Source organism: Carassius gibelio, chromosome A17 (genome assembly GCF_023724105.1).
Source record: "Carassius gibelio isolate Cgi1373 ecotype wild population from Czech Republic chromosome A17, carGib1.2-hapl.c, whole genome shotgun sequence".
Lineage (NCBI taxonomy): Eukaryota > Metazoa > Chordata > Actinopteri > Cypriniformes > Cyprinidae > Carassius > Carassius gibelio.
Window position 1 is genome coordinate 10,167,559 of NC_068387.1, and position 72,089 is coordinate 10,239,647.

At 37.8% G+C, this 72,089-nt stretch overlaps 1 protein-coding gene, 1 long non-coding RNA gene and 1 pseudogene across 3 annotated transcripts; 1 reads left to right on the top strand and 2 right to left on the bottom strand.

Moving 5' to 3' along the window:
- The first annotated feature begins 7,140 nt into the window (after nt 1-7,140).
- On the top strand, nt 7,141-14,646 carry LOC127933490 (paired box protein Pax-9-like). Of its 2 annotated transcripts, XM_052530522.1 has the most exons (4): nt 7,141-7,298; nt 7,820-8,452; nt 10,423-10,562; nt 13,875-14,646. In XM_052530522.1, the coding sequence occupies exons 1-4, from the start codon at nt 7,295-7,297 to the stop codon at nt 14,091-14,093; spliced, it is 996 nt and encodes a 331-aa protein (XP_052386482.1). In that variant the 5' UTR covers nt 7,141-7,294; the 3' UTR covers nt 14,094-14,646. The 2 variants fall into 2 exon arrangements, with proteins under 2 accessions (XP_052386482.1, XP_052386483.1); XM_052530523.1 differs by lacking the exon at nt 10,423-10,562 and having other exon boundaries at nt 13,875-14,645.
- A 4,311-nt stretch (nt 14,647-18,957) lies between these two features.
- LOC128031606 (mitochondrial 2-oxodicarboxylate carrier-like) lies at nt 18,958-50,760 on the bottom strand (annotated as a pseudogene).
- Nucleotides 50,761-54,817: 4,057 nt separating this feature from the next.
- LOC127933550 (uncharacterized) lies at nt 54,818-57,522 on the bottom strand. Its single transcript, XR_008147533.1, has 4 exons — nt 56,711-57,522; nt 56,095-56,247; nt 55,255-55,368; nt 54,818-54,899 (listed from the first exon to the last, which is right to left on the bottom strand). It is a non-coding gene; the product is annotated as an uncharacterized LOC127933550 (long non-coding RNA).
- Between the last annotated feature and the right edge of the window lie 14,567 nt (nt 57,523-72,089).

Below are 72,089 nucleotides of genomic sequence, written 5' to 3' on the forward strand. Positions count from 1 at the left end.
TTTTTTGTCAAAATAACACCACCCATGGGCCATGCCTCTGCAAACAAATTCAAAATTATAATTGGTTTGTTCTTGATGAACTCCTTACAAACGTAAAGAGAAGTTGGAAATTAAAGTGAATAAATTATTTAAAAAAAACAACAACAAATAAATAAATAATGAAAAAAATGAAGTAGCCTACAACATTTAAATTTGACTTTGGGATAGGCCTACAGCATTTTTAGCAGCCGATTAAACAGTTGTCCGTGTAAAATATGGCTAAAAGAAATATAGAATGAAAACGTTCGTGGTAATTTTTGATGTAAAAAAATATTGAAAATAGGATGAAATAGGTTGGAATGGAATACTTACTGCTAATCAAATACAGGTGAAGAAACGCTGTCGATGTGATCGATGCTTAAAACCATCGTAAATATTGTTGATTGTGTCCCTCTATATGTTTTGGCCCCCAAAACACCCATCGTTAATCTGCAAATGTCCTCATTACGGTCGGATTTAAGTTACAGGAGCAGTCAAGCTTTCAGGGCTGTTCACTCGCGAAGCAGTTTAACAGTGTCGATTCCATTTGGTAGATAAAAGTTATGGTTATCAATTGATCCTTTTATACTGTAAATGATAACTTTTAATTGCGTAATGTAATCCAGACATTTGTATGCAAATTACAAAATTAATTTATGCAACAACGTAGGCTACTGTTATCTATAAAACGTAACTTAAACTTTTTGGAATCTTATAGCAATTACATTTTTACTAAAAAACAACGTAGACAATTGATTGGTTTATTGTATCTTATTTTGTTTTTGTTATTATTATTTTGTTACCATTAACTGCCACATTAACGCGACCAGTTGTATTTAAAACGCTTACAAAACCGCAATGTTATTGATGCTTGTGACATGCTGTCACTGACAGAGCAGAGCTTAGTTGCATAAACAGTCACTATATTAAAACTGTGTCTTAAGAACTATAGTAGTTTGACTGGCAGTTAACCAAGTGATCAGTTTGACTTGTTGGATTCAAACTAGACCATTCAACTGATTTCAAAAAGTTATGACAGGTCTTGAAGGAAAAAAAGAGACTAACTTTCAAGACTTTTCTATAAGAAGTTTTATGCAACCGGCCATTGAAATTGACCATATAGAAAAACTGGGCCCAAGACTCTCATTGTTCTTGTGACTCATCTGGAAAGTCCACAGTTGGCCTAACTGATCTTTTTCTCATTGTAGACCTGAAGCAGGAGCCGATTTACTGAATTATTATACCTATACATTTGCACACATTTACCTAGATCAAACTTAAGGGTCCTTTTTGTTTATTGTGATGCTTGCTGCTGCACAATGGTGCATATAGCTGTATGCAGTGTTGCTACATTTCTTTAATATACATGTTGGCTTTCTTTCATGCTGTAGGCCAACTGTTTAATATGTTTTTATTTATTTATTTATTTTGAGAAAACGGAAGAGATGAAGTATAAATTATTATATTAGCTAATTTAAAAAGGGGTTATATGGGTGGATCTTCGCATTAGTCTGAACAAAAACTGCAGTATGGATTATTGAAAATGAGCATTCATTCTCTGCCAGCAGGAGGCGCTTTTGGAACGTCAGACATATAGTGGTTTCCCTGGTAATAGCTTTAGCTCTGCTCATACAGGCGACTTTATACAATGAAAATGCCATCGAAACTTTTCTGAAGGCTGTAATTTCTCTTCATTCATATAAAAACACGAATTAGTCAGAATGAGAAAAGTGTGAAAAAATGTATTATGAGAAAAGTGCACTGATTTACCAGCTTGTGCCTGGGCTCAACTCAATTCAAACTTTAAAATACATTGAATTTTTTTTTTTATTTTAACTACAATTTTAAATAAAACTGAAAAAAAGAGGAATTATTCATTTACACACCTAAGGATTGTATCAACCAAAAAAGAATGCGTTCTCCGATCCTCCTCATAAATGAGTAAGCGTATTTAAAACAATAAACATATAATAGCTACCACTGTTGCTCAATGGTGATAAACACCTTAAACGTCAAACGTTCGCGTGTCCGCGCTTAATGTGCATCTAGTAGGCTATGAAAAGCATTTTAGGGGGGTCTTGGCTTTTAGGGGCCCAAGACGGTCACCGACCTTTGACTAACGGGTAAGTCCGCCCCGAAGCCTACTGTTTTGATTTAGGCAATGACAAGTGACTGACACCCAAATTAAAATGACACATTCACATCTTAGAATAATTACGATGATGAGTTATGAATGACACGACTTAGACAGACGCTGTAATAGCCTGATGATAAAAATGAACCCTTTGTAAAGATACGCAATCATTAGCTCTCTAACATCAGACCATTTAACTTTCCGGGAAATAGATTGATCGCCTGTTGCATAGCCAAATCATAAGCTGAAATATATGCTACCTTAAACTGAACCAATCAAAACCCAAAGAAACATCAAGCCAATCAATTTAGAGAATGTCCAAAAAATAATCTGTTTAAATTACAAGCACAGTGTTAAGTCAAATGCAGTTTTTGTATTGTATATTGTATAAAGTTATTGCATAAGCATATAATGCTGGCTGCATTTCCTCCTAATTAGTTCGTTTGCGCCGATTAAAAATAAATGTATCACCATAATTTTGAAATGGCAAAGAAAAATCTTCTTTATATAATATAATATACTACTGGCAATCTTATATAATCTTCCTTATATAAAATATTAAGACATTTTGGACATTTTTACTCGACATTACACTCGCCATTTAGAATCAACCGAACAAGCTCTTCTGTCTCTTGAAAGTTTAATAGATTATCTATCTACATGAAATCACAGACGTCAGAAGGCCAAGCAATTATAATGACTTACAAAGTTGCTTGTCAAATGACCATGCGAAACCATGACGATTTTCCCTGGATGAGATAGTAGGCTATATAATATTTCTGGGCTGTCCTTGAAAGCTATTTTCATCACACACCCGAGCTAATGTTCCAGGCAGAAACAACCGAGACGAGTGTATAAATAAAGATATGCTAGTGACCGCAGAGAATGTTTCTTCAGAGGTGGGTAAACACTTGGGGTCTCCACTGGTATCTAATGATACACGAAACAATTAAATTGGTTTAATGCCTAAAGAGTGGATGGCACTGACTCGAACCATGCACTTTCCGTTCCGTGTTTATGAATAAGAAGCCAATGCCAGAAGATACATGTCCAAGACCGTGTCAAAACACTGTCGTAGCCCCTCAAATATGCCCCAAACAATGGATCTTTTTGATTATTTTATTAGTTCATGTAAATACTCCAATGCATGCTCGTCGCAGAATCACAAATTTGCTTTTGCGTTCATCCGTCACGTTTTAGGAACATCCAGAGCATCTTCTCATCATGGCCCCCCACAGCTGGACACACACTCACTGATGGCATCGACTTTACACTAAAGAACACAGAGAAGATGAAATGATTGAAATCATTGCCACATTCAGTGTTCTCTTCATTTCTGGTCCTGAAATTCTTTGAGCGTGCTTCTTAAAACGAGATTAACTAGTCTAAATGTACAAAGTCATTACTATCAGAGGGTCAGATGCTTTCAAATGTAATGAGCACATGGCAGTAGAGATGTGTGTAATGAGTCAAAATAAACTTCTGGCTTCCACCCTCTCGGACCATGTGTGCGACCAGTCTTTAAAGCAAACTCAAATGTTTAGTTAAATTATAATAAATATAATAATTATTATTATTAATACTAATAAAGCGCTGTTATTTCTGTTGACCACACAAGATACATTTTATTACAATGTATAGGCTAATAATGTCTAATAAGAATAATACATTTATACGTGCAGATTTTTTTTTTCCCAAGAAGGAAAGGATGATAGGATGCTTTTGCGACGAAATATATATATTTTTTAAATGTGAGCAGCACTTGTGATTCTTAGCGCACTTTTTCGAATGAAAAAAAAAAAGTTCGAGCTGTGGTCTGAAGTGAACAAAAATGATTCTTCATATATTTTGGGTGTGTTATAGAGATATATAACCGATCATTTGTATGAAATCATATTCCAGTTCGTCAAAACATTCAACGCAGACATAACGAGAATCATATAGCCTAAGAAAAATAAATAAATTATATATATATATTATTGTAGAGTGCTGAAATATTTTGACTTAAACAGACGAGCTGTCATGTTTGTTATCCTATAGAGATGGTTCACCCAAAAAATGAGATTCTGTCATCATTTATTAATCTTCATGTCACTCCAAACCTGCATTACTTAATTTCTTGTGGAAAGCAAAAGAAGATATTTTGAGGAATATCTCAGGGTTTTGATTGTCCATAAAAATAAATGTCAGTTGTACAAAAACTGTTTCGTTACCAATATTCTTTAAAATATCTTCTTTTGTGTTCCGCAGAGGAAAAAAAAGTCAAGTTTGGAACGACATAAGGGTGACTAAATGATGACAGTTTTCTTTTTGGGGGGGTAAACGATCCATTTAAATCTTACAAAGAAAGACACAGAATGTCATAGAAATAGTTATTATTATTTTGAGCGGTCTGTGCAGCCGCTTGTGTCAAAGTAAACTGCATGGCTGTGTACTCTCATCCGAGACACTCATCTTCATCAGCTCCATCCCAGCATAGCAACCGGCGATAATTAAGCAATAGCTACGATGTAGGAGAAATTCACCATATTATAATGTCTAATAACTAAAAACAAAGAAATTATAAACAAAAACCGATGCCAGAAATTATGCATTTACACAATTGTACATAGACCTCAACATGAAATAGAAATGTGCGCTTTACTACAGTAGCCTATTATATAAAAACGATAAATAAACGAATAATGTGATTCAAAACTTTTAATAGCGTTTCTAATTTGGGTCTTATTAGGTATCCTATTCTAACTTTCCATTATATATATATATATCTATATATATATATATATGTATAATTCATTCGTGAACAAGAAGTTCATGGTGTCTTGGAAAGCCACTGAGTCTAATATCATGTGGGTCTGTTCCACGCAAAGGCTGAAAGTGTGGCAGAAGCAGGCTGTCTTTCACATCAGTCTTCACACCTCATTAACGCACCCCTTTCTCTGTCTCTCGGTGGTCAGTTAGTGTGCTATAGATTTATGCTCTCTTTCTGCAAGCATAGCAAAAGACGCACGAAAACATTAAATGCAGCGAGTAAACTATACCCACAAAAAAAGCTTTAAGACATCCCAACAGTTAGCCTAACCCTCTGGAGATATTTTTCCTTCGATATATGCGCCTCCAGAGACACTTCACCTAAATACAGCATGCGATCACGTTTAAATCAAATTTATTTCGCATAGTTCGCAGTAGTCTGCTCCGCGTTCATTTTGTCTCCTCACCCCCGGCTGAAGCCACAAACAAGCCAAACCTATAATGTTTACTTTGGAGGTAGTTCTTCAGAAAGCAAGAGTCTGATTTGAATAATGTAAATGTTTTGTATCTCCCTCAGATCGATTTAGAAACTAGTTATTTGGGGGATTTAAGGCATCTCAACAAATTGGAATCGTTTTAGTGAGTAGCGACACAACAGAGGAGATGGGCCTTAAAAACCAGCCCAGATGAAAACACACTGTTGCGGTGCTTAGTATGTGACAGAAGGTCGAGCATGAGTTAGTAGCATTCTAAATTAATTACTTTTTTGACAATGCTAAAATTAACATAAAGCATAATTGAACACCATTTCACTTTTTTTTATCCACGCAACGTTCCTTAAACGGATACAACAATGAATAAAAAAAAAACTCTATAGATTAGCCTAAGCTTCGAGATTTCTCAGTGAGATTTCAGATGGAAATACTCTGAACGCTAAGAGAAAACCAAACGCTGATAGGGGAAACCATGAAAGGGCTCCAGTCTCTTGAGTAAACAGGAAACAACAATAATACAAATAACGTGCCACTATCTTTTCCTTGGCTGTCATTGTGTTCAAACAGGCCCAAGCAAACAATAGGCTACCAATCCTTTCTACACCTGACACTTTTAAAGGGGTTTCAAATCCTGTAGGCCTCTACATTAAACGTAGACCTATATATACAAACAAATATATTTAATAACACATATATGCATGTCTACACCTATTAACATAAAAACATGATATAATAATAGGCTACGTTTTTTTAAAGATAAACGTTTCATATAGCCTACCCTATGTGTATACCGACCAATTAAACATAAAACGATAAACGAATTTATTGACTGAATATATACCTCTTTAACATTAGGTTAGTTAGTTATTAATGTTATTAGTGATAGCTCACGTTTACTTATAGCCTATCCTCAGCATCAAACACCCCGGACTAGTGTGTTTACTCTTTTCAATAAATAAGGCATCACTTTACTTCACTTGGCATCATAATACTTTGAAAATAAAAGCTTAAAAGAAATTCATTTATGGCCTTTTCGAATTCTGCATATTTTTAGCACATAAGTGACAGAAATGTCAGCCTATGTTCATAGGAGTTCATAAATAAAAAATAAAAAATAAATAAAAAAATATATATATATAATTATTATTATTTTTTTTGTATGTTCTTATTTTATATAAAGCTGAATAAAAACATTAACATAAAATGAATTTTGGGCTGTTCCATGGTCACTTATTTAAGTTAATTTTTTAAGACAGAAAACAGCACGACTAAACGTTGGTTCTGGAACTATATGACAAAATTCTAATGCATTTGTAAAGATGCCATTTTTTATTCATTACTACATGAACCACTTAATAATTCGGACGCGTATTAAGTGCAATTAAAAAAAAAAGAACTGACCCGCAAATTTCTCCCCGTTTTAGTCAATGAAATAATTAGAATTTATGCTTATGAAACAAAATTAGAGTGCAATGTTTCAAACACTTACCATTCTTAGATCTGTCTAAAAAGAAAACCAACACTCGGGTAACCCTGTCCACTAGTTCAAAAGCGAGAGGGGGAATCTTATGCCAGTGCGAACGCCTGCTTGTCAAACTCGTCAGCCAATAGAAAAAGAACATGGAAGAAACGCGCGGTTTGATTGGCTGGCAGCACCTAATTTTGGAGACTTGTGTAAAGGGCCAGCCCATCATTTTCTGGGATTGAAATGTAAGCCTGTGCTCCGTGCCATCAGGAAACAGAAGGCGAATTTTCCTCTCTTGCAACTAATCACTATCGCATCCGCCTCGGACGCTTACTTTTCATTCACATCAACTTCGTTGCAAAACTGGACTCGGAACAGGTCAGAAAAGGACATCATAGTGAAGTTTCCTTTTTCATCGGGAGGCTTAACGCAATGGGTAAGATCCACATTTCATGTTTTTACATGAGAGCAGGCATGCATAAACACTTTTGGGGGGAAATGGGTTAGACAGTTTAATAGCTATGTATCGTGCACGTCTCGACTCAGACTTTTAAATCGACTGATGCTCTGACGGTCAATTCGGGTAACAGAATAGTTATTTGCAGCGGATGAGCTTAATCGCGTCCAGAACTGGGGTGCTTAATGTGCAGTTTCGTTTATCATTACCTACATGTTAAAGAATGTGATGAACGTGATGAACTTGTGATTTTTTTTTTACATAATTTGTAAAGTAACTCTTTTTTTTCCACACTATGCATTAAAAAGTAAAAGATAAAACTAAACATCAACGGCAATCTTTGATTCAATGCAAATATAAACAGCACATAACGAGTAAACTTACTGAAGCATTTATGCACAAGTTCTTTTGTTTCAGACGCGGTTCAGGGGCTGGTAATAAACAAATAAAAAATCTGATGTTTTATGCAATCCTTTTTCTTCATATATCTGCATCACTAGAGCCAGCCTTTGGGGAGGTGAACCAGCTAGGTGGTGTTTTTGTGAACGGAAGACCCTTACCCAATGCCATCCGGCTCAGGATAGTAGAGCTGGCCCAGCTGGGCATCAGGCCTTGTGACATCAGCAGGCAGCTCCGCGTCTCTCACGGCTGTGTGAGCAAGATTCTGGCTCGGTACAACGAAACCGGCTCAATACTTCCCGGCGCTATTGGCGGCAGTAAACCCAGGGTCACGACCCCAACCGTGGTCAAGCACATTAGGACTTACAAGCAACGGGACCCCGGCATTTTCGCTTGGGAGATCCGAGACAGACTGCTTGCGGACGGTGTGTGTGATAAATTCAATCTGCCCTCTGTCAGCTCGATTAGTAGGATTCTCCGCAACAAGATCGGAAACCTGTCTCAACAGAACCAGTACGAGTCGAGCAAACAGGGCCCTCATCCTCAGCCCCATCCCAGCCTGTCTTACAACCACCTGTACTCGTATCCAACACCGATCTCAGCCACTGGGACTAAAGTACCAACTCCGTCTGGCATGCACTCTCTTCCTGGACACATGGCAATGCATAGGATATGGCCTTCCTCTCATTCTGTTACAGACATTCTGGGCATTCGATCAATAACGGAGCAGCAAAGTAAGCATCCTCTCAGTTTTTGGTAAAAGAAAGTCCTTGTCCGTCTGAGTGCGTGTGGGGCATGCGAAAAGACATTGTTTTCGAGCCTGTCAAAAGTGTGTCTGTGCAACAGAGAAAAATTGAAAGATTATGTTTGGTAGTGATTGGAGACCCAAAACGTTAGGAACATTATGCAGTTCAAAAGTCTGTGATTTTTTTTATTTTTATTTGACAAATATTTTATTTTAGCCTATCATGTACCCCCCCCCCCTCCTTTTTTTTTTTTTTTTTTTACACCGAGGTGAGATGATACAGCGTGCTGGAATTTGTGCAGAAGCCCCACGTTTGCATTGAAACAGATGGTTTAAGGCTTTTAGTAATAATTAGGCAGCGGATGTGGAATATTTTGGAGAACGAATACTCGGCGCAGCAGAGCAAAAAAATAAATAAAAATAAAAATAAAAAAATAAATAAAAATTAGGTGTTCACTATGTGTTACAAGACTAGGCCAACATTTATCTCTCAACTCAACTCCTCACAAAACAATTTAAGCTTACTTGCAAATGTCTACACAGCAATGTTGTGCTTTTCAGTAGCCTATCTTGAATTCACGCCGAAAGCATTTAATGTCACGATTTATTTTAAGCAATATAGGCATTAAAATTAATTTAAGAGACGTCGATTTTATGGAAATGGAAGCACACGTAGCCTAATACATCTCTTTCAAATCGGGTTGTCTGTTCTCTGTGGTGTGTTTTGTACAGTAAAATGTGAAGGCCGCAGCCTGTCCTATTTAACTGTAGTTCTTTGCCTATTTTCAATGGAAATTTTGACATTAATGTTTCAAAGGCAGAGCAGGATTTTGCGTATAGGCGGCCTTTATAAACCATGAATGCATTTCCAAATTATTAGCAGATGTTTAGGGAAGCTTTTGAAAACCCAAATAAAGCATTATGTTAGCTACATTCGATAAGGTGTAGATTGCAACCGTTTCACAAACCACAACATTATGAAGCACACACCAACAAAACATCCACAAGCACATACTTTTGGACAGTTTGTTATCATTTAGAGCTCTCTCTCTCTCTAATGCACACAGAGACGCTGATAGTTGTTGCTCAGACATCATCTGCATCCGGTTTTCATGCTAAGTAGTAGGCTACGCATTTTAATTGAATTTGGTCTTTGTAACTGTAGATTTGTTTACCCTAATCGACCTTTTTTTTTTTAAATAAAAGAACATCTAAATTGATCTCCTAGACCCATACAATCGATTTGCTCACTCCAACAAAATATAGCATCGTTATTGTGTATTCCTGTTTATACATAGTGAAACAATACAACGAAGCACACAGATCCCGTGAAGGCAGGGGAAAAAATCTACTTTGTGGCCCTCTCAGGTTACAACACTGGTGGGCTTGCTTTTCCAATTTCAAACTTTAGGAACCGTGGATAATATAATATCCATCAGGCACAAAGGGGAAACGGCTAAAGTAAATCTAATTTGTCCTCCCAGGAAGATTCTGGGTAAATGCTCCGAGGGACTCCATGACAGTGTAATCTTTATCTGATGTACTGACCACATCAATTCACATTTTTATATCTCTTTTGCATCTTCGTTTGAACAGAAATATCGCATATATGCAACGTGTAAGGACATCATATATTTGATTTATTTAATTTAAAAACATGTTTTAGCCTACGTCACTAGGATCTTAACCTGCTTATGAAATACGAAATACGGGTTTGGGCCAGTTTACGGTAAAGGCTGCACACGCTATATATATATATATATATATATATATATATATATATATATATATATATATATATATATATATATATATATATATATGTTTAGTGAGTATGGTGAGTCTGAGATGGTTGACTGTACAGCAGCTTGCACTGAATAAGTTGTGCTTGTGGCAGGTCTACTCCCCACGCTTGTCCTGTCTGACTTCAGTCTTCCATGTCTCTGTTTTGCCCCCCAGTTAGTGACAGTCCGTCCTTTCCCAGCGCCAAACTAGAAGAATGGAGAGCTATTAACAGGAGTAATTTTTCACCAGCGAATTCTCCACTAGTCAATGGTGTGGATAAGCCTCACTTAGAACCTGAAGCAAAATACACACAGGTAAAGCAGCCTCCCATGTTAACAGAAAACCCAATCAAATCCAATCTGGAAGGAGCAGGGGGAGAAAAGAAAACCTGATTCAGCAAATTAATAGTAAAAATTCCATAACTTCTTTTTTCTTCTCTTAATTCCGTGTGTGTGTAGGCTAATAGAGTAGGTTATGTATGCGAGTGTGTTTCTTTGGCGTGGGCGGGCATCTGAGGCCTTGTGCAGAATATGTCATTTTCTTTATAAGAAGTATTTACAAATTATATTTAGTATCTCACGTCAAAATTAACGACAATGTTTAGCCTAACTGTTTGTTTTTGCACAGCTGTTTATGTGCATGACTAGCTGTTTGTACAATGCAACGTTCATGCGTGCAATACCCCCGTGTAAAAATGTATTCATATCAGGCAATACTTATTTGAGAGCGTAATACTGAGTGAAATACTATGACAAATACATTTGTAAAAAACGTTTTGATCTAATATTTTTTGGATTTTTGCCTACATTTTGCATAGTTTTAAACATTAACCAGTATTCTTTCCTGATTAAGAAACTTTAATTACTTGAATTATGCGTTTACTTGTCATAAACGTGTCAAAATATGTTTTTCTATGATTTAACGATTTTGTTTTTTCAGAAGAAAAATATTTTTTCCAGTTAAATGATTTATGATTTCTGTGCAACATGTTCATATCCAAAATGAGCCGAAGAAAAAATAGAACAACAATAAGGTTAAATATTATTAGCCGATCAGTTTATGATTAATTATTCTATAATTCAGTTTCAGACTGTAAATATTTTGTGTACGGCTTTGTATCGAAGTCTTATCAGTTACTTATTACATTTTATTAAGTCTTTAAACATTTGCCTTACATACATGTAAATATATAATAAACAATAAATAAACATTTTAAGTGGTTATCTTTGTTTTTAATGCCAATTTATACCTGGAGTCTCCCTCCTAAGTCAATAAATATGCATTCTATTATACTTTAATAAACACGTGTATTACAATTATTTCTATTCTTATACTCACCAGAAACTCTCGGTTTGCTAAACCCCTGACCTGATTTACATTAGCAGTACTCGGATTGATATTACCATCATCATTTTTATTAATATGCTATTAAGGAAACCCCTTTGGCTCGTAGTTGGTTGTTCTGAACACTGTTGTTTTACACTTAAGCGCCGTACCGACATGTAAAAGACAAAAAAATTGTTTTTGTGTTTGTAAAGAAACTCCTGCACCGGTGTGTTGGCTGCTCGTGCGCTTGAATGAGAAGGGAGAGTGTGAGCGGATTAAGCGCGTGCCATCCGGTGCAGACGCTCGAATTATTTATTCGCGCACTGCTGGGCAGCAACAAACAGACTGACTAATCGTTTGTTGTGGGTCTTAGAGATTTATGTGTCGTGGAATACGATGGAGTAAATCTTTGTTAGTGATGCTGAAACATTGTTTTGGCGTAAGTTATGCGCGTACTGATTGAAACCTAAAAATTAGAGTGATGCCTAGTTTGCTCAAGGAATGAAGACTGTATCCTTCGGATAGATGATGAATAGCACTAACTACCGAATGTTTGAGTCTGTCATCTTGGATAAATGATCGGACATCACAAGTCAGGCTGTATTACGCAATAAATGAGGACAGTGAATAGATAAATCACTCTGGCTTAAAGAAGTAATTTGTATCTGTCACAAAGCCCAATAGCTTGAAACAAACAAACAACAAAAAAAAAAGAATAAAAAACAAGAAAAGTCATTGCAAATTAATCGTCATTCACACGATTTTAATTCAAACAGATTCGTCTCTCATAACTGAAATAAATCGATACATTTCATGTACATTTACCGTACAGTGAATTAAGGTGTAGGTTGCTAATAAAATCATAAAATTTACTGATTATTTTTAGTCGTATTTCGAAAACTTTGTTTAATCACAAATACCAAATGTGTTATTGAACTATCTTAACCTTAAAGCATAACGCGATATGAGTGTATGTCTATTACTTGAATCCTCTAGACACAGCGTGATGACATGCTTCATTAACAGACACAATAGCCCTGACAGAAATATCATTTGGAGGATAAAATAGGACCTACATTAAGTTTACTTAATTTAATGTTATAATATTGCTTATAATGATGTAGAAAAACAATAGGCTAACTGAAATCGGATGATCTGGTCATACTTAATACAGCGAACGATTGAAAGAAATAATTAGAAAATAATTTGTCACTTCTTATTTTAGTCAACTCCTAAGACTACACACATTTTTGTTTGAAAATATATCACCATATATATGCATAAAACCTATTTTACATCTATTGTAAACAACAACGCACAAATTCTTGTGCAAAATATGTAGTATAAGGATAAATACATTTTTGTCTAACATTTTGTAATCACTATATATATATGAATATGAATGAATATATATTTATATATTGGAATGGCGCAGTAGTTTAGGACTGATTAATTCCGACGATTGGATTTTGAGCTCGGTAAAATTTTATTAACGATGTGCAAAAAGTAGGCTACATTAGATTATTTTAGTAAAATCATACTGAAGGAAGCTTTTTAAATAATAGGAAGCTAATAAAGCAACCGCCTTAAAATGTTCATATAAGCCTGTTTGGAACATATAACACTGGGAGGCTATATGGAGTGTCCGAAAAAAATAAACATTAAATCCATGTGAATCCATGTAAAGTGTAACATAAAAAAAGTTTTTATTTTATTTTAAATAACCTTAAATGTTCGCTATGGCTTTTTTGTTTTATTAGTTCGTACATGACTTGAATCATACAACGAAATACAGATCATTGCAGAATGCAAATGGTTAATTTCTATGCTGTTTAAGTAATGAATTAAAAAAAAAAAAGAATACTATAGATGTATGCATGTATGTGGGAATAGAGCTAGGGGTCAAGTCATAATGAGTAAATCATAGGCAAATAAAAAAGGGGGGAGATTTTATCTGTGGAAAACATTTCCAGTAGTCAGAGACCACCCTGTCAGAATTACTTCCTTTATGTTGAAAAGCTTTGGTAAATTCCCCTCATCCTGAACTGATATTGACATTCTGCCAAAGCTTTTCAGATATTCCTGCTCTTGCATTTCCCTCCATAGAGCTTTTCCACTTCCGTCATATCTTTTAATTTCATATCCTTTATCTCCATTCACAGACTCTCCAGGAAACTCTGTTTTTAACATTCACCCGTCACTATCTTATCCTCGCTGTCGTGATATCTTTATGTTGACATCTCAATAGCCATGTGTGGTCTACAGACAGAAGTCTTACGCTCCCTGCTCTCTGTTTTCAGATGCCGAATGGATTGCCCACAGTGAACAGTTATGTCACAGCTCCCAGCATCCATCCTTACCACCCTCCCACCCAAGTGTCACCCTACATGGGGTACAGCGGCACCACGTCGGCCTATGTGACCGGCCCCACATGGCAGCCGCCCAGTGGCAGTGCTCTCTCTCCCCACAGCTGTGACATCACCACCCCGCTGGCCTTCAAGAGCTCGGCTGCCACGTGAGACTCCGTCCATTCGGTCGCCGCCTGGGCTCTGTGACTGTAGCACAGTGGGGTCACAGAGCAGAACGAAAAGACCACAACAGAGAACGAGAGAGATGGGGTAAAACACAACAACTTGGACTTTTTCATCCTGGCTCTCTCTAGATGGACCAATCTTATTGCTTTACAATATTTATAAAAGACATGTCGGATGAGCCATCCACCATTCTGTATGCCCACATTCTCTTGCTCCATATCAGCATCTCCCACTTGCACAGGACAAAAGAGCAAGAGTGAGGATATGCAAAGGCCATCCTGTCCGATCTGATTTGAGCAGAGGATTTAGCAGTAAAGAACATCAGCAATGGTGTGCAGTGCACTTGGTCTGATAGTGTTGGGCATTCCTCATGAAACTGCGTCATCACTAGCCCGAGACAAATTTTGGTGCTTCTCTGTGAATATGTTGTTTGTTTTTGAATGTTTCCAAGAAATTGATTGAATATGCAAATCTCATGTAAAACAATTGACCAGTTTGCATTTAAAAAAAAAATTCCAGGGTGTTAAAAATGGCTAATGTTTAGATGTTCTTTTTTTTTTTTTTTAAATGTTTTTGATAAAAATCACATTTTCGTCTTTTTTGGATACCAGTTTCACTTCACTAAAACTCTATGTCAGAGGTCTTGGGAAAAGTTATTACATTTATTTATTAGATTGTAAGGTACGATGAATGAAGTGCAACTGACACGGCACCAGGGAGAAGAGGCATTATGTGGGACAATGACGCACATTCTAACAGGAGCATTTATTCATGCAACATTAACGATCAGTGAAGCTGCACACCTCCAGACATTGCACAATGAAATTGAATGTATCTTATTAAAAGAGTTGTGTAAAAAAACCCTGTTGAATATAATTGTATTTCATTATTTATGTGTTGCCTACATTAATTCGGATGAAAATGTGTTTTATATTTCCATAGCCCTACTATATACTAACTAATTGTCTCTGTTATTACTACTAATTAAAAAATAATAATTAAGTGTACTAATTATAACTATTATGTAGTTTAACATTTATTGTTTAATTAAATCCTTATAAACAATCTCTGATGACGAAATGAAAGATTATAGTTCATCAAAATCCTCATCCCATTAAAAAAACAAACAAACAATGCTTTAGACCATTGTTATTAATTTAGTAAATAGATGTCATTTATACAGAGATGAGATTTTCACAGTATTAGTTCTCTTGCCACTTGAATATTGAGGGAGAGAAAACTTTTGTCTCATGTGTTCAATTTACTAATCTACCAAAATAAATATCATTCAAAAAGAATAGTGGACAAAAAAGTCTTGATTTAAAGGACCGTATTTCTCTCAATTTTAAAGATAAATACCACACATGGCAAATGTAAGACACAAATGTCTTAATTTATTTGTTCTTAATTAACTTAGAATTGATGAGACTCAAGCAGAATTTATTAGAATTTATATATACCCAGCAAGAGAGAGAAACACTCACACACACACACACACACACACATGCAGCAACATGAATGCACAAACATTGCAAGGCCTTTCAATTCAGGCCACACATTCCTGAGCACTCTTGCCTCTGAGCTTTGTCTAAAGTCAGACTTGATGTGAAATGATAAGGTTATGAGAAAAAGGAAAAGCTTGGATCAGTATACTGCATGTCATAATGGGGCATAAAACTTCCCAACTATTTAAACACCCACTGCCTCCATTTTTGGTGGCCCAAAACAGAATACAAATTAAAAGGCATAGCACTGAATTTTTAAAACAAGACAAACACAACAAAATACATTTGTGTTCCCAACATCCACGCTAAACATCCACAAACACACGCTCTCTGTCCCTAACGTTATGATATACGCAGTCCCCACATGTTGCAGTGCAAACAGTCCTTCTGGCAGGCGCTGCTGCTGATTTGACTTGGAAAACACTTTCACCCCAACCCCGTGGTCACGGACCGTTGCTTCAGAATCGAGGTGCTGTTTTGAACATATAAACCACCGAAAAGGCAGACATATTGAGCCAACACACATAGAGGGCACCACGTGTCACAATGCACCAGACAAACTCCCCAGACCCTATTCTATTCAAATGAACAGCTTTGAATGCTATTTTCCTAGTCTGACGCATTGATACGGACGTTGGCTTTGCTGACAATACAAATGCATTGACTTGATGCACATATCACAGTCTTTCATTTAACACAGGGCCAACAAATGTAAGGAACGGCGATGCACAGTGAACACAACACTATTTGAGTAAAAACCCACAACTTTTTGGTTCATTACATCTAGGAGTTTGACACACATAATAAAGTACAGTCAAAAAAAGTCGTAAAACATGGCGATTAATCTAATTTAAAAAATCACTGAGAAATTTTTGAAATAACACCGACAACGTATGTTTTTTCAAGGCGGCGCGGCACACGTACAGTCCTGAGAGGAGGAAACATGACAAACACCTTAATCTTAAAGCAACCATTGAAACGGAGCAAAGTGAAAACACACTTGCTCACGCGCCCACATCTGTTTAGAATTAATTTCTATGGAAAGTCAAGTCAAATGTCACATGGTTATCTTTAGCTGACTGTGTGCAATCAGTCTGAAGACAGGAGCACGGAGCATGGTAACACTGCACAGGGGCTGCGGCTGGACCAGGCCGGGGTGCTAGCTTGATTTTCAAGGCCGGCTGACCATAAGCAGACTGTTTTCCCTTGTGTACTAGAACAGTGTGTCTTAAACGCTCAAAAGTAAGTGTCACTTTTTGTTTGTTCTTCTGGTACGGCGTGTATCTGGCTGCCACAGGGAAACCTCGCAATCTGCATTCGTGATAAAGAAAGAGTGAAGCAACTTCAAACGAACAACTGAAAGGATGAAAAAGGTTAAGGGATTATATAACAAAAGACTTAATTACCTGATATAATGCTTCAGATGACTTGGAAAAAGGTCTTTAATGAATTTAGCGGAAAACTATGAGCACCGTCTGAAAATGTGTCTGGTGTTGTTAGCCTTCGGCGTTATAACTGACATCTATACATAAGATGAGTATAACAATCGCCTTCACTGTCAAGTCAATGGAGCGAAATAAAAAGTGGCCTTTTAAGAGAAGGAGGGAAATGTGGTCTGGGTGGAATTCAAAGGATGATGTATTGTTTTAACTCATCCAACTAGTTATCTTTCAGCAGGACCGAAGAAGAAGACTGTGAATAATAGGAAACTGTCTTGCCCGACTAGGCCACAGCGCCTCATATTTTTATGATGACATCATTGGGTGTCCTGATTGTTTAGATCTTATTTGCATTTTGCAGTTTTATCATTTCAACTTGATGAATGAGCCTGCAGGCCAGGAGAGATGAATGAGAGTGACTGTCTTGGCTCTTGACGCCGTGATGACATACTGGATTTCAGAATGAAGGGGAAAAACTAAATAAATAAAACTGAATAAATAAACAAATCAGGTGATTCATTTCATTGTCACTACGGAGTAAAACCACAGAGATTGCTTTCCCACTGTAATCTGTTATTACTAATAACAATGAATTATAAGTAACAGACCAGTAAATTACAGTAAATTAACTTAAGCCTCAAAATTCAGATTATTTAAATGTTAAACAACAGCAACATTTCAGCAGAAGCGGGACAAAAATTATGGAAGACTTGGTAACTGTTTAGTATAGAGACCAATTCTCATTATTAACTAGTAGCTTATTAGCATGCCTGCTATAAACACACTGGCTGTTTATTAGTACTTGTAAAGCACTTATTCTGCTTGACCATATTCTATATCCCTAATCCTACCCAGTACCAAAACTTAACTACAGTACCTTACTAACAATTAATAAGCAGCAAATTAGGTGTTTGAGGCCAACAACATGGTACCAAAAACTTACAATTGCGAAGTCTAAGCCTAAAAAAAAATTCATGAAAGCTACAGAAATTTCTAAAAGTGAGTATAATATATATATATATATATATATATATATATATATATATATATATATATATATATATATATATATATATATATATATATATATATATATATATATATATATATATATAAAACATGTAATCTGCTAGAAATTATTATTATTATTATTATTATCATCATTATTTATTTATTCCAGCAATCAACTGGAAGTCATGAAAATTCATGGTCAAAATGTGTAATCTTGGAGTTTTATTTCTTGGCACCCACAACCATTTTCACAGATTTATCATAGCAAGGAGCAATTATTAACAAAATACAGCTATTAAATGGATACTTATAACAATAAATCTGGCTTTAAGGTGTTATAATTGCTGTTTTATAATTATTTTATATTAAAAATGATTTTAAAATCCCCAAATACTTCAGTAGACACATTTGAGTGTTAAGTGAATCAAGAGTGCTCTCAATTTGAAATACAATTGATATGGCTATTAAGAAGTGAGACCTTGAGAGCTTTGAATATCTTCGACATGGAGTGACATACAGTATGACGAATTTACAACTAAATCTTATCAAGTCAAAGTCCTAAGGAAGCCATCCAGTAGACGCATCCCTCAGACTTATTGTAAATCTGTCTTGTTCAGTCAAAGATGATTAATTTAGGTTAAAAATGAGGTGCTGTTTCTGTTTGGTATTTTCAGTTGGGGTTAGTAGAGCTACTGTGGTTACTATTACATATGCAGGCATGTGGACAGGTAACTCTCGGATGTCTCAGTAGTTGTGTTCTGTTACATATAAACATGACATGGAATGTTAAGATCCAGGGAGTGACTGTGCTGTTGCAAAGTGTCTGTGGTGGATAGTCTAGATGTCACATGTCTGAGGAGCTGTGATTTCGATCACAAGTTCTTCTGCAGCTAGTCAGACATATTCATAATCCAGCAGCATGACTGCATCTCCTATATTCAGAAAGTAAATATCAGTTAAAGGGCATTGATAAATGTCATATGATAAAGGGACAGTGCACCTAAAAATTAAAATTATGTCATCAATTATGCATCCTCGTTCCAAACCTGTATGACTTTCTTTTATTCTGCTGAACAATGAAGAAGATACATTGAAGAAGAACCAGTGTGCAGACAAAAACCACTGAGACATTTATCAAAATATCTCCTTTTTCTTTCCACAGAATAAAAGAATGAACGATGACAGAATTTTAATTTTTAGGGACAATATAGGAAACTATGTATTTATTTATGTTACCTGGTCCAAGTTTCCTTATCTTGGGAATCAGTTCTTTGTATAAGGCAATATATCTGCAGAAAACACACACATACACGCACACACACACACACATACACACACACACACACACACACTAAACTTCATGAAGTTTCATAGTTTTGGTGAAATGGACTTTAAATGGAGGGACATAAATCTCTTAGGTTTCATTAAAAAATATCTACATTTCTGCTTTGAAGATGATGGGTTTTGAAATGATATAAGGGTGATTAAATGACATCTTTATTGGTAATGCATTCCTTTTTGGAACTTGAAAACTCACTTTATATGGAAAAGAAGAGAATTAACCTCGCTTTAAACATCTTTTGTGTTCCACTGAAGAAAGTCATACAGGTTCTCAATGACACAAGGGTGAGTACATTTCTTTCTTTCTTTCTTTCTTTCTTTCTTTCTTTCTTTCTTTCTTTCTTTCTTTCTTTCTTTCTTTCTTTCTTTCTTTCTTTCTTTCTCTCTCATGCTTGGACTGTCTGTGATGCTGGAACAGGTATAGGGCACTAATAGCTGATTTTGTTGAGTACCTGCCCTAATGTGTTCAAGCTGATTTCTGGCACTGGGCCTTGCGGTATCCCTGTCCCAGCCTCTGTCCTCTGCTTGTGCTGGTGTTAATAAGGCTTGAGCCACTTCCTCTCTGCCCTGATGTCTGATTAGACTGACCCGCTGAGCGCCGCGCGCCTCGTTAGGACCTGCTTAACGACGTCTCCCATAGGGACCACTAATTAGCCAGGACTGTGTCGTGTTAGAGGGCTGGACAGGATAGGGTACCCTCTCAGCACCCCTAAAACTAAAACAGCTTCAGTGTCTCTCTCTTTAACCTATACGCACACACATACACACACACACACCCACCGTCTTGCCCAAAATCAGGCCTCAATTCTTTGCCTCTAATAACCAACGAGTTGCCGTTTCCTTTGTACAGAGTGAACGGGGCCAATCAAGGCCCTGAAGGGCCATAAAACTACTGATTCTCTCTCAGAGCTCCCCATGAGGCTTGTCAATTCAGATGGAGAGAGAGCGACAGAAAGACGCTGTGTGCATTATTAGTCTACACTAAGAAACAACAGACCACGTCAGAATCAACACAGTGTTAACACAATGGATTTACACAAGTTCCAATGGCATGCCAGCTGATCTCACACTCGTTGCATTAACATTTTTTTTTATACTTTATTAATAGATATTATATAAAAAAAATCAACCTTATTTCATTTACCCATTATTACTGACTTGAGCTCTAGATGGTAAAACATGTCCATATCCATTTTATTGATCCAGATCAATTATCCACTAAACATGTTATGTAAAGTTTATGCAATTCAAATAGATCTTTACAAAAGAAGTGACAAAGTACATTGGCGCTCATTTTCTAACATACTGTATAGCTCAGAACAAAAGGACAACATAATTACACTGAGATTTAGAGGGTGCTTAAATATGGCGGTTGTCAAAACTTGCCCTTTTGTCCCCTGAGGGCAAAGGATAAACAAAAAATGTTCTTGTAGTTGAACCTCATAGCAGTTCTGGTTGGTTTTATGCCTCTTGTCGGGTGTAATTTTGACACCTGTAATTGTAGGGTGATGGTGTAGGCCTTACTCCTCCTCACGGTACACGAGAGCCATGCTCTGAAAGCAGCTGTGGTACTTGATCTCCCCTGGAACAGGCTGAGGACCCTGGATACGGCTTTTAGCGATGTCGAAAGCAATGTTCACGCAGGACAAGACCGTTCCTGACACCAAACCGATAGCAAACCTCCTCATGAATCCAGTCGAGGATCCTGGCATACAGACAGAGAGATAAACTCAAAATTAAGAGAGTGAGAGCTTTGCTATAGCATGGGAACTTTCTAGAGTTTGTTTCTAAGATGATTAATGACGATCAACACACATTTCCTGTATTTGAAGGGCACAAACAATGCTTTACTTTAATGTTTGCTGAAGATGTTAAAGAAATATTCTGTAAAGTTACAATACAATTGTGACTTTTGTAAAATAAAGTGGTTTGAAAGTCTAAAAGTTTACATTAAGATGTATATTTTACAATGAGATGTACATTTTACAAAATGAATATTTTACAAGTTAAAGTCAGCACTTTTGGGATGATTAGTCCTTAAAAAAGAAAAGAATATGGTGAAACACTGAAAATGGAAGTAATTTTTGAAGCATTCAAAAGCAGAAATAAAACTGGTTTTAACTTTACAAAGGAAAGGTTAATAAGTGATTTTATTCACACTAAAATAATTTTAACACACGTAGTTTATTGCTACATTATTGAAGCATTGACATAACTTTTACAAATTGGCCCCATTACCTTTCATAACTGCCTCACTGTACCCCTTTGATACTAAATAAATTGCTGAAATAAGTGCTGTCGATTGCGCTTAACTGGACTATTCCTTGATGATAAAACAATAACTGTTTGATGACAGTTTTACTGGCAGTGCCATAATATTCAAAATTATGAGATAACACTATAGTTGATACGCAAATGCAAATTAACGAACACAGAGACAACGTAGGAAGATAAAGGAGCTAATAATTTTTTTTGTGATGTTGATAAGGAGAGATGAAAATGTGTATGAAAAAATGCAAGCAAGTGATCGAGAAACGAAGAACTAAAGAAAGAAGTTAAAGAAAGGGGGCACAGAGTCAAGGATGTAATGGCAAAGCTGAAATAAAACCTCATCAAGTCAGTTTATGGTAGCAGGGCACAGATTAGAGTTTCATGAGAAGAGCAAGGCTTTACTATTGGCTGAAGCAGGTCACATGACCAAGGGCAAACTTTGGGAGAGGATTTATAAACAGAGTTCACGCAGGCAGACTGGAAGGCATATGGGGACAATTTGGGTAATTGGGCTGTGACTCGACACTAGTGTATTACTGTACCAAAGGAAGCCTGAACCAGCACAGCTCTGACGTCTAATTGGCCAGAATATTTTTTACAAATGACAGCAGCCCAGCAGTGACACGCAACATCGACAGCTAAACCTGAATGTCGCATTGTAGGGGAGGAGCATCAATGTGTAACAACAGCGCTCCGCCTTATGTATGGTTTCCACATGAAACACTCCCTTCAACACCATTACATTTGCAGCACACTTTGTTGATGTTCACAGAAAAGAGTTGCTGGATTCATAGCGAATGCTCCTTAAATCTTGGAGCCTGTGCAGGATTTGGTTTGATACCCCTGGAGAAGGATCATTAATTTGGATCCTAATCCCAAGTGAGTGATTGGCTTCTTTGAAAATACTAAAGAAAAGCAGATGCTCCACTTAAAATCTGAATCAACCCAGTCGAGCTCTGCCCTTTTGCATCATTGAGTGCTGGTTGTTTCTGGGTTCTCAGGCAATGACGATCTTAGCACCAGAAAAAGGGGGAATACTAATCTTCAGTAGGACTTCAACTGTAACTCTTCCCTCCCAAAAAATACCTCAGTCTGCTTCCAATTAGTTCATTTGAGTAAATCTAATGCTCCAGTTTATACATGTGGAGCAGGCGTATGGTAACATTTCCATTAAACAAAATTAACTTTTGTTTAGGAGTTAAGCCCTGCCGGATGTGTAATCGGAACCTTTGAGGATGTGATGGAGAGTAAACAGGGAAGGTATTAGTGAGGTTTATATTAGCAGCTCCTCTCCTTCTCTCTCACTCTTTGTTAATGTGCATGATTGACCCCTCCTTTAATTTGCTTAGCTACATGTTCAGTCATCAGCCTGTAAATAGATATTTAAAAAAAACAACAACTCTGGATTTAGTTTCCCTCTTAGACAAAAGTTATATGAGATGAACAACACCTTACCATCAATGTAGTTTTGTATAAACAGTTAAACTATGCTGTTTTGGACCCTTTTGACTCTCAGTGTATCGACAAATCAATCAAAATATTATTTAAAAGATCTTTTCAGATGCAAAAAAAAAAACAAAAACAAAAAACAAAAACAAAAACAAACAGGTTTGGAATGACATGAGAGTGAGTAAATGGAATAACTTAAATTTTTAGGTGAACTATTCCAAAATCTATTTTGGGTGCTCTGAAACTGACATACAGGACTGGCAGGTATGGCATCTTTAACATTGAAGTAGAAACCAAAGTAGATCATGTTGAAAATGCCATGCTGTCCTAGGGTGGAGGTCAGGCCCTTATTAAGCCCGAGGAGACTGAAGCCATCTGTGTTTATAATCATTCTGGCCTGAGCAAATGAAGAGGGTTGCTGCAAGGAGAAACAGAGACCAAAAATATTAGGATCCTCAAAATGAATAACTAAGACATTTTGTAAAAAGACCAAGACAAAAACAATACCAAGATGACAATTAATGGCTGTAGTCTCTCACCACTTTGAATCCCCGTTGGCCTGTAGGCTCACTTTCACCACTTCAAATGGATTTACAACCAGTGCCTCGGTTAACCCTGACCCCAGGCCAGCCACAGAGAGAGCTTAGCATATTGAAGCAGGCAGAATTACATTACAAGAGAACATGACGCCACAATACAAACGAGAAACACAAAGACTATAAAGAAAGTCACTCTGTGTTTAATTCAGAAAATACTTTTTTAGATGACCAGTCAACACTTAAGGTATGCCACACAAATCACATAACTCAAAGGAACAAGGCTACTGTGACACTTAGCCTTTTAGAAACGTGTATGTCCAGATGCAGTGCTTGATTTTAACCCACAAATGGATGATTGAAACTGCCACCATCAATCTTCCTAAGAGGTTAGAAAGAAAACTCTGACAGGAATCAAAGATGAATGAACTGGCTCAATCAGAATGACTGGGTCAAAGATAAAGTACTTCATATGTTGCAATAACAGCTCAACACAAATGTATGATGGAGCTAAAGGTTTCACAATTTCATACTAGCTGAACAGAGAAACATTGGCCGCATAATTCCCCAAATTAACAGCATGTTAATGTGTTCATGTTGGCATAGTTCATGTCTTTTGATGAAAAATGTAATTTCAGTTTAGTTAATAATTTGGCATGCCATTTTAATTTGTTGTGCATTTTTCACTGATTACAATGTCTGACTGCAGTGTCAGACTGTATCAGGCACAAATTTCATAAAACGTATAACATTTTTCAGTTTAAATGTGTATCAAACATTTTCAGTGCCTTAGAGACTCAATATACCATTAAGGTTTTTTCTTTCTTTCTGTAAAGCCTCTTATGCTCACCAAGGCTGTTTTTTTAATACAGTAAAACAAAAAAATACAGTATATTATTTGAATATATTTTAAAATAGAATTTATTCCTTTGATTGTCAGGATCATGGCCCTGTTTTGTTGTGGTTTGCCGTCTCTGTTCCTGGTTTTCCTTATATAGACTTTTTCCTGTCCTCGTTTAAATTATGATTCCTAGTACCTGTGTTTGTTAATTATGTTTGTCGGTTCTACTTGTTATTTCTGAATGTATCTCTAGTATGGATGTACCCTGTGTTTCATGGATTAAAGGTCCCGTTCTTGTGATCTCATGTTTTAAACTTTAGTTAGTGTGTAATGTTGTTGTTAGAGTATAAATGATATCTGTAAAATTCTAAAGCTCAAAGTTCAATGCCAAGCGAGATTTTTTATTTAACAGAATTCGCATACAAAAACCTGTTTGGACTACATCCCTCTAGTTACTGCAGTAATGACGTCACTGTGGCGGGGGGGGGGGGGGGGTGGTTTAGCGAAGTCTGCAGCGGGAGAGAGAATCAGGAGACGAGCGGTAAGTGAGTGGTTTGGGCAAAAACTATCAACACCTGTTTCTCGTTTCAGTAATTGGCGCGGAGAGAGTATAAAACGCCAGGAGACAGAATCAGTTGAGAGAGAGACGGACTGCTGACGGGAATCGGAAACCGGAAAGAGTAAACCGGAAGTGTTGTGCGAACGTGTTGATGTCAGAGTAAAAGTCACCAGTTGGTGTTTGTGAAGTTTGAGTTGAAGTTTGAGTTAATAAATACGTCAGCAGTCCAGCCGACCCCTTTGTCCTCTTCCTTTCCTCCGACAAACTATTACACTGGTGCCGAAACCCGGGAGGAAGAAGGACCGCCGCCGCCGCCATGCAAAGCCCGTCCTCCACGTTGCTTACGGACATCATCGCCTCCCTCGCGGTCCTGCACCGCGAACAACACCAGGCCCTGCTGGACTTAAGGACCGACCAGGAAAGGTGCTTCCATGCCATTGTCCAGGCCCAGCAGGAGGGCCGCGAGAGGTTCCGGAGCTGGATCAATCGGGAGGTTTGCGCCGAGGCCGCCGGGCCGCCCACCGCACCCATGCACCTGCCGCTGCACAAGATCGGGCCCCAGGACGATCCGGAGGCATTCCTGGAACTCTTCCAGAAGTCGGCGGAGGCGTGCGGGTGGCCCCACGAACAGTGGCCGGTGCGCCTCATCCCCCTGCTCTCCGGCGAAGCCCAGGTGGCCGCGCAACAACTTCCGGTGGCGAACCTCCTGGTCTTCGATGACCTGAGGAGGGCCATCATCCAGCAGATCGGCCGGTCGCCCGAGCAACATCGCCAGCGCTTCCGGTCCCTGGACTGGGGCGAAGCCGGTCGGCCCTTCGCGATGGCCCAACAGCTCCGGGACTCCTGACGCAAGTGGCTACTGGCCGAGGGAAGTGACGGGGAGCATGTCATCGACCTGGTGGTGCTTATTATTCAATTCCGGGGACAAAAGCATAGTGTAGAGGTGGCGGTTAGTCCCCACCTCTGGCATCCGATAATTTTGGGAACGAATTGGCCCGCGTTTACGGTTTTATTGGGGTCGTTATGTGCGGATGCCTCTTGGGGAAATAAGGCACAGAAGGAGACCGCGCGGGTACAGGTGGGAGAAACAGAGCAAGGACCGCTGGGTTCTGCTTCAGAGGAACCGAACGAAAACGGGAGACTGATTCTCTCGGAGCGTGATGACTTTCCTCTGGAGCAGTCTAATCCTATAGTGGGCCATTTGGGACAGGCAGCAACACTGAATCGCCTCATGACCCATTTCTTTTGGCCGGGCATCCGTGGCCCTCCGCAACATTTCCGCTAAAAGTGGGAGGAGGGACCATCTCAGGGCAAAAACGAAATTCAGTATGTGCTGGACTTGAGAACAAAACTCCACACGTTGGGGCGGCTATCAATGGAGAAATTGTTACAAGCCCAGGACCGCCAGAGCCAACTGTATAACAGGAGAACTAGACTACGCAAATTTGCACCGGGAGAGAAAGTACTTGTATTACTCTCAATGTCGAGCTCTAAATTAATGGCTAAGTGGCAGGGACCGTTTGAGGTCGCACGACAAGTTGGAGATCTCGATTATGAGGTAATACGGTCCGATAGGAATGTGTCCCGTCAGATCTATCACCTCAACCTCCTTAAAAAATGGAATGAGGCGGAATCAGTGATGTTGGCAACGGTGATCGGGGGGGAGGATGATCTCGGACCAGAGGCGAATATCAAACCACAATCCCTCGCCCTGGCTCCAGGTGGAGATCACCTCTCGCCGTCCCAACTCACTGATTTAACTAAATTACAGGCAGAGTTTTCCGACGTCTTCTCGTCCCTACCGGGCCGTAGTAACCTGATTCAGCACCATATCGAAACCGAGCCGGGCGTGGTAGTTCGCAGCCGGCCGTATCGCTTACCTGAGCACAAGAAAAAAGTAGTTCAGGCTGAATTAGGCGCTATGCTTGACATGGGGGTAATAGAAGAATCCAACAGTAACTGGGCGAGCCCAATAGTTTTAGTTCCGAAAACGGACGGCTCAGTCCGGTTCTGTGTGGATTATCGCAAGGTGAATGCTGTGTCGAAATTCAATATGTATCCAATGCCGCGGGTTGACGAGTTGCTTGATCGACTAGGCACGGCTCGTTTTTATTCGACATTGGACTTAACAAAGGGCTATTGGCAGATCCCCTTGTCTCCATTATCCAGAGAAAAGACAGCTTTCACAACGCCGTTTGGATTACACCAATTTGTTACCCTTCTGTTTGGCTTGTTCGGGGCATCAGCTACCTTTCAGTGCCTCATGGATAAGATTCTGCGGCCCCATGCTGCATATGCGGCTGCCTACCTGGATGATATCATTATGTTTAGTAATGATTGGCAGCGGCATATGCAGCATCTGAGGGCTGTCCTGAGGTCGCTGATGGGAGTGGAAGCAAGGTATCTGGGCTTCCACTTGGGGCATGGACAGGTGGGTCCCCAAATTGATAAGACAGCCGCTATTGCAACCTGCCCACGTCCCAAGACCAAAAAGGAGGTAAGGCAGTTCTTGGGGCTGGCGGGATATTATAGACGGTTTATTCCTAATTATTCGTACCTCACCAGCCCTTTAACTGACCTTACTAAAAAGGAGGTGCCAGATACGGTCCAGTGGACGGAGCCGTGTTTAGCGAAGTCTGCAGCGGGAGAGAGAATCATGTCGTTTCATGTCATCGAAACGCTGTTATTTTAATCTCGGAGTCCAATCATCTTTGTTTGGCCTTCCCAGGGACGCTGTACTTGGAGATTAATGGTTACAATTTATGTTTAACTCGGTTCCTGAAAATTATAATCCACATGTAAAACTATGCGCAGCACATTTTGATGAGGATAGCTTGCTGAGTACTGCTTCCTCAATCTCAATTAGTTAAATGCCGGATTCACACAAATATTATTCCTGAAAGATGGAGCAGTTCCCTCTTTGTCTGGAGAAGGAGTTGTTTGTGGACCACAACTGGTAAGTGTATTTTATTATTTAAGTTGGTGCGTTTAACAGTTTCTGTAACTTATTACTCAAAGGGCAACGCTGTTTAGCTTTGTTAACTAGATGTTAGGGCTGTGCACCATGGCTGAGGGTGATCTTAGGATGGAGCTGGATAGAAAGGGGAAAAGGATTTAATTGACTGGGAGACTGACCTGCTCCCTCTACTCCCTCCCTCTTGGACTGCGGTTTCCACATCCTGCCTGGAGAGGGCTCTGGTTCCCTAGCCCTCAGCCTACCATCAATTTGATGCAAGCACTGAGGGTCTGCCATTCTCCCTCGTTGCCCTGGCTGGAGAATCCCTAACCTCCGCCTTGGCCCGTAGACCCAGCGGCTCCACCTTGGTTCCTAGCTTCCTCGCCTCAACCATCACCTGTTGAGCCACCAGCTCCACCAGGCTCCATCATCCCTCCGGCTCCACCTCAGTCTGGCATCTACCCACCATCACATATGGAATCTACTCCTCTGGCTGCACCTCGTCACTCCTTCCCACTGGCTCCATTGCACTCCTTCCGTCTGCCAGCTCCACCTTGGTCCTCAGTTACCCTGGCTCCACCGAGGATCTCTAGATCTCTGCCTCCGCCTCATTCACCAGAGCCCTTGGCTCCACCTGGACCCCCCAGATCCTCGGCATCCACCTGACTTGATGGCACTCGGGCTCCTACACCACCTGCTCTGCAGCCGTTTGTCAGCCCCCTGAAGTCAACTGCAATTACTCTTCCATGGTTCTTCCCTCCATCAGCTCCACTTTGGGTCGACATTATGGCTGTGGCCTGGGGTCAGCTCCTCCTGCTCCAAGTACTTCCTGTCTTCTCCCTGGACTGTGTCTGCCGGCCCCCTCCCAGGTTGTCCGTCCTTCTCCTGAGCCACCTCCCAAGTCCCCTCCCCCGTTGTTCTACGGTGAAAGGATGCGCCTTCCTGTCTTCATTTAGTTTAATTATGATTCGTAGCGTCTTTGTCAGTTAAGTATCCCCAGTGTTTAAGTCCTTGCCTTTGCGTTCTGTGTTCGTTGGTTCTACTTGTTATGTTTGAATGTTTCCTACCGTCTCCAGTGTGGATGTACCCTGTGTTTCGTTTACTCATGCCTCCTGCGTGCTTCCTAGATAGCAAATTGTGACAGTGATGATAATCTTATGATGAACCTTATATCTTATTATAATGAAAACAGTAACTGCTTATTATTTTTATGGAAATGGTGATAATTTTTTTTCAGGATTCTATGAATAATAGACAGCTCAAAAGAAGAGCATTTGTTTGAAACTGAAAAAAAGATGAGTACTTTAATATTTATTATTGCTGATAGTGATTATTTATATGACATTTTTTACAATTATTATTTTACATATCATGTACAACTAAATCAGGTTTTCTTCTCATTGTCAGTGAATCAGTAATATATTTCAGTAATTTTAGATTACAATGACTTAATCATCATAAGGTTGTGTCTTTATCTCGTTATCGACAATAAAGAATAACATTAATCAACAAACATTTCCATCAGTAATTTTGAGGAAGATTAACACTGCTAAATGGACAAATAAAATATGTAGTAGGCTTTTATTCTTATGATTTGTAGCTCTCCGTTCAAGCACTTGACCTGTATGTCTGCAGGCTTCAGGCCTACTTGGAGAGTGACAAAGGAGATCTTTGAGTGTGTTTGCATAAGGTGAGCTGGGGATAGTCCACACCCAAACCCTCGATTAATGTGAAATTGTGTGTGTGTTGATTACACTTGCACATTTTGTCTTTTTGTGTGTGTGTATGCGTAGCCATGTATACAAGCTTGTGCATACACTGCAAGACAGTGTGAGAGCCTCATTACTCATTTTCTGTCTGAAAACCGGACATCTCTTTGACCGTGTTTACAGAGCCAGCCATGCGCTCTTTCATTTTTTATTTGTCATATTACTGCATGTCTTCATCAATCATACTGAGTCGTTTCAGCTGGGGGGCGGAGCCACAGCTCAATCGCTCTGTTGAATTCACTTATGGGCTTGGAAATGATCTCACTCCACCCCCTGCCTCTCACACACTCCATACATCAATCTTCCCAGCGCCTGTGGGCTCTGTGCAGATTGACATCTCTAGCTAGAGAGGGCGGAGATAGGTGTGATTGATAATTCAGGTGAATGTTTTGCCCATTCTTGACTGTTAGATGAGGCAGAGGTTGTGAGTTCCGCTGCAGGGCTCAGTCGTGAAGCCTGATGCCACTGATAGACTGCTGTCAAAGTAATGTCAAAGCTATGTTTGACATGCCTTGCTGAGCCGCATTCGTCTCGATTACAGTTAGTTCCCGCTGCCAGCACGCCATGTAATGAGGAGAGTGCTTCGCTTGACTGTGAATATGATTGCGTGTGTGTATATATCTTGCCTGTATCAGATGACTTACCATGCCAGGTGACAAAGAAGTAAAGCTCAACTGCTTCTTGTACTGCTCAAAAAGGTAAGAAACTGCAAAGAAGATCAGGACAACCTGTCAGGAAGTGTTTTCAGACACAACATGCATTCACATATATGCATACAGACAAGATGAATGCTCACACCCTAAGCAAACAAAGCTCAACTGTAGTGAATGAGAACACTCAAGCTGTCAACATGACACTGAGCAAACACAAATACACACATAGATGACAATTAGGATGATGTATAATTCTTTATATTAGTAAAGATTTGCTCAGCTTGACAGATATTAGATCATAAAACATTGGAGGAATGATGGAGGCCTGTTAATAGGTTTAAATCAACAGAAGCGGAGAATCATGGATTCATGTTGAATGAATAGAAAATTCTCTCATTATTTATGTCCTTACAAATCCGTATGATTTGTTCTGTGTTACACAAAAGAAATTCAGAAAAATATCCTAGCTATCATCGCCAATGACACCATTACGTTGAGCGCAAAAGAACCAGTGAACTGTTTTCTTCAACCGGTTTATTGAATCGAACTGTCCAAAAGAACTACTGGTGATCCGAAAACCGATTCAACCGGTTCTTGACTCGTGAACGAGTCATTATCTGGCTCGGCTCGGTGTTCATCTTCGGTTCTCTCTTCTCAGCAGTTCAGACAGTGTACTGTTTGAGTAAATGAATTACTCTGGGATATTAGTTTATTTGAACTCAGAGGGAGTCAGCCACATTAAAAAAGTTAACAGCTTAAGTCATTTGTGGATTAATGCGTATTGGAGACGTACTGTTTAAAACGATTCAGTTCGATTTGTTGAACTGGTTAAAAAAGATCCAGTTACATCGAATGATTAGTTTGCGAACCGCATATGAACTCTCTCATAACAGACACGGAAGAGAAGACAATGAATAATAAAGTCGTAGTTTTTGCTAATTTTGGACCAAAATGTATTTTCGATGCTTCAAAAAATTCTAACTGACCCTCTGATGTCACATGGACTACTTTGATTATGTTTTTCTTACCTTTATGGACATGTGGTTTGGAATGACATGAGGGTGAGTTATTAATGACATAATTTTGATTTTTGGGTGAACTATCCCTTTAAAAGCTCCAATCCACATTCACTGGAAGAAAGTCACCAGAATATTATTGAGAATGTATCTTTTTGTGCACCACGTAGAAAATAAAGTCAAATGGGTTGAATTACATTATTACATGGTCACAGAATTTTCATGTGAATTTTCATGTGAACAAGTCCTTTATGGTAAAGGCTAAAGCATGTTGAGTCTACAAATCCAAAGCTTTCCAATAATGGAATTAAACCCCTTCCAGATGTTTTTAAGATTGGAAAAGTGAGACATTAATGTGCTCAGTTTCCTTTCAGACAACCATATATGAAGGTGCCTATAACCAGTGGCCTAAAGCCACAGTGAGTGCTCATCTAAACTCAAGAGTATATGTATGTACTGTTTATATATGATACTGAAGTGAGGCCGGTAGCAATCTTTGGCCATTTAGGTCAATATTGGGAGTTTTCAACAGCAAACACATGTGGCATGACGACAAACATAGAGAGAGGCAAAGTATTTTTGATCCTCCAGGCTAAAGCCGGTACTCTGAGGACATATGTATGTGGTCTCTGTGTTTGCTTACACTCAGAAGGCCAGGTTTCAAAGATCAGATCGTATATGGTTTGTGATGAGTTTAAGCTCAAATCAGATGTGATTCCTGTTACCTTCACTGCTCTCTTTGGAGTCTTGGCCAAAATAGGGAAGAAGGATTCCCTTGTAGAAGCCAAACACTCTGTTGAGGAAAAGTCATCACTCGGTTTGAAACACTTGATAAATAAATGAAGATTCATGTACGAGCCACATTTAAGCGTCTATTTGGCCAATTATGTGTGCAGTAATGAAACAACAAAAACAATTTGGATCTCATATAAAATTAATTTCAATATGGAATAACACTGATGGTAAACATCAAGGCTAGACTGTATGGGTGATTTGCCCCAATATGTACTTTAACTAATTATGTACTAACCTCTTACCACTTGATTTTAACATAATTACAAACAAAATGATTGAAACTGTGACACCCAAGAATACCATAACAAGTAAATATTTGTATTCCATTTTCTCAATTTTTACAAATAAGCAAGTAAGAAAGTAAGTAAGTAAGTAAAAACATGTTTTAAAGTACATTTAGACATTTTGGTAGCAAGCAAAAAAATTTATAAAATGAATAATAAATAAATAAATAAATAAATAAATAATGGTCACCTTATATTAAAGGAAAAGCTAAAGCTAAACAAAATTTTATATGATCTGAGGTTGATGATACATTTTGAAGGTTAAGCACGTACTTGGAAAAAATAATATAGCATGGAAAAATATTCACTGCATCAATAAATGGAGCATTGTGAAAGCATAATGGAAGACCAAGTGGCAGATAATGCAACAAATATATATATATATATATATATATATATATATATATATATATATATATATATATATATATATATATATATATATATATATATATATATTATTTAAAAAAAAATTATTATTTTTTTTTTTAAATATTAAAAATAAATATATAAATATAAATTTAATATAAATACATAAATGTAGATTCAATGTAAAACCAGAAAGATTTAACTATGACTGATTATTGATTGTCTGATTGATTGATGCAGCTTAATTATTGGAAGAATCTTGACTGAATTTGTGTTTAGGCTTTATCCTAATTGGTGCAACCTATCTAAAGTGTCAAAACTTGCTTAAAGAGGTGGTTCAGTGTTTTTTTAAAATCTAGTCTTGATTCTGTTAACATATAAAATGCATTATTTTTCACATCATTTATCTTTATTCCACACTGCTCTGTATCTTCTCTGAGAAACACACTGATCATTTCCTTATTTTACGAAGCTCCTTCTTCAGAAATAGGCGATGGCCTCTGATTGGTTAGCTAGCCCAGTGTGTTGTGATTGGTCAAACCGCCCCGAGCACGCGTCTAAACACCCCCCCCCCCTCACCTCAGCAGCATGTGCTCCGGATGTATTGTAAACGTCATTAATCTCGCTTATCAATTTGAGCCCGATTGAGAAGCAGAGAATATTATCGAAGAGGACTGTGCAGAACCTGTGCAAGCATGGCTTTTAATGGTAGGCCTATGTTTTTTGTTTGTTTGTTTTCTAATACTTTTAGATATGCTGGAATTTGTAAATGCTGCAGCTTATTTTAGCTTTTAATATATGGTTTTATTAACTGCACACGCATCCATGTGCACCTCTAGTTTTCTCTTCCTCTTCTCTAAAGCAATACATCATGACCCATTGCTGCCTTTTCACAAGGGCGGGGTTTATCTGGGTTTGTGATGTCATAAACCTGGGAAGTAACTCATGGGGCCCTATTTTAACGATCTGAAACGCAAGTGTCAAAGCGCGAAGCGCAAGTAAGTTTGTGGGCGGGTCTCGGCGCTGTTGCTATTTTCCCGGCGGGATAAATGGCTCTTGCGCCCGGCGCAAATCTAAAATGGGTTGGTATGATGTAGCTTCATTATTCATAGGTGTGGTTTGGGCATAACGTGAAATAAACCAATCAGAGCGTCATCCAACATTCCCTTTAAAAGCAGGTGCGCAAGTTCCATTATGGATTGCTATTATTATGGCATATTTACCAGGCGCACGCCAAGAGCGGTTCACAGCCGAGCAGACTGATGTTCTTGTAAGAGCAGTGAAAGACAGAGAAGTTGTGTTGTATGGGGATGGGAGAAACCCACCCAAAATTGCGTCGGTTAAACAGGCGTGGGAGGAAATAGCCACAATTGTTTCATTGATTTTTTTTCCTGGATGTTTATAAGATGTCCTTATATACATATATGTCTTGCCACTATAGGGCAAACAGGTCTGATCCTTAATTACTACAATTAGCCTGAATAATTTGTAAGCTAGATTTATGCCTATTTTTTCACATCTTCGTGGCACACCACAATGATTTCCGTCATCTCATGTGTTAATATTTTTTCAGTGTAACAGTTTATGATTTGCAAAAATAACTGTTGCATCTGTGTAGATTACATGAGCAAAGTGTATGCGCGTTGTGCACGCTATACATTATGGTCAAGCATGCGCCCTTAAAATAGCATAATGAACAACGCGCAACGCGCCACTTACTTTAGACTAGGTTTTTTCTGGTCAGTGGCGCAATTGTTTAATGGAACAGCAAAATAGCACCAGGGATTGTTTGCGCCGGAACACGCCTCCTTTTTTGCGCTGAAACGCCCAGGGAGCGCAAGTTCATTCACTAGTTTAGCGACGTGCTTCTGTGGAGGGAAAAGCGCGCTTTGCGCGGGTGCAAAATAGGAATGACACATGCGTCGGTGTACAAAGTCAATTGCGCTGGGTGCAAGATAGGGCCCATTGTAGTCCCTACCAGCAGTTTTGGTAGGCATTCAACTACCAGAATTTTAAAAGATGATATCCCCGTTTGCATTGAACTTTTAGCTTCGTAACTTTGCAGATATTGTTTATCCTCAAAGACCAACATTACACACTAACTAATATTAAAAAAGTTACATTTCAATGAACCACCCCTTTAAGTAAACGACCAAGTGGCTAGATATGACTAATATTTGCAACTATCACACATCTTGACTCATGGTGTTACACATAATAATGCTGAATCCTACGCTGATGTGTGAATACTATGGAAATCCACCCCCATTATCATCTATTGAGCTCAGCTTCGTGGTAATACACTAATGTTTCCAGGGTACTGTTTCTAAACCAGAACAGGTTAAACTGGTCTAAACACACAAACAAGCACTTATGAATGAAAAACAAAAGCCCTCAACCAAAGGATCTACATTTTTAGGATTTCAATGTCTAAAAAGATTGCGAAAGCCAAACCATCTCTTGGCATTAGAGTCAAAACAGGTGAGATTCTTCAGCTTCTGCTATATAATTAATAATGAGTTATTAAGAACGCATAACTGACACAGTATTGCTTTAAAGAAAGCAGCTTCAAGGGATACTTATCAAATAATAGAGTGTGAACTGCAAATAGACATAGACAGTAACATAGACAGGTTATCTGTATGATAAGCAAATGAACACAAACAGTCTTTGTCTTCCAACAGCATTACCATTTATATCTTTTCTCATTTGAATATACTGAGAAAGATGATAAATGTTTGAATTAATCTAGATATAACCATACATCAAGGCTACTTGCATAACTGTCATGATACAGGTTTAACGTTTTAACAGCACAAATTGTATTTCAAACTTTAGATGATCCAAATGTGTTGGCCTACCATACTGTATCTTAACAGAAAATATTTTTATTTTTTTAAGTGTGACAGTCGAATATTTTCTTTGATTTTAAATATCATTCAGGATCTAATTGGCATCCTCAACCTGCTTAAGCAAACGGTGTCCAAAATAAATGTCCAGATTTTGAGATTCCAGTCTGATCAATGCTTCAGCACGTTCACGCCACCCCTAAATGCAGACATGTGCACTTTGAGATCAGACATTGTTTGGAGAGCACATGTACTTTTTCTGAAGCTGAAACCTGACTCTGTTATGCTTTCTGTCAAGCTGAAAGTCAGGACAAGCCTGAGCAAGGGGAGACACCTGAGCTTTTCTTCTTGCTCCTCATTCTCTCATACACAAAACTCTGCAGTATGGTAAAGAGCTAACATTTACCTAGAACTGTGTGTGTAGTTTCGGTATTGTAGTAATATGTCAATAAGAAAAGGTCTGTTATCGGATTTATTGTGGTGCGATACAATTGGTTAGTAGGAACGACAATAAATATTGATCCCTAAAATCATCAGGTCATTCTGCCTCTTTTTTAGAGCTGTACTAGCTAAACTTTTTTGTCGACTTTTCATCAAAGAAATCAAAAGACGATTTAATTCTTTGAAGTCCACATTATACCAATTTTAAGAATTAAAGTAAAGATGAGGATTATACTATTTTGTTTAGAATTTGGAAGAAGTTAACCTGGAAACAACAGAAAAAAAGAGAAGAAAAAAAAACGAATGAGTGAACAGATGCAGTCATTATTATTATTTTTTATCATCAAATTAAATCATGGCTCAGAAATGTTCTATGAAATAGGTATTTAATGTTTAGGGCTGTCAAAAAATTATGAATAACCTGGTATGTTTATTAATCGAATTATCACCACATTTATCAATGTTAATTTCTACATACAGATTATATAGATTTATACAGATTATAAATACACTAGTGCTGTCAATCGATTAAAAAAAATTAACTAATTAATCGCACAATTTTTTAAAATTAATCGCGATTAATCGCGATTAATCACAATTAAAAGACTGAAACTTTTTGGATATGTAAATGTAAAATGTAAATAATTAATGTAAACTCAAGACAAAGAAACTATTTAAATTCAAAATATGATTGTTTATTGGAATTTTTGTTTAACTTGTAACACAGATTTTCTCATGTAAACAACATACCTGCAATAAACCATCAATATCCTCCAAATTAACTGTTGGCTTGAAAGCCATATTTATTACAGAAATAAAAACACAGGCATGTAAGTACCATTTGAATTTCAAAACAATCAATGCCAATAAAAAACAAAAATGATTTCCATGTTGAATTCTAAGTGGACTGCAAAAAAATTCCAAAGTATAGTCATTGCCACTGCTTTAAGTGGGCCGGTATGCACCGGTACTCAGTACGGCCACTTCCAAATATAGCTCTTGAGCGTACCGCCACCTCTCCGTGTGCCCAGAACGTGCTTGTAGCGTACCGGTACGCTCATTTGGACATCTGTTTTAATAGAGGTTTTAATCTTTTACCTGCACTGCCGATTTTCAGAGCGCCCTTCACAATGCAAGCTTCCTAATTCATCCCACCCAGAGCAGAAACTACATTACCCATTCACCCTTAAGTTATACAAGTGAATAGCGCATGTGTCGCTTTTCCCACTGTTAAGTGTCAACAACTCAACGTGGCCGGAGAAGGTGTGTGAAACTCGTTGTGAGTTATACTAAAGCAAAATCTTGAGTATTTATTGTCTGATAAACATTAAAAACTGTCTGCGGAGGTTGAGTCGTCCTGCAGCCCCCGCTGGCTGTTCATTGGCTGCAGCATCTTTTTTCTAAGTTCTAAAAAAATACCGTAGACGGCAAGGCACAAATTTAGATATTCATTTATCTAATTAATCTATAGCCTATGCACAAAGACAATATGATCTTTTCGTCCCCTTTTTGTTTTAAAGCTTGATGAAGAGAGAGAGCGCAAGTTGCTGCAGCTGAGGAGGACAGTGATGCACGCGCACAGGAGTGATTGACAGTTCGCGGCACTGTGTACAAAAAATACTCCGCTACACAATTATTTCGTTATTTTCGTTTAAGCTTATTAACGTTAGCGTTACAGAAAGGTCTGATTTACGCACTGTTACAACAGTCATTGTTTTTTTTTTTTTTAAACAATGACATTTGAGTTCATGATTTTAATGTTGCTGTTTCTTGTGGCAGACTGAAGAGTAATCCGGCAGAGTTTTATACTGAAACTTTACGTCTAAAAGTCCTTCCTTGGTCTTATCCATATTTCTTTGCACGTTGAACACACATAGGCCACAACTGAAAATAAAAAAAAACTGCAACCGCGTTAATTGCGTTATTTTTTTTTAACGCGTTAAATATTTCAAATTAATCGCATGCGTTAACACGCTAATTTTGACAGCACTAAAATACACAAATGTATAAATCAACATTACTGTATTGTGAGCAAACACGAAAGAACATTGAAAAATAGTACATTTGTAAATCAACATTAATCTGCACTACTGTGTCAAAAGTTTGGGGTCAGTAAGATTTTTGTTGTTGGTAGTGATTTGTTTGAAATAAATTATTCATTGTAGTTGACTCCAAACTTTTGAACGGACATTGTGCACATTGCACAAAACAAAAACAAACAAACAAACAAACAAAAAAACTCCTACAGGTTTGTAACGACACTAGAGGAAGTATATGACAGAATAATTTTTGGTCGAACTATCACTTTAATACTAACAGCCTTTCTAATAACTAAAGCTTCAGCTCATGTAACGTCCTTGTGTGCATGTAAGAGGGCTGATGCATCCCGGGAGGGGACGGGTAAAAATGAAACAGATTCTCAGTATCAGTTCTAGCATGTATTGATATTGAACACACGTGTGTGGACAGGGTGGCGTGACAGCTGCATGTGAACGTCTGTCATTGTATTGTGAAAACATGTCCCAGCAGTCAACAGAGATGTCCTCGGCTGATTTAGTTGGGGTGTAAATATTATCGTTTCTGCGAACAGAGATGAGGCGATTAGCGAGCAAATTTACCCAGGCCGTGACCACCACTCGAAAACCTCTGACCCACGGCTAATTACTACCACACATCCCATCGGATGACAAACAATCTCTATATCACCAGCATCACGATGTGTCAGATGTCTCAAGTGAGACACTTGTCAGGTGAGATGGCAACAGAGAGGCATTGTGACAAATTGAAGTGTCTGGCAGAGTGGGACCGACATGAAGGGCTTTTGTCTGGCCGAAACGGAAGCATGCAAACGCTGGTCACATGTTTCCCGGGTGTGGTCAGTCTAAGAAACATCAGGTGGTGAGTTAAAGCTCCAATTTGTTACACACGCACTTAAGACCCCATTTGACTACGCCTGGTTTGACTATGCCTGAATGCCAATTTGACTCTAAATGTAAGCACACAGTTGGCCCTCATAAGCAAATGCTCACACATTTAGGTACGTGTGGGTCCAGCTGCTGGAGTTTGTATAGGTGTGATTTGTCTTTGATTTGCATCAAACCCCATTTCTCCCATTCGACTCTTAGCCACATCCTTCAACATAACAATAGCAGAGGAAGGAAATTATACATTAACCAAATTGGATAATGGGGCAAAATGTTTGATCCCTGTTGTGGGACCGACCGTCAATGAATCACTGGGCTGATGGGAAAGTATATGAATGTTTACCTTTCAGTCTTTATCTACGTTAAGTAAGTGTACAGTTGTGATTGTACATGGTGGACCGGGAGCTCTTCTTGTCCTAACCCTAACCCTAACCCTTGTCAACAACCTGAATGGTGATCTGGATATATTGTCATTGCTTCTCAAGCCTTTAACTTTGACATTGGTTTGGGGGCCCAAAATGGCTCCAGGCTCATGAATCAAGGAGTGAAGAAGCAGGGACGTTTCATGAGATTTGGCTTGAAATCAAACATGACAGACAGAGTATAACAACACCACTTCATCAGCTCATTTCCTCAAGTGAGGAATCCAGAAAAGTAGCTCCGAAACTGATCTGATCGTTTGAATTTGAAATAATATGTAATGATATGTAATGATTATGTAATTTTTAAAATATGGGAAAATATGTCAGGTTAGCCTTTTAAAGCCTTAGCAACTTGCCTTTTGCTCAAAACACCAACAAAAAGTTCTATAAATCACCAGCTCTGACACAAACTGTGAAATAATCATGTACAATCAAGCTATTTATAAATGTGATCTAAAACTATTAGTACTTTCTTTCTATGATGATTCACACATGCTACATTGTGAAGCAAGGGAATGTTCATAACATTTCAAATAGACTTAGAGCCAATTTACAGATGGATCTCCAGCTCTGAACTAATTGGTGTGTGGAAGCCGAAGGGCTCGGGTTTCTACCGCACAGAAGGGAGGACCGAAGCAAAATATGGACCGAGAGCAAAAGTGCAATGCTGGCCCATACAGCAAGAGTATGTTTATTTTCAATAATAATTCCACAACAGTAACTCCCACCACCATTTGTGTAAATTAAAACTAAGCGGTTCAGCCTGGGACTGATCATGCTACCGGCTACTGTGTGGTGAGTCCAGCCACAGCACAAACAGTCGGAGAGTGATAATTGGTTTAGAAGAAAGAAGAGGCGTAATCCACAGGAGAGACCTGCGGGATGCAGCCGATGACAGCTCCGTGGCCAGCCAGAGCCACAGCGTCACCTGGGGCCACACGCGCACATATATTCTCACACCTTGCTGCGGATCAGCTTTAGATCCACTGTAAAGCTGTCATGTTGCCATAAAAAGGGCTTTCTTTCAAGCCTGCACACTGTCTGGGATCTGACACATGCCTCATGTTGTGTGGCGAAGGGAGAAGAAGAAAAACTGAAAGGAGAGCAAATCAGTTGGGGAAGGAAAATAAAAAAAAATAGGAGGATAAATAGGATAAATCTCTGCCTCAAGCACTCTACGTCATATGTATGCTTTTCCAGTTAACATGACACGTTTAACATGCCACTGCAAAAGCATAATATAATGAATATAATGACTTCACTTAGTTTTATAGTTTGTGATTTTTTTTTTTAAAGCCAGGTTTACAACATTTCCAAAGCTCAAAACATTGCCTGTCACCAGGTTTATGTTGTTACCATGCATACAGGAGTCATTTGTGCCTATTTTCTACACTGAACACATGAAAACAGCAGATGAGAAGTACTGAAAGAAAACATTACAAACCAGAAATGTCATTCACACTTCCAACACTTTCAACCCTTATCAAAAACTGGTAGATTCATACATACATTTTGAAATTCTGAGAGAAACTGATGGTATTGTTATACAGTACAGTACAGGATGGTTGGATGAACACAGATCAATGGACAGACAGACAAAAATAGATTTATAGCTTACCCCTCAGTGCGAATTATAGTTCTGAAACAGTCTCCAAGGTCTTTATAGCTATTTGGGTCACCCTTCCCTCTCTGGATTTGAAACCTGAATGATGAATAAAATGATGTCAAAAATATTAAGTTACAAACCTTGATTCCGAAACATTAAACTAACTTTTTAAACCAGTGAGCTCTCTTCCAAGGATAACATACTACTGGTTTATAATCACTAACAAAAATTTACCAAGGTAATGTACTTCCCTGTAATATACTGCTGTAATATTATAATAAATTCATATGTGATAATTTCCAAACTGTGAAAGAATAATCTTATTCATGTATTTACCGTATTTAAGGGGCCTAATTACAAATGTATTTCATGCAAGTAATGGCTGCATTTCACATTTGGGAAAAAAAAGCCAAATAACGTCCACAAGAAAAACAATGATTAAGTATTCATAAATTCTGGAAAACATCACTGCCACACATACATTATGTTCAACATTCCTCCATTTAGATGAGTGAGAGATCATAGAACGACCACCATATGCTATCAATTATCTGCGTGCAAGAAATGTGGGACACTGGCTAATCTGTGGAAAGTGTCGACACAAGTTTTAGACGTCTGTCAAAATCCAAACTGCTCTTCTGTTCTTTCTGAGGAGGCGCTGACTTTCTCAGTCCCTTTAGCCCAGCCGAGAAGTCAAACATTTACTTAACCCATCCTTACCAATTAGCTTTGCTTTTCCTATAGCCATAGACCTTGTAGCTGCTAACTTTGTCACTAACATGCTAGTAACCTGCAGGTAACAGTTCTGAAGTTACGTGTAAATTTTTTATATGGTACAAATGGTCAAGAGATGTTTTTGTAGCAACAAGCATGCTAGTAACTCCCTAATAAAGGGCAAACTGAACTGTGTAAATGTTTAACGTGGTACCAGCGCGGAGTATGAGTTTGGGGAAAGGGATTTAAAAGCAAATGTAGAACCTTTATTTCGACACCACACTATGAATTGTTTATAGGCCAGCATGCCAAAACAATTTACAAGGGTTCAGGCTGGGTATCTTTTTGGGCACACAGAGACAATAAATAAACCAACCTTTGGCCTCCAAGAATGAATAGATGAACTCTGAGTGGAAGACACAGAATGAGAAAGATTCTCTTCATATGGCTTTGACTGCCTTGTCAAGAGGTCAGCAGTAAGTCATCCAGGCGGGTGCCTGATGGGGCCATAAAAGTGCCCTGGTTCCATCGGATGAGAGGGTTTACTGAGGTGAGCAACCTTTCATATCGGCAACAGATTAACAACTTAGAGGGGTGTCCCCAGCATCCAATTTTTTAGATTCCCAAATAGCTTGTAACTCGTGCCTAAGAACCAGTTAAAGAAGCATCATAAATGAACGTCCAACACCATATTAAAGAGAAAGAAGAAAATAGGGCTTTTGAAACAGCAGGCAGTCAAGTGAGGGAGGATGTAGGGATAGGGGCATGCAAAAGGATGGGCCACCAAACCAAAAGATTTAAGACCAGTGGAGCTTGTAAACAAATTTAAATCCATCCTAATTAAAGGCACATGAGAGCAAGGTCAAGGAACGAAGATGGCCTTGTCTCACCAAAACCAAAGTTTCCATTTCTGCAGTACACTGGGATGGCCCGACCCACTGTAGCTCAGAGGTGGCTGGGCAATGGTCCGCTTTCAGCTGTCTGACTCCACTGCTGACCTTGGGGTCACCTCATTTCCTCATGCCCCTTGCCTACCCTGTCATAAAAGCCTTGGACCAAACGTCACAGCTCAGGGAGTGGAAGAAAATGGGGAATATTTGGCTCTGGACTTTCATAAAGTGTCACCAGGCTTCCCTCGCTTACTGAAAGTAGTTTAGAATAGAAAAGAAACTTATGATAAGGTGAACCTTCTTGTCCTCTAGCCAGACTATCAGGAGTGCACCTTTAGACAGATTATCGGAGATAGATATTTAAAGAGTTCAGTCTCGAGAAGGGTTAAGGTTTGATTCAGTTGGTCTTGGCTCCCGGTTCTAAAGTCAACAAACAGAGGAACTGTGAAAAGCCCAAAGGCTTTATTAAAAGATCCGGCTCTCAGAATCCTTCTCAAAGTATACCCAGAACGAAAAGATAGACTTATAGGTGACGATATCTGTGAGTTCATCGAAAACCTCCAATGACCTTCTGTACTCTGTTTTTATTGGACTAGAGCGCCATCGTGCATAGTCAGGTGAGGGTGAAGGTGAGGCCAAAATGGAGCTTCTACGGGTGAAATGAGCACCAGGGGGTAAATAACCCTACCATCTCCACCTGACCCCAACATCCTGTTAAATGGCAAACTCTGAACACCTCCTCTTTGTATTTTTATAGACAGAAGTGAAGTGTTTCAGGTCCAGGCTGAGTGCTAGGGCCTCATCCACATTCAGACCCTGTATGTAATTTGCCAGCACCGGGTCACATGGGGGCGGGGCTTAATAATGATGGTGTTAAAAAAAAGCACTGTGGGAAGGGCAGGAGGTTACTGGGTTGATCAAAAGGCTTGAGTTTGATGGGTTTGCCTTTAAAAGGGCATGCCAAAATTTTAAAAAGGTCTTTTAAATTTGCCTTGTAATATAAAGGGGTATTCCCCAAATAATGGAGCATGGAATGGGAACTGCATTATTTCATTTATGACTATAATATCAACCCCATGATAAACAAGGTCCCATGAGCAAAAAACCATCCTGCAAATGAAGCTTTTATAACTTTCATATGACTTCCTTTTTCCTTTACTTAACTGAAACTGTGTGACTGTAGTTCTGACAGGAACATTTTTAAATGGTTGGCATTTGATATTGGCCATCTATGTTTCCAGTATGGCACCATGATAACCAACTATTGTGTGGTATATATAAGTCAATAAATTGTTTGAAAAGTATGCATTGGCTTCAATCACTCAGTCCATTAAAAAATTTTCATGTAAGAATCTTAGTAAAACAAATATCACCATGGCTAATAATTGATAATTCACAAATGTTTTTAGTCATGGCATTTTATTTCAATTATTCAGTCTTTAATTCTTAGTCATGTTAATACGTTTTCCATTTGCTGCCACTGAACCGACAACACTTTCATCAAGAGCTGAAATAGAAGCAATATTAGAAAAAGCGAAACACGCATGTGAGCAAGGTTTCTTTTACACACAATCAGCGGTGCATAAGAGAATCCAGAAGGCAACATTAAAAGGAAATCTATTTTTTACAGCCAGACAGTTAATTTTAATGAGCAGGATCATAAAGATGGCAGACGTCCATTGCAATGGTACGTGAGGTTAAACCTCTCTAACCTAAATGCTCCATGATCATGATCATGCTACACATGAATATCAATCAATGCTGTGCGACAGCATAAATCAGACTATACATAAGCAATATAACTTTGATACTTGAGTAGCGGGGTGAATATAAAAGTAAAACCAATGAAATGCAATGCTTTTGGAAAACTACAGGGAAATTTGTCTATTAAAAGTGTCTTGATTCGCAGACATGCATTGGGCTTTCCTATGTTCTTTTTGCTTTTCAGAGATGGCTCCTCACTGCAGATCACAAGATCCAGGGGGTGAGGTTGGATCCAACTCCTCTCACCTTCCATATCCCCAAACCTACCCGTCTCCACCCTCTGATCCCTAAACCTATCCATCTTCGCCCCTAAACCTACCCATCTCCACCCATAAACCTACCATCTTCACCCCCTGGATGGATCTTGTGTACTCCAAACCAGAGTTCCTGAATTACAACTCTACATGTGCACCTCTTGCCCCCTGCCTGGTAAGAACTCAGAAAGTGTGGGTCACAGATGCTCTGAGGTGTCTGAAAGACACAGGAGACAAATGAGTTTTCATCAGACACTTTACTGCTTCTCTAAAACGGGTCACTTCAGCACACTGGAATATTTTTGCTTTATTTAGTATGTTTGTAACATGCATTTGGGAGTTTGTGACAGCTCCTTCAAGCAGCCCTGTTTAATACTAGGTCGTAATGTGCAATGGCATTCACATCAGCACGAGGTCACACCGCAGGTACCTGCCTCATCGGCACATTAGCAGTTATTTTCTAGAATCTGAAGTCAAACATTTTCTGAATAAAATGTGATGTGTGCCTGTGTGTGTAAAAAAAAAATATATATATATATGATTTTTTGGTCTGGATATGACTCTGGTCCCTCATTTAAAGGGACAGTTCACCCTAAAATGACAGTTCTTTGATCATTTACTCCCCCTCATACAATATACAATCAAAATCAAAAGGGTCCAACACAATACTAAATGCCACATTCATTTAAACAGTTTTCAAAATATCTTAAGTTCCACAGAAGAAAGAAAGTCATAAAGGTTTGTTTTTTTTGATTGAAACGTAATATACTAACAAAATGGAAAATTTGTTTAATATATAGACATACTGTATCTACCAAGCACCAGATGTATTACAACAGGTCTACTCTTACAATTACTTTTATTACTAACATTAGAACACCATTATTACCAACCTACAGTAATATTCATATGTCACGCTATCACACTCCTACTCTTCCATTGTTCCGTTCTAGGAAAGTGAAAACATCCCTTACATTTTAAGCCCACGAATTACACATAGCGAATTTGTTAAGGTATGTAAACTTCTCTGTGATGAAAATTCACTTCATGCTCAGTGTGAGTAGTTCTGTTGCCAATTTTCATTCTTTTTACATAAACACACATTTAATATCATTTAGTCTCAGTAAACTTGAGAACACAGTCAAGGAACGGACTGTGGTGGTTTGTATGATACGATGCCAGAACTTCTGATATAATTTCAGTCTTTAATAATTACCTCAAACTAACTATTACTGTTACTACTATTATTACTTGCACCTGATGTTCCATGATCTGTGGTAAGCTTAAGAGTCAATATTGTACTCCATACACCCTGGTGACGACTTTGGCCCAAATATGCCAGCGGTAAGCCACTAATATAAAAGCCTTTTAATTCCCTTTCTAAACCACAAATAGTAGTGCCTTGAGTTATTTTGAACTGGCTTTAGATTTCCCATTTGTAATGAAACATGCCACAACTAATGTTCTGCTGACTTCTTTCACTGGAGTTGTGAGTAGTTACTGTCCGCCCACTGATGTAATTTGAGTCTTGGCTTCCTAAGCACAGAGAGCCAGAGTCGGATACCTGTTTGCAGCTCACACCGTCAGATGCATCAGACAGGGCAGGGTAGGATTAAGAGATCACTGGAGCACAGCTGAGCGACGTGTTGCTTTACTGGGCTGGCTGTTAGTCCTCTGAGCTGTGAGCCCTGCTGTTTAAGGGCTGGTTGAGGGATACCATCAAGAGTGCACCAAGGTTCAGCCACCAGTCAGGGGTGGAAGTTTGTGGGCTCATCTCTCAGCGTCACCGTTCCCAGGGACTGGACGTCATCTGTCACTGCCCTCATCAAACATTTGTATCCCTGCTTAGTGAAGCTTTCGTTCAAGCTTTCTAGGATCTGATGAAGGAGATCTCACGAGGAGGTATCTCCAGGTTGTTTTAATCACTAGCGGTGGAGGAACATAGATAAGCGTGCAGACTGATGGCAAAAGAGACTGAGAATGGCTGATTCCTCAACATGGACAGACGCTATAAAAGGATCAGTGTTGGTGTTTTATTTCATGATAACAATTCTACTGGTATATTAACAGTATATTCATCATAAATTATATATATTTGAATCAGAATCCTTTTTCCGGTACAAACAGACATAAATCATACCAAAAAAAAAAATCATATATCATATCATGTACAAGACTTCATATATTATATCCTATATAAGACTACATAATATAATAATTTAGTTGTTATATACTTTTTTCAATTGATTTAAGTCATAATGTTACCATTGTATTGGAAACTTAAATATGAAAAAGTATTTCAAAGATAAAAAAAAATAAAATGATCAAATGCAGTACATTTTTGATTGATTACTGTTTTATGTTTACACTTGTTAATAATATACTCATTAACACATAAATATTAATTTACATATTAATAATAATAAGATATAACACATAGTTGCATGAAATATATACATATGTTAATATAAATATAAAGCTGATATATTCTTAAATAATACATTCTATACTATAATTGAAAAGAACAACTTATTTTCAATAGAGCCATTTATATTATTATGCAGCTGACAAACAAATCAATTTACGAGTTAATACAGTCATATATTGCATAAACCCTCCTCCCCCAATTATAAAAGAACATCAATGCAGACTGTAGGAGGGGCTTAAGGCATGTTTGGGTGGGGTGAAGCGACGTAACTGGAGCCCTTCAACAAGAGCAATGCTAGCTCATTCCTAGTCTCTAATGAGTGCGACAGGGCAAACGGCATGATGATCAGAGTCAGATGGGGTGCCTCGAGCAGCCGCCCCCTGCCGAAAGTGCCGCCTGACACCCTTTGTTACCTCCAAGTGAGCTGAGACCAGCCCATGAACCATGTAACTAGGTGGTTTCCAGGTTAATGAAAAGCTGTAACTCCAGTCTCACTGTCTCCTTAGAAGTCTAACTAACCCCCGAAACCCCCTTCTCTCACCCTAGCAAGCCCCCTTTGAAAAAAACGGCAACATTCCAACCCAGAAATGAGCACCGTTGAACACAAATGAATATAAGTGGCACATAGACCTGTCCTCTTCTTAGAGACGTTTATTTGTGAAGGACAGCTCTCGTCTGAATATATGGTAGCAATTTATGACGGTCAGCGGAGGAGAGACCCGTAATTTTAGATTCAGCTGGAAGTGCTTGATCCTGAATATAAACAAGTATGAAGAATGGTAGTAAGACTTTAAAGTAAACATTGATTCAACCTTACAAACAGTCATGGCCTTTAAATACATCCTCTTAATGTTCTCCTAATCTGCTTCCAGATGTTTGTTTGTGAGTTTGTGTGTGTGTGTCTGAGATCGACGGCCCCCTCAGTCGTCTAATTCCTGTCTCCACCTCTCACATGGCTCCAGCACCCTCATTTGCACGGGGTAAATATGTATTCCCAAGTATACATTTTTGTCAGGTTCACCTCAGAAAAAAAGCCTTTGATTCCACTAAGGCGGCTTGTTGAAGAAAGCAAGGAAAAAAAACCCTGTTCACTCAAGTTGGCATCTAATTTGGACCAGTGGACATTAAAGAGGCAGCCGGTCACTAATAGGAGCCATTCCTGTCGGAGAGGAGGTGTGCTGGGCATTTGTGCTTCAGCAGCTCTCTAAGACCTATGCTAATAGATTTCAGCTATACTAACCCTTCATTCTGCCAATTAGCCTGCTTTAGTGTGACTGAAAACCCAAGAGAGAGAAAGAACGTGGGAGAAAGAAAGAGCTACACTATATAACAACTAGATTTTCACATTTTCTTCAGAACATTTGAGTAGCCGTCATCAATTGCAATCTCATCACCACTATAAAGCCTTGTTTAAAAGTTATTAAAACAATTTAAGCATTGCATTTTTAAAGTTTATTTGCCAGATAGAGAGCCAGTTAGAGGAATAGACAGACAGAAAGCTAGAATGCTAGATAGATAGGTAGGTGGATAGATAGATAGATAGATAGATAGATAGATAGATAGATAGATAGATAGATAGATAGATAGATAGATAGATAGATAGATAGAAAGAAAGGTAGTTAGTGGGGAGATAGATAGATAGATAGATAGATAGATAGATAGATAGATAGATAGATAGATAGATAGATAGATAGATAGATAGATAGATAGATAGAAAGAGAGGTAGGTAGTGGGGAGATAGATAGATAGATAGATAGATAGATAGATAGATAGATAGATAGATAGATAGATAGATAGATAGATAGATAGATAGATAGATAGATAGATAGATAGAAAGAAAGAGAGGTAGGTAGTGGGGAGATAGATAGATAGATGGATGGAATATATAGAACATTAGATAGATGGACGGACAGACAGATAGACAGAGCAGTTGTCTGATTGGCTGATCCTCTCAATCTGAGCCTATGAATAATCTGGGCACATACGCTCACCACACTCACATGCATTTTGCAGATGACTGGATTCACTCGCACAAACAGAGAAATCCAATACACAGGGCTTTTATCACTTCTTGAGGAAGAGCATTACAAAGAAAATAGAGAGTGCACTTTTAACCCTGTCCCTGTGTGAGGAGAGAGCGGCCTAACTGTGGCCTTATACCTGTAATAAACCCTCAACCAGTAGCACCAGATCCTAAATCACTCTACAGGACTCTAGAGTATCGAATGTCGCTTCATACAAGTGTACACACAGAGACACTGCTGCAAACAAACACATGCAAATAGACACGAAGAAACACAAACAAGCACACTTCCTCTTCAAAGCACAAATATCTAATTATCATCTCAAAAAGTTTATTTACCAGAAAACGGTAGCGGAAAATGTGAAACTTCATAGCGTATGTGTGAGGGGTGTTAGTCACAGAGCCAGAGGTCTTGGCAGGGCACCCAGAAGCCGTAAAGGTTTAGTACCAGCCCACAACCTGTTTACTCCATACTGAGCGACTCCAGTGTGAGGGCCCTGATTCATTTTCTCTTTCCCTCTCTTCAACATTCCTTCTTTCCTGCATGACTGAGGTAAAGAGGTACTGCTTCCCAAAAAAATCAAAATTGACTGGAATTAATAATAAGAACTGTAATTAATTTAACGATTCTAGTTCCTGGTAATGATTCCATTTTCATGAATGATTCTTATACAAAATAAAGAATTATAAAAAATTATAAAAGAGTTATATATATAAAAAAAATTCAAAGCAAGAAGTCATACTTTTTTATTATATAACAAAAGGCCTTTTACTTAAAAAAAAATTATGAACTGTTAATTAGAGGGCGAAGATGTGTAATAGATTGTGTAAAACAGGGTTGGTGTTTTTTATGAATTTTTTTTTATCATGTTTATAATCCTGAATCGTGAATTAAATTCGATACAGCAGGCTCTCTAGGGTTAAGGAAATGTTAATATTTCAGTTGGTGTTCCATCTGTATTGGTGGAGGAATGCACGTGCAAGAGCCGTTAACAAAAACAAATACCAGCCGGTGCCGTTTTGTTAATACAACCTTAATTCACAACTATATCCACATATACTCTCTCACTTTTAGAACCACAGGCATCGAAACAAAGGATATAATCAAGAGAAATAATGAGGTACGTATGTGAGCAATTTGAGGACATTAAAAAGTATTACTTAAACATTGAGGGAGAATGAATAAATGATGCATTTCTTTTTCTACAGAAGTATTTTCCACAAGAATTAGAAAATGCCTACCCCTGAATTAACAACAGAAAGCAACAAAAGAGAATGTATTAATTATATTTTACCTGGTCTTCACAACATCCAAAGGGTGCATCAAGCAGATCTACACAAGACCTTATCATAAGTAATTATGTATCTGCCTTGTTAAAATCGACATAAATCAGTCATTAAAACGGGACATGAGCACAACTGAACATGTTATTATTCGCTCACAGGCCATTAAGCTGTCATTACCAAATGCCAAGCTTTCTTTCCTTCTCGTTCACTCACTCTTGTCATATTTCACTGAGCTTTTTAAGTAATATTTCAGCATAATCCAATTTCATTCAAGACCATTCAAGTCTTTGTGCATTTTTTTTTAATACTGCACAATCATCCCAAACACAGCTTCTTTTCATACAATCACATCAGAATCCTGCCAAGTCTCTCGAGACTGAAACGTTCGACCGAATCCACAAATAGTTCACCGTGCTAAAATGGTGATGGATTAAATACTACGATCCATATATTTGTAAATACAAATAAAAAGTCACAGATGTTGTGTGTGATTCCATTCGCCGTCTGTCTGGGCGCATGTGTGCGGTTTGCATGTGTCTGTATTCAGTAGACGGAGGGTTTTCCCCTCAAAAATCCCTATGTAACAGTCCCCTGAATTCACATCCGACAGGAGCTGCTTGGCCAGCTGCCACCTTCGTCACTCTGATCTTGTTTTTGACTCCTTACCACTCCACTGCAACTGACAAGCGTGCGGTAAGGGATCTGGCAACAAAATGGCCTCCGAGCAGAGATGTGGGACGTTGCGCTCGCCTGGCCTGCAAGTCATTACCATCATACATTACATTCGGTTCCAATGCGCTGATGGACGTAAAATCCCAATGTATTTTCGAATCCTATTTTATCTGGACTGGCCCACAGAGAGGCTGCTGTAATGGCCCACCTAAAGCCAGGATTCCAGTTCAAACGCACTCGAGCTATGATAGAGGGGGTGAGGGCTGTTTAACATGCTGAATAATGGGGATTTCACACTGCAAACCTTGGCAAATACATCAGATGTTGCGACCACACAGATCAGGTTCCATTTAATGGAGATGGTGAACAACAGCTGAAACCGTATCTGTGTTGGGCTACAAGTTATGTAAATAGTTAACAGCTCAGTCCAGTATCTGTTTTGCACTAAACAGTTCACAGAACACGTTTTTTTATTCAAGGTAGTTGTAAACAAACAGATTGAGGGGGTGTTAGATGGGTGCAATGCATTGAAGTGAGATCGTAGAGGCTCCTTTGCTCAATTATGCATCTGCATCGCAATTCTCAGCTCCGTTCAGCCGTTTACTTTAATGGCTTCCTTCACAGATTCCTCTATGTGTACACAGCTGCCGAGAAATATGCTCCTATTCTAATTTCTTCCATTAAATGTATTGTCCATAAACTAGACATTGCCTCCTCGGGGATTTTCCAGGAAAGTAATAATCAAGAGAAATTCCAAAAGAGGAATTGCAGTACCCCCATTATGACTTGCAGACAGGTTTGTGTTGACTTTTTGCATGTAACGTGCGTCTTCTGAACGGAGGATGTGGCATGTTCATGAACATATCCTAGCAGTGGGACAGGGTGAGGTGCTGTGATTCATTTCAAGGCTGACATGAGCTTGTGGAAGATGCATCAGTGAGACAAAAATGAGGAGGAGGCAAATTAGGTATGTCATAGTCTACTATAACGCTGTAACGTTTATCATTAATTAATCACGGCTGCCAGGGCATCACAGGGGAAAATAATGTTATGCACACAGGAGACACATGTTTTCCATTTCAGCACTCTATCCATCCTGAAGACGTAAAAGAGAAGGAGGCCTGGGAGAGTCATCTCAGCAGCAAGACAGCTGGAGGAATAGACCCATCCATACTTGACGATGAGGTAAAGTCATATTAAGGGCTATGTCCTTTTAAAATGCCATACGATTCGATAACCATTTTTATTGCGCAGTATTAATTTTGCAAAGTAGGACATGCTCCTTGAAGACTATGCTTGTGTTGACAGGAATGTTTTTTTTTTTTATCCCAAAACACATGCTGCTAGTCAAAATCATGGTCACTGTTGAGGTAAAGGTGGAGGAAGCCTGAATCCATGTGAACCCTGTTGCTGCTCTGAACTGAACAAGAGGTGCTCGTAGAGGATCAAAGGTAGGAAGCAGTGAGTAGTTGAGAAAGCCCGTCACTCATTTGAGTCTAATGAACTCCATGTTTGGCGGAAAAGAAAAGAACACCCTAGTTAGGCAACAACACTCGAGAGTTATCGTCAAAGAGGGGAAAATGCACAAACAAGGTGAGAGGGCCAAAGAGTAAACCACAGCCATTGTTGGCATGTTCCATATGGGTGGATTTAAGTGAGCAGGAAAAAGACAAAGAGGGGGGGGCAAGAGATGGAGAGACTGAAACGGAAAGCAAGACTTTCCCTACACAACACTAGCAAGTAATTAAACTGGCTTAAGTGGATGCAAGCTGTGCTCTTGAAATAAGAAAGCCTCTGCGCATCAGCCACACTATATGAAGAACTGGTAATGTTATTGACCAAGAAACTATTGATAGAAAATGGGAACCACAATGGGAACAGGGCTGTCATTAAGGGGCCCAGTTTGATGCAGTCTACTCATTGGACCCAAGGGAGAGATGATCCACCCATTAAACACTTATCCTGGGCTCTGTAAATTTTAGCCCTGGATGGGAACAAGATAATTTTTGTACACTGGACAAAATTTTCTGAAAACCATTCAACATGACAATTATTATAAGAAGAACCATTCTTAATAATTGAGCACCAATAATAGTTGATAATAATTAATACATGATTTTAAAACTAACATGATTCAATCAGAATCATTTCTGAAGGTTAATTTGACACTGCAAAAAAAATCAGCTTTGCAACCAGCAGTGTAAACTGTATGTGCGCTGCACTGTAAGAAAAAATACACCATATCTACTCAATAAAAATGAGGCAACAGATTACAAGCAATATTATTAATTAAATTTCACAAGGTTTAGTATTGAGTAAATATTAATTAAATGAGACCCTTAATAGTTATTCATTTAATATGAGTAGATTTGAATAGAAAACAGCACAGAATTAAGTATAACCCAAATAAAAATATTGAGTTGTTTTGAAAAAGATAAACTCCCTAATGTGTAAATAGTACTAATAAATATTAATTCGATTTTACATATCATAATTGAGTAATCATCATCTACATCAATCTGCACATTGATTTGAATTTAATCAATGCAATTAATTAAATCGAAATATTTCTTTCTTATGAATAATATGGCCCAGAAAGTACAGAAGTTAAATACTCAAATAAGAATTTTATTAACAATTCACTTTTGTGCTTTAGACACATTGTAGCAAATCATTGTACACTGCAACCACAGTCTCATTTCAAGCCAGAAGTTTGAAAAGGACAGAATGCTGACTTTAAACTATTTTGTAAAAACAAAAATAAATTACATACAGAATGATGTGATGTGTCTATAAACCTGTTTCCATGCTTTCTCATCTCACATCCCACTAAATTGGGTCAATAATGATCTTAAAGGAAAATCCTCCAGAGGTGCATGTACCAAAAAAAAGCAGAAAAGTGTAATTTGTACAGAGCAATAAACATTTCGTACTTTGAACTAGAAATATCACTGACATTCGTGGGATAAGAGTCCAAATCAGTGCTAACTTACAAACATAACACTTTCAGATGTGTAATTCCCAAGCTCTGTAGAAGCTAAACATTGTGTAGCAAATCATGTACACTGCAACTACTACTGTCTCTTTTTTCAAGCCAGAAGTTTGCTCAAGCATTTCAAACTTTTTCAGAACTTTGAAAAGGACAAAATGCTGACTTCAACTTAAAAAAAAGGAGCAGTAAAGATCTTAAAGAAAAATACTCCATAATGGCATGTGCCAAAACATAAATAATAAAAGTGCAAATTGTACTGAGTAAAATACATTTGTACTTTGAATTTACAACAATTGAAATGTACAACATTTTTTGGACAAAACAGTGTCAACTTACAAACATAGCACTTTCAAATGTGCAATTCCCAAGCTCTGTAGAAGATGAACATTGTGTAGCACAAAAGTCTGCACTGCAATACAGTCCCATTTCAAGCCTGAAGTTTGTTCTTGAGGGACTGGACTTTGTTAGAAAGCTTTGAATCATCCAGTTCCAAGAAAAAAAATTGGAACACCTCAAAGGTGTACTTCAGTAGTCTGGGATAATCAAGATTCAGCGCGATTCAAGCCAAAGAGGACAATGCAAGCCCTTGCAATATCTCCAAGTCCTGTGATGACTTCCACGCCCTTAATGAGGATCCCAATGTTCTTTGGGCAGTTGCTTGTAGAAGCTCCACACTTTGGGGTCACATTAATGGCCATTATGAGCTGTTCAAGTTCCTCCAAGTTCCTGTCCTGCAACATGAAATTGTCATTGTCTTAGTATAAAACTGTCAGAAATATTTTGCAAGCATATCAAATTACTAGAAAATACATTCATTATTGTTTTCATAGCTTATGAATCTATTTTAGTAGATATTATTTTCTTGCAGGCCTTGGTGTCAAATTGTTATTTGTTGTGTTTTCTTCTCTATTTTGATGTTTTTGTACAGTGTTCATGTAGGTTACAATAAGTCAAATTTTAGACCTTAAGCCCTACACGATGCATTACCAAAAAAATTCAAATCAAAGAAATTCTGAAAAAAAAATTCATTAATTTAATTTACATGTAAAGGTCACATTAAGTTAAATTTATATTAAGTTCACCTACGTTGAATTCTTTGATAAGATGTCCCCCTTGTTCTCCAAGGTATTTTTTGTAAGATACCGAGGAACAATCTCTCTGGTCCTCTCAATCGAAGAGTGCTGGGGAGGAAGTCAATCACTAAAAAAAAAAAAAAAAAAAAAAACTGGATGTTTCTGTAATTTAGAAAAGTAAACACATGACACCTATCAATTCTGATCATACTTTACATGTCTGCTTTACTTAATGTATAAAGCTTCGTCAGACCATAAGGCAGAGCTTCATAATGCTTTAAAGTAGAAAATACTGTTTATGATTTCATGATAATCCATTAGCCCCTTCCACGCATGCACTGCAAGCCTGAAATTACAAAGACATCACCTGAAGGAGAATGTTCGAATCTGATATTAAATGGATTTAACCCGGTCAGCTCTATAGTACAAAGTCTGTGTCATTTCTGAATTACCCCATGTGTGAATACAACAGGGAATTATCCGAAGGATTCACAGTGAGCAATTGAAGGTATTAAAAAGGGTTAACCCTGTGAAAAAAAGGGTTTTCTTGGGAGTTTTTCCTCGGTCAGTGTGAGGGTCTAAGGGCAGAGGCTGTTGTCATGATGCTATGCAAAGCCCTTTGAGACAAAATGTTTGTAAAATGGGCTATACATATAAAATAACCTTGTCTCTGATCAATTTGTAAGGCAAAAAACAGCATCTTAAAGGCATGAGCTATTATTAGTTTTTCCTTTTCTAAAATAGTACAGCATCTCTGGAGGACAATTGTCTATCATTCAGTTTGATGTCCTTATTGATATAATTTGGAAATCTTATGGAACAAAGCTACTTCTAATTTAGAAAACTACTGTACCTGCAGCATTTCCATTATGATCTCCAGTCTTCTTCCAAGTGCTCCATCTTTGGCACAAAATGGCGTCAGTAGCTTGGGAGTGTGACAGTCAAACACAGACATAAATTTCGGTACCAGAAGTACAGTAGTTGTTCTTTGAAATTCTGCATTGATCTGAAACACAAAGGCGACAAAGATATCACATCAGTTCTTAGCCTTTTAAACCTCTTTCATATAAACTGTCTAACATTCAATAATTTTTGCCACTGTCAGAGTACTGAAGTCCTCCTCCACAATATTTGCCAATTTAATCATTCTGGAATTGTAAATGAGGAAGAGTTAATGTAATTTTAAAGATTTTAATAACATTATTGAAACTTTGTGGGAGAAAAAAAACATGTTAGACTAATTATTAATCAAAGTATGAATATTTTTTTTCAATTTTTAGTGTACGGTTTAGCTGTAAAATTATAGATTTTGTGCCAATGTAAGATTACCACATTAAAATTAACAGATTTATGCATGAAAATAAATAAAATTGTGGCTCTTAAACATAACACTGTTAATAGACTGACTTCACGTGGATTTAGCTAAGTTAACTTACAAAACAGTGAAACAAAGAGAGAAGTTAAGTTACCTGCCTCTGGAAGACGAGCTCCACACACGAGAAGTAAAGCCAACGGAACTGCGTCAAGTGCCGTCTGAAATATAAGATCCTCATCCAGCGAAAACCCCAAATATTGCGCTTTATGGAACCTTAAAATTAAACGCGATGTACTTATTTACGCAATTTCATACAAAACATACTTAGGATATGATATTAACACACAAAAGACCTAGGAACCATGATAGAGAAAAAGGTAACCCACATCCTTCAAAATAAACGTTTGACTTCGATACATAAGAATTCTTCCAAAATGTATGATGCTGTGTCAATATTATAGCGCAACAACATCACATAGCCTTCCAACAGAAGCCAACTTTGTGTTGCTGCTGAGTCTCTTTTTCTGTGATAACTCATTTTATATTGTAATATACTACTACATGCGTTTTTCTTAGTAGCCCAGTGATAACAAAATAAGTTTTCTTACCTAAGTCAACCAGTCAAATTTTGCAAGATGAGCAATGTGGAAGAAAACGAACATTCACTGTCTGTAGCCTACTCTCTTCAAATGCCTTGTAGGCCTGCTGCATTTTTTAAATAAAAAGGCTCACTTCGACAGGAAGTGCTTTTCAATTAAAATTAGCCCGATTACATTAATTTGAATTAACTCAATATTCTCTCCATTTGGGATTAGATAAATATAATGCTTAAATTTTATTTAACTACAATGGGTAGATTTTATTCCAACCATTTTTATTTGAAATTTAATTAAATATTTGCCTCAAAATCAAAAACACAATTATATTGAATACATTTTAATCAAAAACATTCATTCAAATCTACATGACCACAGAATCATTTCTTACAGTGTGTGTATATTATATTCTTAGTGTATATACACATATATGCTAGATTCCTATACAATTTAGACAGAATCACACACACAAGTAAAAATATTAAAATTGACAGTAAAAAAAAAAAAAAAAAGGTGAGTTGCCCTCAAAAAATACAGTTGCTACGTTTTAGGGTTATTTTTATTAACTGGTATAATGTAAACACACCCACGTATCATAATATCACAATGTTGTTGTCTAAAATAAATAAGTATTGATTCTGTGTTGTCGATTACTCAACAAAATAGTTGTCGCTGTGGTATAGAACAGAATAAAACACCTCTGCCATGTGTGGTGGTAGTGGAAAATGGCTCGCTTGTACTATTTGCATGTTTTCCTTGACAGATGAGTACAAACGAACAAACACTTATGATAAGCATGTCAAAATCAAGAAATTCACTAGATGCACAGAACATGATTGGCCACCTTATCAGATCTTTAAGTCAGGCATAGCATCATGACGGAGTAATATTGACTGAATTCAATTGGATGGAAAACATGAGCCTCATTTATCTTTCCTTTTCTTTTATTTTATTTTTTACAGTACTTCCGTGTTGGATCATTGCATTGCATCCATTTATCAGCTCCAGCATCTACCTAAAATAGGAATGCAAATGACAACCACAGATTCAACATGGGCAGCTGCTGGCATCAACATCTACTGTGAGTTCCAAGACAATTTTATTTTACAACTGATCAGCTGTCACAGATAATTCATCAAGGAGAGCGTAGTCAAACATGATCAATAGCATGTGCACTTCTGATCCAAGAATCTCAGGCTTTCCCATCTAAAAGCTCTCTTGGACTATGGGATTTCTGTAGCTGTCAGCAGATGCTACTGTTTGATCATGCCCCTTAAGTGGAGTAGAGAGTGGAGAAAGTGGAGAAATAGAGAGTCTCTTTCTGAGATCCTCTGCAATATTGTCATTTAGTCAAAGTGCAGGCAGAAATTGACCTGCCATCTGGTTGGTGTTTTAGGCTTAGTTTCGCCTCAGTGAGTGACTTATCATTGAGTGCCATTATTTGGCATGTCTTTTGTCTCTGAGTCACAATAGCATTGACAGTTTCTGTCATCTACGGCGTCTACACTGCAACAGATTGACAAGGAGAGGCAACTGCCCTCAAGACGCTGACACAAACTACACCCTGCAACAAAGAAATCAATACATGTTTGTGAGTTTATCATTAATGACATTATCTGTTTTAATGATGAACTCTTAATCATGTAAATGATTTAACTTGCATGGAAATTTTAACCACAGTGTATAGGAAGTCACTGAAATATGAGTCACATGCGAAATGTGAGGGGCATGGCACATACTCAGGAAGTGCAAGACTGTAAATTTGATGTCATACATTTGGAAAATATATAAATAGCCTGAAATTGAATAAAATCCAATCAGAATCCAAATAATTCTGGAAATGTGTAATCATAGTGTTGTAATTGTTAACTTTAATACTTCAAAAAAAAAAAGGTTGTTAATTGAATTAAAGGTACTGTAAAAATGAAATCTCAATTTTACATGAAAATAAAATAAAAATAATATAATAATAATAAAATATAATTTATTCCTGTAATGGAAAAGCTATTTTTTATCAGCCATTAAAATATTTAATAGGCTGATTTGTTGCTTAAGAAATATTTCTTATTGTTATCAATATTGTTTTGCTGCCTAATATTTTTCAGGAACAGGAAGTTCGAAATTTGACTTTTTTTCGAAATTTGAAGTTTTTACTGTCAATTTTGATCAATTTACTTCATAGTTGCTGAACAATGCTGTTCATTTCATAAAAAAAAAAATCTTTTGCACTTTTAAACATGGTGTATAAATATAGCCTAAATATATATATTTATATATTACACAAAAACAAATCAAATCTGAAGGTGTATTCCAGTAGTGGAGGTACTTTAAGTGGAAACAAACGTAAAGACAACTTTTCCAAGAGGGATACAGTTCAAACTTTCTAAAAAACTGAAGTTTGCAAATAAAAACATTGTCACTGAAAACAGCAACACTTTAAAAAACTAGTCTGACTAGTGGATGACTAGATATCCAGAGTGACCCCAGCACACACGTTCTAATACATCAGCATCTCTGTATTACGAGTTACCTCAAGCATTTATCTTTTGTGGCCTAACTAGGTAATGTTCCTAAAGTTGAGATAAGAACAGACCTCAGAGGTGATACCACATGTACTCCAGGCAACAGTTCTTTAGTGTGCATTCATAATAGTCTGATATTTTCCCTGATAGAAGACCATACATCACCACAGTTAAGATCGTTATCTTGCAGTTGGTCTTGGCTCAGGCAAGTACACGATTCTTGCTCCCACGCAAAAGTGAGAAAGGAAAATAGCGCAGTGACAGTAAATGATTGCTCAACATGCACAGGTGTCATCAATCATCCAAAGACAGTGACTGAGTGAGCAGATTTCTCCTGAAAGCCCCTGAGAAAAGGTTAGCGGGCGAGGGAAGGGGTAATCATGTAAAGTACAGTTTCATGAAGGTGGGTTGTAACCGAAGTTAACCACCAAGCACCATAACTATCGGTGTTGCTTCACTAATGCAGCTGTTGGTATTGGCTCATCAGCTGCATGGGTTACAGTCACACTCGAGTTACTTCAAACCAGGCAGAAAATGCTCTTGGCTCTGCCTGCTTAGAGAAACTGAGATAAAAGGCCAACAATTACTTGTATTATAGTTAATTTACATATCAAATGAATGTGCTAATCCTTCTGTTTGACACTTCAATCAGTGAGAATGTTGTGGTTATGACATGCTGAAAAAGTCAAGTTGTGCAACCATGTGTGAAACAGCAGTGATGGTTTTGATTGCCATTCGGGTCAGTCCTCAAAAATTATTTGACTGGAATTTTTCCTTGCCAGGCGTAAATCTTGGCGACAACAATATTAGGACGCCTCTGAACTCTCTCCCGAGATGCCTTTTGAGTGCTCTTTATAGGTTGGTGAGCGAAGAGTTGCATGTCAGGCATTCCTTTTCACGTCAGTCCAGAGCGGCAAGGTTCAGCTGCGTTCCCGTTTCCACCGGTAGCTAATGGAGCACACCCTCATCATCGGTGACATCTCCACACTTGTGAATAAAGGCTTCTCAAAACTCACAGACACAGGAATGCTAAACATACAGGCGGCACGACCGCACAGAACCATTTGTCATCCCGACTAACAATGAACACCTGATTAGCCATCAGAGGTTTGAAACCTCACACCGGCATCAGATTCCACGGCTCTCTCTCACCAGTGTGAAAATACAAGAAGTAGGTGAGCTATGCTGATGAGAAGTTCACCAGTAACTGTCTGTTATATCCATATAAGTATGTACACATTTAGATGACAGATGATTCTAATGATACTGAATTACAATTGCATGTAAGCAATGGGGATCACTGTAAAGTAATAAAATGGATTGTTTTGGTTCTGGATCCTTATTGGTTAATGGCTTTGGCGTTAATGACACGAAAAACTTTGTCACTGTGCATTTCAACTTAGTTTGCATGTCATGGGCATATTAGGATTTCGCAGAACTTAATGGATTTGCCTAACAAAACGTTTTAATGAAACGGCCTTTAGTTTGAACATATTCACATTATTGAAGTTTTATGTACCTTATAACTAACATAGCATTTTAAAGGAACTAGGAAACTGTACTGTAAATACGTACCTGTAATGGAGAAATGCAAGCATCAATTTACAGCTTACACAGGACTTTACATATTCAAATATGGTAACTTGGGGTTGAAGTGTTTTGTTTAGTAGGAGAAAGAATAAATGAGGAAAAGACTGGGTGGGGGGGGGGGGGGGGGGGGGTGTTGAAAAAACAAATATGCTTCCAGTCATTTGTCAAACATGGCTGATATTCACTCCCTAGAGGTTTTTTCCCCTTCATTGAACCGTTTTTATCTGTCTATTACTGCACAGGTCTGAATTTTTTCAAAACATATCTTCATATAGAAATTACACTGCTCTATCCAAACCATGGTTAGTATGAGGATTTATGTAAGTTTGTCCTAAAAATGTACTGCTACACCACAAAGGTTTTCTGGTTATACCATGGAACATGTATATGGAAATCATTCAATACCACAGTAAACGTCAGAGGACTTTTGTTTTATCATCTGATGCCATCACTGTATCATGACACTGCCACTGTGGTAATGAGGCAGTGGCACAAACGGGTCAATGACTTTACATTTTGTTTATTTTTTGTTTTATTTATTATTATAATTATTTGAAAATGTTCTATCAGGACGTTCTGCATAATCAATTGTATGACAGAACTTACTCTGTTACACCACCTGCCATTTTTAAAGTTGATATAAATAAATGATTCGATCAACATATTCCTATTTTTCATTGATGCAGATACATAAATATGAGTAAAATAGAAAAAAGTACCAGAGTTATTTTTATGCATATTTATTAAAAGAGACCTGACGTGACCTTACCCGATCATTACAACGGATCACATTTCACAAAAACTCAGATGATAATATTTGTAACACATAATGCAAATACCATGAGCACTACATATAAATACACAAGAGATAGAGAAAATAGGTGGACATTAGATGCAAATCTTGTGTTAACTGATGCTGACAAGGATGTTAAAGATATATTTGGAGACGTAGTCCATTCTCTGGAAAAGTTTTAAGCAAATAATTTTTTTTTATTATTTATTTATTTTTTTTGTACAAAAATTTAATATGGGTACATTTTCTAGCAAAATGCTACAGTTCAGTTCAGTTCAGTTTTTTTTTTTTTTTTTTTTTTAAATAAAGATAAGAAAGAAGCTTAGTAATAGTGATTTTGAAGTAATGTAATCCATGATGTAATTCATCTATGTCTTTTTACTCCTGGCAATTATAGTTCATAAAAGTTTTGTTCATTTGTTAAGTTTATCATGATGAACAAAACTTCTTCATACACTTTTGTTGGTCAGAGAGCTTATTTTCTGCAAAAATCAAAAGTACTATTTTTTAAGGTTACCAAGATGATGCTGACTTCCGGTTTGGTCACTGCAGCACTATATTGGATAATAAGTGCAGAACTTAATACAGCAAACTTTGACCCAAATAAAACTTTGATTTTCAGATTAAACCATTTCTCCAGGTATAGAGTTCCCTTGCTGTTGAGGGCAAGCTATGTCTTTCAGCTTCAACTAGCTAGGCCAGTTAGCGAAAAAAAAAAAAAAGTTACCCCAATTCCAAAAAAAAAAAAGGATTCGTAGTTATCAATTTCCTTCTTAGATCCCTATAACCCAACAGATGTACAGCTAGCATATTTCAGCACTCAATTCAGTGAACACCATCACCTGAAAAAGCTAAAACAACAAAAACCAACACATGCAAAAATGCTGCCCACATTTACATTAACATTTCCACAGAATATACACGGAAGGAGCTATTGAAGTCAATGCACCGTTTCCTCAAACTAGCCTAGCCACGCACAATCTCTATGCAATCTGATAAGCCAGTCACCATCAAATAGGGGCAGTTGGGGCCACCGGCTACAGGGCCGTTTCAGTTTCATGGCTGTTTTACTCGTTTCAACTGTTTGTCTGTGTTTTTATTTAAGCTAGTTTGGTGTTTTTCATGTTAGTTGGCCATTGGCATGCTGTATAGTCATGCTGTGCCCTGTATTTTGGGTAATACAAATGATATTTCTCATGTCAATCACCCCAGAGGATGAGCTGTGTCAGTACTGTCACCTAGTGGACAGACATGAGAGAGTGAGAGGCAGGGGAGAGATGAACACACACTATTTGTTTGACAGTGCACAAATAAATACACACCTAGGAGCTGCTACATTTTGCAGAACAACCTTGGCAATCTTCACCTACCATGAAAAGCAGAGTGAAGTGAAAGTGTTTTGGGAAGTAACAGAGGCATGGAAACATGAGAGAGATGAGGACGACGTCCTTCTCGTTATATTTGTTCTGCACTCACAAGAGCCGTTCACCGATGTCCCTTAAAAAGAAAGTGAGTGCACTCCGTGGCCATCTTGATAATGTCCCAATGCAGCTATTTTCCCATGCAGGTGAATGCCCTTTCGAGTAGAGTGCTTTGAATTTGGAAAGTACACTTCAAAAGAGTTTTTGTGAAGATTTAGTTGCAGGAACATATTAAAAATAATGTCATATTTATCTTCTTAAGTTCAAATAGGGTTCCAATCTAGTTTCAAATTCCAAATTTGCTGGTTACTAACAGGAGTTTGTGCCACATTACTGCTGGGCTGCACATTATATATCATATGATGTTTCAACTCATTAATAAAACTTACTTCGAATTCCAGCTAATGTAGCACCACTTATCCTGCATTACTTTTCTGCATGGCTACAAATGAATGAGGACCACTGTTCTAAAGTGTTACCAGTGATTCTTATAAAACTGTACCTATCTATTTTTTACCTTACATTTAAGGTAATTTAATGTTTTTTATCATCATATAGTTTATTAACAAATCTAACCTGAAAAGTCAGTTTTATCATATTACTACTGGTAGAAGTGTGCTTGGTTGTGAAATATAAGAGTTGGAGACAACGTGACCTCTTCAAACTTGCACACTGTGTATGACCTGGACAGCGGCTGTGGAATGCTTTGTCCACTGCTTTGGAAACGCTCACCTATAGTCCATAAAAGCTGATAATGAACCTAATTATGGGCCGGGAACAGCAATAATAGAGTTTTAGTGGGGCAGTAAATTCTTTAATAACCTGTTAACACCCTGTGTCTCTTTGGACAAGTGCAGGAACCGGGGCCCTGGATCTGTGTTGACCTGAGGCACCGCTGGGGAGAGCTTATGTGAGCAAAGACTCATCCCTGCTGTCCTATCACTCAATAGTAAGCTCGTCGTTCCTGTACAGATGAACAGTTGAACCCAGCGTCTCTTGTATGGAGATGCAAGATGGGTTGAAAAACAGCCCACTGCCTGCAAGGTGCAGGAGCAGATCAGAGAATGATGGGAAAGAACAACGGACATTCTTAAGGAGTGATATGATCTTTCCTTTCCCCAGGGGTCTTTTTAAGGAAACAACGAAAATATTCAGTGGAAAGAAATAAAGATCTACAACAAACATAATTGTGTGCTTGCATACTAAATGTGTCTAACATAGCTGATGATGCTACAAGCTAGAGTTGCCAAGATGTGCGTGTCTTCCCTGTAGTAAATAACCTCTTGTTGTGTTGCGGTCAGTTTGACTTGCACTGGATTTCCAAACAGCTCGAAACAGCGGCTTCTTTCATCTTAAAACTGTGTTTTACTACTTTTCATTTAGGGTCATGAATAGGCAAAGTTTCGACACACGGAAGTGTTTTGGAAAGGATGTATGACTTTTGTTTTGGGGTCATATTCAACACCAACCCCACTGGTTTCCATGCAAAAATCAACACTGTGAAAAACCAAAAATCCTCATCCAAAAGAATTACTAAAAATAAAATAGATACATTTAAAATTAAAGAATAAAACTTAAAACACTAAAATAAGAAATACATGAGAACTTTAAGACTCAAAGTTTACTCAAGGCTGAAGACTCGTCTTCAATCAACCAATGAAATCTGTGTATTTATGTAGTTGAGTTGAATCTTAATTATTATTCAGTTGCAGCACTGAAAAGTGAAGTGAGAAACGAATTTTACCCTCAAGGGTTTGAGCAGAAAAAATAATGTGTGTGTGTGAGTCTGTACAATAAATATTACTTCAACTAAATACAAATAGCAATTTTTACTATTATTTATTAGCATTTTAGTGTGCTAATATTCACTACCCGTAGCCAAAATGTGTTTATTTTATTTTTTGTGTGTGATTTTTGGCTAATTGCAAGGAAACCAATGCAGGTATATTTGACCTGCAGCACAATAAATGTTAACACAAGTTTTTTAACACAACTGGAGGGTTAAGAGTGTCTTTGCTGTTATGGTAGCATTGTTGAAGGGCCCCGTGTGTGTCCCCTCCTCGAGTTTAGCGTGAGAGACTGAAGCAGGAAGCCATTACTGAAGTGTAAACGCACTCAGCCAGCACTGGCCAAACACAAGAGAAACATGTTTCACCACCCAGCCTCAGAAAGAATGAGAGTAACACACACACACACACACACACACACACACACAGTACAAACACATTAAGCATCTCTTAACTGTTGGGATCTACACAAGTCTTGGTTTTATAAACTTCATACAATCTTACACAGACTCTTTCTTTCCAAACATTACATAAGCGGTGCTGGCCAGCCATGGTGGTGGTTTGGGTCTGATGAGAGCTTGTGATTGTGTTACATACGGCAGCGGTTTGATGCAGTAATTATGAAATCAGCCGTGCGGCCTGCTCTTTTTTGTGCATTTGAGCAATTGAAAGAGGTTGTGTGATGTATTGTCATTATTGGAGGCAGTGTAATGAATTATCCTGAGCCATGGAGCAAATATCCTGTCCGATCTGATGACATGGCAGTCCTGACAGTCGCTTGCATCAGGTAACTTGGCAAGAGCAATGCATGGAGTGATTCCATGGGCACTGGGGAAAATCTAACTTGTCATCATAATCCGTGGTTGGTATACAGATGCATACAACCACATGTGCACACAGGTATACATACACAGAAACTGCATTAGGGTAATGAAAAAATCTTTTAAAAATCTAGTTTAAAACACATGTGCCAAGTTCTTAGAAATGCAGTCTTTGTATTCATGCTGGTTTCATATGGTTTTGAAAAAAAACTTTTTCAAGAAAAGTTTGAATTCAATGACTCGAAGACTATATTAAAAATATCATGTGGTATAACCATCAAGTAAAGAATAATATTTGCATTACACCTTGAATATATTGTACACGCACACACCACACACACACACACACACACACACACACACACACACACACACACACACGCATACACACACAAATCTTTTTAATTTAGTGAATTATTCATTTACAAAAGAATGATGAGATCAGATTATAGACTTAATTAAAATGACAAAGAATATTTAAGTTTAAAGCAATATTATTTCATAATTTTAACAAGAACACAGATCTCTTTCACATATCACCATCATTGCAGAGCAGCAGTATTCATGCAACCAAGAAGCATAACCACTAATGAAATTCAGCACCATGCATGAAAACAAGCACCATAAGTCCATAATTGAAGGGTCAGGATCCTAATACTGGATACTCTCCAAACCAGCCCATTATGCTTTGAGCTTTTTTCATACAGCAATTTGTCAAAGGATTCAAAAAATATTTCAAACTGTCAGACCTAAATTGTTCATAAGATTGTGGCATTACAGCAGATTTGTAAAGAAAGCTGTGGGTTGGGACACGAAACGCTATGAACGATGTACAAGTAAAAATTTGTTTGCTTACACGTACATGAGAATGCATCACAGTTAAACTCCAGTGAGTTTGGAGAGATGGTATTACTATTATTATTCTTAAGCAAAAATTTTAAAACAACATTATGAAATATTATAAAATAGATATTATTTTAACAAACATACTAATATTATTTCAGTTACTGTACTATATTTTAATATATTTTAGAATGTAATGTATTCCTGTGATGGCAAATCTGAATTTTCAGCTGCCACGAAAATTATTTCATTTTGTTGATTCGATGCCCTACAAACATTCCTCAGAGACTTTGGTCCATATTGACATGATTGCATCTCACAGTTGCTGCAGATTTGTCAGTTGCACATCCATGATGAGAATCTCCCGTTCCACCACATCCCAAAGCTGCTCTATCAGACTGAGATCTGGTGACTGTGGAGGACATTTGAGTAAAGTGAACTCATCGTCATGTTCAAGAAACCAGTCTGAAATGATTTGAGCTTAGTGACATGGTGCATATTCCTGCTGGAAGTAGCCATCAGAAGATGGGTACACTGTAGTCAAAAAGGGACGGACATGGTAAGCAACGATGCTCAGGTAGGCTGTGGCATTTAAATAATGTTCAATTGGTACTAAGGGACTCAAAGTGTGCCAAGAAATTCCTTGTTGATGTCAGAGGTCAGAGGAGAATGGGCAGACTGGTTAGAGATGATAGAGAGGCAACAGTCACTCAAATAACCACTCGTTACAACCAAGGTATGCAGAATACCATCTCTGAACGCAAAACATGTCGAGCTACATCAGCCTCAGAGGTTTGAAATATAGCAGCCAAGGAAAAAGGACCCTATAGTTCCACCTTGTTGTATACTGTATAAAACAGCAGCCTGAACATTCTTCAAAGCATTTCCTCTTTCACAGTCAGTCATACAGGTTCAAAGCAACATGGGGTCGAGTAAATAATGATTTTTGGGTAAACTATCACTTTAAGGAGGAAGAGAAGCCACACGTTGAACATAACATATCTATAATGAATGGATGGTTACCACCAACAATAAATGATGGAAAGCAAGTTTGGAGATGTAGACAGATCCAGAGAGAGAGAGAGTGAACGTCTATTTGAGCTCTTTCTCTGCCTCTGGCAGATGTGGACAATGAACTCTTGACACAGCCAAAGCCACTTTATGTTCAACATGTGTGTTTGTTACTGTCTCTGGCAGCCGGGCTGAATGTGTGTGTGTGTGTGTGTGTGTGTGCAGAAGATGAGCGTAGCAGCAGGATATGTGGCAATCTGGGAGGTTGGGCGTAATGACACACGAGGGACAGATTAACTTCCTGTCTGTCAGAATTCCATCAGAGAGCAGCTGATTTACAGCCTGCATTGACCAGGCTGCCTGCCCTGTACCCAAAGCAAACACACACACACACACGGATTATTTGTATAAAGGCTTTGAGAAAGCATACATTAAACTGGAATCCTGCCTACTCTTCTAATACCGTACCACATTTGGCGTGTCTATTATAATGCAGAATGCGTGATGTGCAAATCAGTGTGTTGGTGTGTTACTGCACATTAACCCCTCAGTGACACCCAGCGTGCCATGGCCTGCTGGTCCGGGATGGAGAGAGGAAGACAGACAGATGCATTAAACAACATGTCACCCCCAAACACAACAATGATTAATCACTGCAAATTGTAAGCACCTGTACGACAAGCTACGTATCGCCTTCCACACACACACTACACTGTGTCTCTCTCTCCTGACGGCAAGGTCTCTTTTTAGGTTGTTGAAATGCAAATGACACATAAATACTCTACATCTTTAAAGATCTCTGTATGAGACATGATTTTATGTGTGCAGGATGTCCTACATGAATGCAAATGGGTTAAACATTTATATTGTTAATCAAATACTGTTATCCTTAAATTCCACTCAGTGTCAAAACATAGGATCAAAGATTGTGAAAGCAATTCTGGTCTGACACGTTTTTCTCCTTAAACTGAGGAAAACAAACATTTAATTTGTGTACCGTTTATATTTAAATTATATTAAGTTTAAATTGTTTAAATTGTTTACTATTTTTTAAATTAATTGTTTAAAATAATTTTTAAATATATTTATTTTTTATATTTGTAAGTATTTTTAAATATATAAGTTCAAATATATTGTGTTTTTAAATATTTTCTTTCATTTTAGTTTGACGAGAAAAACAATCTGTAAGAATCTTATGATGTTTTAAAATTGAAGTAACAAGAGGTAAGACACTACATGGTGTGTTTTAAAATCATTTAAAAAAAATGTTTAATTGTATACTAAATACATGTTTTTAAATTGTATACTAATTGAAATGAGAAATGGGTTATACATCTATCCCTCGCAGCCTCATTTGTGTAAAACTAAACATAGCTCCTACTATTCCTAGGCCACAGAATTGGCCAAACTTCATAAATATTCTTTTAAATCCAGATTTTAACACAAAACTAAATTTTTGGATACTATGCGCCATTTCTCATGCATTATCCCTCAGCCAATATAATAGCAATTCTCAACTAAATCTCACTTTCTGCAAAAGAGTTTGAGCTCAGAGCAAGAAAGTACAAACAAAGAATTAGTGCTGTAACCAAGCAATGAGGAAAAATCCTGAAGGAAGGAAAGTGAAAATAAATAAATCAGAACCATAAAAATCATGACTGACTCTTTTGTAAACTCATGTTTTCTGTTTGTAATACAGTATATTTTGATCACCGCGCTTCTTTGGTAACAAGTTATTGAAAATATCCATCTTAAATTTATTTCTGTTTGTTATTAAAGTATTTTATACATTTATATATTTTGATTCTATTTTACAATGTTTGTTTTGAAAGAGATGTTAAAATCCCCAAAATGATGTAATTATAGTCTATTGTTACTCAAGTATTAATATAGTAATTCATTCAATATAATTCAGTTATAATTAGTGTTCATTCAATATATTTATTGTTCATATTGTGTGTGTGTTTTTTTTTTTTTGGTAAATACAATTAATACAAATAATTCTGGTAATGATTTTGAACAGGAATGTGGCACTTTTCAGGGTTTAGTAAAAAATTAATGACAAAACTTAGGTTATGACTAGGGCTGTCACATTAAGACATTAATTTAATGCAATTAATTATAAAGAAAATACAGGTTATGAATGAATTACCTTTATTAAAAAAAATATTTGAATAAATAATACAAAATATGCAATTAAAATATAAAATGATTACAATCATGCCACCTGACCCTATATCAATTCTAGAAAGAATTAATTAAATATATATTAAGTATATTAATAAACCTATATTAAATAATTGAATTAATATATTTATATATTAATACATAAATTGAATGTATGCATTAAATACATAATTTTATTAAAATATTTAATTAAATTAAGAATTTATTTTTATAGTTTTCTGTATTGTTAAGAAAATTATATAGTTAAATAAAGGCTTGATTCATTAGATTAATAATTAGAATTATATTTCTTGTAAAGACAATGTCTATTTCACATATTTAAAAGTTTGATGATAATTATGATTGTTTATCATTCAAATTATGATATTTTCAGATTGATAATTATGCTTCATTGCACCATATGAGAGCTTCAGGATTTTAGGTTGCCCTAATTAAAAACAAATGAAACAACAAAAACCCAAATAGTATATACTATTCTTACATCTTGCAAAACTATAAAACATCCATGTTTTGTTGTCTGTATGTTCACAGAAAATGTAATTCTGTGTTGTGAAATGTCTCAGTGAAGTGGCAGCGGGCAGCTGGCCGGTCCCCAAGAGAAGGGGAGGACAGAGCGGCCCTCTCTGCTCGATCACCTGAGCTCATAATGCTGAAATCACTTGCCAGCCCAAACAGACACTTCGGCTGATGTGAGGAAATAGCAGTGTGATTAATGTGGCCTAAATTGTGCTGCGTTCACTGCACCCCTGTCCCAGTTAAAACAGTCGCTGGCCATCAGCCTCAAACCACCACACTGTACCCATGAATCACACGCACCTGCCCACATCAAGCAGCACATACATGACGTGGACCCATGTGACAGCCTACAGCTTCACGTTTATAATGAATGCATCAGACATGGGAGTGCAGGAGAAAAAAAAGCACATTTCACAAGATGATTAAAGGAGGAAAGTTTTTGTTTTCATTTTGCAAATGAAATGATAGACATATCAAAGGTTGCAGACTGCTATAATGCCATCTAGCACAGAGTCTGCGGACACACACACATATACATATATACATACATAGAGAGACAGAGAGAGAGAGAGAGAGAGAGAGAGAGAGAAAACACAGGAAACACAGCTGAAATAGGCAGTGAGAGAGAGCGAGAGAGAGAGAGAGAGAGAGAGAGAGAGAGAGGCCCCCAGTACCTGCCTATATAGTCTCCTCTCTCCAAATGTTTATTTTGGACCAGACTGGTGGCCAACTGGTTGCAATTGACCCTCTACGGGGACGAGTTAGTGAGCGAACATGAAACTTTTCCTTTTGGGAGAGAGAAGGAGGGGAAAGCCACACACATACTGCAAGCTCAGACACGCAAGCGCACATGCAAATGAGGAAACCGTTCCCCACAAACAAAAATGTGCACAAAAAATTTACAAAACAATAAAAATAACAAAGAAGCAGCGGAGACATCAATCTACCAGCAATTTACAGGAATGCAGGTCATTTTAATAAACATGGACTTTGTGTTGAAATGTGCAATCAATTTTCAGCTGTAAACACTGTAAATGCACAGGGAAAATCTTTAGAAATTAACATGATCACAAGGAGCATGTGTTGCCTGTGTGTCATTACACTAGAGAGTGCACTACCTGGAGAGAACATAAAATCCACACGCAGTAAACAGCACTGGATGCAGTGAAATCGCAGTAACCTGCAGTAAACACATGATCCTGTCAGACATTTAACACTAGACCATTTAAAATACTAGCAGGAATGAAAGGTTGATGAATCAAAGATTGCGTGTCATTTGAATTAGCTGAATCAGTTAAATTTTGTAAAATGTTACAGGAATATTCTGACTTAATACTCTATACATTTTTTGGACACTCTTTGTAATTTCCAGAAGTCACGATAAAAATATGTTAACCTATATAATAACATATTATATATTAACAATATTATTATAAATATTATAAA

Bases quoted from the DNA above. Each gene is read 5' to 3' on its own strand.
- LOC127933490 (XM_052530522.1), top strand. The intron at 8,453-10,422 runs GTAAGCATCCTC...TTTGCCCCCCAG, and splicing joins ATCAATAACGGAGCAGCAAA to TTAGTGACAGTCCGTCCTTT. The intron at 10,563-13,874 runs GTAAAGCAGCCT...CTCTGTTTTCAG, and splicing joins CTGAAGCAAAATACACACAG to ATGCCGAATGGATTGCCCAC.